A 65,054-nucleotide genomic window follows, 5' to 3' on the forward strand; every position below is an offset into this window, starting at 1 on the left:
TGACTAATCTTTCCCCATTCTTTTTTTCACTTCTTTTCAGCCTATATTAATTCTTCTTTACATTCCACAAAAAAAAATAGTTTCTGACTGAAAGATGACTAATCTTTCCACAATTTTTTTTTCACTTCTTTTCAACCTATAAACTGTACATTTTTTATGGTAACCCCCAAAAAATTCATGGAAACAGAGCCTAGATGTGAACGTAGCGAGCCACCATTTTTTGAAAAAAAATGTCAACACCAACAATACAAACATCATTCGAATAACAGTTACGAATAGCAGTAGCACAGTTAAATACTTAATTGCAAATTATATAGTAGCACGGGTAATCGACTTATATAATAATTTTCACTATAAAATCTCTTGTTACAACCCTAACCACGGAATTTTCAATCGATTTTACAGTACGCGTACGGTAGCTGTGATTAATTGGGGTTTTATTAAAAATCATAGAGCCATCAAATTAAATAGAAAAACAAAAAGTACAAACATCATTTAAATATTAGCATAGTGCGAGTTACGTTAACCATAGAAAACCGAAAAGTGACTCTATTCTTCAAAAGTACGGAACTACCGCTCACTGCTTATGGCCCTTTTCCAAGTATCTTAAAACTTCCAGTATCGGTATGCCATCTAATTGAACATTTATTTGACCCAGGATGAGCTTCTCGGCCATGTGATCGCCAAAGTGGACATTGGACTTTTGGAATACTGTGTATTCTAGTACAATGCTTTTTAAACTTCAGTTTTCTTCTAAACCAAACTTGCTCCATTCACAAGTGGGTTCTAAGAATTCGATTAATATAACTTAGTCCGTGATTGGCATCAGACTTTTGGATACGTTGCGTATAAAGGTGGAGCTCCGAGTGAAGAAAATTTCGATCGCAATGGCTACATTTATACCACCAACATTTCAAATTTTCGATTGGGCGACCATTAAAGTCCAATGTTTTAGAGCGAGGTAGACTTTCTACTTTTACACGAGCCAAGTCTTGGAGGTTACACTTCCATTGCTTGAGACAGGATTTCGGACTAAGATTGATTGTACAGAAGATATTTTATTGGATCTTTGATTAGGATGTTGATATTCAATATTGCATCTCCAACAGCCCAAAAATAAGCTCTGATGCCAGCTTACGAGGAACAGAAGGCTTTTGACTACTGTATTATAAAATAACAAAACCAATTAGTTTTTGTACCTTATGATACTAGTTGTGAAGGTCTGTGAACATGACGTGATGTTGCGTCTGTTATCTTTGTTCTTGGTTTGTTCGACAACGTATTTGGCGACAAAGACCCCCAAAGACCTTCGCATTATTCGACATAGTTCGAAAGAAACAAATAGACACAAAGTTGTAATGTAACAGAGCTGAAAAATCTTTTTTGTTACTTGTAACACTTTTTTACAAGAGCTTAATTATTAAATTAATTATTATTCTTGAATAAAATAGTTAAACTATTTTCTAGAAAAATTAATTTAAACTATATTAATATAACAATAAAATATTTCAACATACATAATAACAAAATTTATAGGCATCTTTATATATTACCAAAATTAATACATTGATTTCTTATTTCAAATTCAATCATAATTAATGAGTAAGGGTCCTTAAATATATGTTGATAGTTTAAAGACATTTCATTTGACTTTTTGTTTTTAAATTATAGAAATTTCCATTAAATACTCTGAACTATGATATATCCTTGTCTAACCTAAATATTGTTATGAATTCTAATTCAGCACCATTAAAGATGAGTCCTAAAGCTACTCTTAAAAGTAAAGAAATAGGCTTGGGAAAAAATATTGAGGATATCAAAAATCCAAAAGAATCACAACAGTTTCAAGATTTAAACGTTTTAAACAGGCAAAAAATGCAAAAAATGCAAAAATTGACTTCTACTTCAGATGCTATAAGCAAAAACAACTTATTTGACAAAATCACTACAATGAACAAAAATAAGTTTGACCTCTCTAGTGACATCAATAACCCAATAATATACACCGGCATCAATCTGATAAAAAATAACAGTGTTAAAAGCGACCGAAATCATTTAAAATGGAGCGAAATAAGAACAACAGAAGAAATCATAACATTTCAAGAACCTTCACAAGAACTATTTTCTCGTGCAATTGCAGCTTTGCTTGAGTCAAGAAAAATAAAAGTCAACAAGGATGCTTTTAACTGCATTGTTTCAATAGCTGAAGATTGTATGTATTTTTGATTTTTTTTTTTTAAAATCTGACCTTTTGATTGAATAGACTTATGCGCTTTAATGAAAGAGTTGCGAAAAGCTAGTATGATTCAGAGAAGAGTTTCACCAGGTATAAGTGATGTAATGCTTTTATTACATCTTTCAGGTTTACATTTGAGTGTTCTAGAGACAGAGGTTCAAGACGAAAAAAACAATCCTACTATTTTACCGGATGCTTGGACGGGGATAGAACTTACTATGCTTCAACACTCAGAGCGCGATTCTTCGAAGTCATTTATTGAATCTAAAAAGACCAGCATTAAAAAGCTATTACCAAGCACTTATAACAGAGGATTTCATATACCTTCTTGGATGCCACCATTTCCCCCAGAACATACTTTTCGAAATACTCCTTATCATCCAAATAGAGTATCAAACCCTAGAGTTCTTCGTGAAATGATAGTGCAAGAAGGCCAACTTGCTGAACAAGCACTAAGAAGACTTACAGGTGTAATTAAGATGAATGATAATGAGATCCTACTAGATGATCAAGACGATTATAATGTTGATCACTGGAATAATGATAATAACTCTACAGGTTTAGACAAAGTCCAAAATCTTAAACCCCAGTTAGAACCACATGAGTCCCTGCAATCTTTTCATGCTTTCAATGACTTAAAAAATAATGGAACTGATAATTTTTGTTTAAAACCAACTATATCTTTAAAATTATCACTTTCAACAAATGTTCTTCTAAAAAACGTTACGTCTCAGTCAGAAAATATTCAATCATCCGAAAATAATAGTAAAGTTAGCACTTTTGGTTTAAAAAATTCACCCTCAAATTCTTTTGACATAATAAGTTTTACTAAAGCAGAAAATAAACCGCGAGAGAAAAGGCATTTACGTGATTTAAATATCACAAAACATCAGGAAAAAAGAAGGAAAATGATACAGTGGCATAAGAGTCTATTGAAAAATAATATTAAATCGCTCTCTCAAATAGAAAGCGATAGCGAAGATTTGAATCAAACAGGAACAGGCCCATCACCTACTATTGTTGACAAAGAGTATAATACTGCACTTTTACGAATTTCACGATCAAAAGATAGTGTTGAGGGTAATTATATATCAGACATTGCTGATACTGGTATTGTAAATTGGGAAAGAAATAGGTGCAGCTAATGGTTTTAAATTGACATTTGGTTCTTATGCTGGATCTAATTTAAAGATTATTGCTGCTTATCTTTTTAGAAAGGTGGAGGGTAGGTCTTATTTATGTAGAGACTAATTACATAATTATCATCATAAAACCCTAACCTCATTGATGCAAATAAATATGGCAAACTTAAACCTAGGTTTATTTATTTAGAAGAAAATTAAGAATTATAACATACAGTAAAAAAAACAGTAAAACAAAAACTTTCTATCGTGATTGAAATCATTTTTTGGAATAATTAATACTGTTAATAAATATTAACTAATATTTAATTTGTTGATTAAATTTCATTTTTGGTTTCTCTTTTTTCGGATCGAAGTTATAACTCTTATTTTTTTGGTACTTTTTTTAAACCGGGTTTTCATGATTTTTACGTTACTATTTTATAATCCCAAGTTTGAAAAATTACCGATTTTGGCTAATAATAGGTTTTTTTAGTATCCATTTTGATTATTGGCCATAACAAGAAAAGGGTAAAACTGTTGCTTTTAAGTAAATTGACATTATAAATACTAATAGTATAGAAGAGTTTCAATACATATTAAATATTATTAATACAGCAGCAAGGGACGAAAATAAAAGGTCTTTCATAAGCAACCCAATGGAACCTGTAACATCAACTCAGGTAAAACTTCCATCAACTACTATTTTTCCTGTCGTTATAACGGCTCTGCTTAATTCTGTTGGTGATGAGGTCACAAAACATAGCCCTATTCTTAGATTTAAATATTGGAATTTTGTTGAAGAACTAAGTGACACCGATGACGGAGAGGAACCTAAACGTGTCGAAAAAGAATTTTATTCTACATTTGAGGTTCCTATAGATGGTGAACTTTCAGAATGGAATGTTACTATTGGACAGGAGATAGAAAATTCTTCGTAAGTACCTTATTTTTTTAAATTAATAAAAAACAAAACTAACTTGTGTTAGATATCCCATTGCACGGATTCGTGAACCATGTACACATTCAATACAATTCAGCGGACTTTGTGGAATTTGTGGAAAGTCGTTAGATAAAGAAAAAGATTATGCTGAGTTCAATAATGTGGATCGATCTTTTTTTAATATGTCCCATGACACCTCTGGTCTTACAGTATCGTACGATGAAGCTCAAATAATTGAAAAAAAGTCATCAAGTCAATTGATTCAGCGTAAAAAGTTAATATTAGTAGTTGATTTGGATCAAACCGTCATTCAAGCTGCAATAGATCCCAGAATTGGAATAGTGAAAAACAACCCACTAGACGCAAATTATCAACTTATAAAAGATGTTGAATCATTTGAACTTCAGGAAGAATTTACTGTCCAAGGAACTGAAAATATTCCAAGTAGGCGAAATACGACTACAGCAATGTATTATGTTAAAGTTAGGCCTGGCCTTGACCTTTTTTTACAGCATATGCATCAACTATATGAAATGCACGTCTACACAATGGCAACGAGGTCCTATGCCGTTGCTATTGCTAAAATTATAGACCCTCAAGGCATATATTTTGCTGATCGAATTTTATCCCGTGATGAAAGTGGAAGCATGTATCAGAAATCTCTCAAGCGTCTTTTCCCTGTTTCTACCGCCATGGTGGCTATTATTGATGATAGAGGTGATGTTTGGGAGTGGAGTCCAAATCTCATTAAAGTTGTTCCATATAATTTTTTTCGCACCGGTGACATAAATGCACCACTTCCAATTTCTCAACAAGGAAACTATATTCAAGATACTATTTTGGAATTGGATGAAACATTTGATTCAAGCATTTTAGTCACAGACTCAGAGAACCCTTCTGAAATCCAGATTTTAGAAAAAAACCAAATTCAGGACTTCAAATCAGAAACTGATACTTATTTGAAAAATCCTTCTCTCTCTGATAAAGTTCTTGTTGCCGAACCTTCAGAAGAAGATGGTGATCTTCTTGTAATTAAAGAGGAACCAAAATTGAACAATGATTTATTTTTAAATAAAAAAAATGATAGTGAAGGTTTGATGAATTCGGAAAACAATCCTTTCTCAAATAAAAAGGCAAATTCTTCATCAAACGGAAAAAATGCATATTCTCAGGAGGAGGTTGCGATTAAGGCCGCAAATAACTTGGATAAAGACCTAATTACGAATGGTAATATAATTAATGAAAATGGAAATGAAAATCATGATAACGACGAAAACACACCTAACAGCGACCCTACCAGCATAATAGGATACTTATTACAAGACAATGACAATGAACTTTTCAATATTGAAAATGCATTAAAGAAACTTCATTCTAGGTTTTACGAGGATTTTGATAAAATTTCGGTTAAAAAGGGAGGCTCTCAAAATATTCGAGAAGAGGATCTACCTGATGTTGGAAACATTCTTCCTAAAATGAAACAAGCTGTTTTTGATGATTGTGTGATACTTTTTTCAGGCTATATAGATCATGGCACACCATTTAATAATGCTGACATTGTTCAATGGGTTCGCAGCTTTGGAGCCATTGTTGTTGCTGAAATGATTGGTTCAGTTACACATGTTGTTTCGAAATCAAACAGAACTGCGAAAGCTCGCAAGGCTTTTAAGAATCCTAAAATTAAAGTTGTTACTATTGACTGGATTTACAAATGCATTGCATCTTGGGAACACGTTTCTGAAGATAACTATATTCTTAAACCTTCTCTTCGTGATAATATTGAAATAGAAGAAGAAAGCCCTCAAAATCTAGAAAATATAAACGATATGGAAGATGTTGATACTGAAGCTTTTGTTATATCCTTAAATTCTGGTAAGATTGATTGGGATGAAATGAATGAAGAGATAAGGGAGTTTGTTGAAACTTCTGATGAAGAGGATAATGCAGAAGATAACGACAAGGATAATACTGATACTAATCATAAAAATAAGGATTTAAGTGTATCCGGAAAAATGCCTGTTAAATCAATAGAAGATTCTTTTTCAAACCAGCCAGCCATAAAAAATGAAAAAGAAAATGAAAAAAGCAAAGTTGACGAAAAGATTAACTATAAGGGTCCAAATGAACATAATGAAGATGACGACAATAATGCTGATGATAATGATGACAGTGATGATGATAGTGATGATGACAGTGATGATGATAGTGATGATGGTAGTGATGAGGATGGTGATGAGGATGGTGATGATGAGGATGAGGATGAGGATGAGGATGAGGATGAGGATGAGGATGAGGATGAGGATGACAATGATGAAGATGAAGATGAAGATGAAAATGGAGATGACTATAACAATGACAATGACAATGACAATGCCAGTGTCAAGAATGGTAATGGCAAATACAACAATAATAATAGCGATATTTATAAAGACTATGGTGATAACTACGATCATGAAAACATACACCCTAAAAAACGTCAGAAATTGGTTGATACAGGCGAGGAAAGTGATGACTACGATGCCATTGCAGCGGAATTAGAACTTGATCTCTTATGAAATAATTTAGATTTATAATATTTGTTCCCTAAAGAAAAATTAAATTATTATATCGTTATTATAATTATTAATTATTAATAATTATTAAAGAATTTTTGAAGCAAAAATAATTGTGTTAGAAATAGTATAATAAAGAAAAATGACTAGCATTTAATTAGTATTTTTTGGATAGATACTGTAATTAAAGTATTTTCAGGATCTTTTAAGGTTGAAGGCTAGGATTTCCTGAACATAAGCTTTAGGTTTAAGATATTGAATAATTTATGTTTACCAATTGTTTGTTTGTTTGTTTTTATTCAAGGGTTATAGAATTATATAACATCAGTATCCGCGCTATCCTTCTTGTCTATACTATATATCTTTTCATTTTAATAATAAAAATTTAATTTTGGCTTCAACATTGCATCTTCAACAGCCCGAAAATAAGTCCTGGTACCAGCTTACGAGGAACAGGGGGTTAAAAATAACCAAACCTTCCCAACTTATCTCCACTTGTCTTCATCAACGCTGTAATTGTATTTCTTAATCCCTCCAAGCAGAGATAAAGCTTACAATTTCTTGTAAGCCAGTTAAACTGTTTAAGAGAGTCGACATGTCCATCTCTGGAGATATCCGTTTCAATCCTTTTCTTTCCTCTTCAAGCAAAGGACACTCAACCAAAATGTGATGAACTGTTTCCAGCTCTCCACATTTGCAGTTGTAACTATCCTTTTCAATTCCAAACTTTTTAAACCATGCGCTAAAGTTACCATTGTTTTTTTTTTTGTTAACCATAACATTATTATAATTAAACAATTTAATTATGTTTAATGTGGCCTAGAATCAAACTAAAATAATAACATAATTATATCATATGATAACAAACTTATTTATTACGTAAACTTAGACATATTTATTTCTGAAGAAATACCGTATAATATATATACCATTATAATTATAATTCAAGTAATTTCTTTACTTTGGGTGAAAGGCTTTTCACTTAAATTCTAACAATATTATTGAAGTCCTAAACTAAACTAAACTAATCTAAACTTTAGAGTAAAAATTTAGCCAAAGATAATCTTTACGACAATCCAAAAATCAATATTTTTTATTTGAACATAAAATTAAGAAATGAAAGAAAATCTTGAGAAACTTGTTACTAGTTGGATGAGCTTGGACATAGTAAGTGTTTTTATAAAAAATCTAGAATAAATACATCAACTTACCTTAAGAATGATTTAGAATAACTCAACACGCAATGAGATACAGAAATTAGTAAATGAAAACAATACCCATGAACTTGAAAAAAGACTTAAAAACAGAATACAATTTGGTACTGCGGGACTGAGAGCGCCTATGCAGGCTGGATTTAGTGGTATGAACGAAGTTACGGTTTTGCAAGCATCACAAGGACTCGCAGTGTACGTTTTAAAGTCTGTTAAGGACGCAATTTCACGCGGTGTAGTAATTGGGCATGATCATCGACACAATTCAAAAAGGTTTGCTGAAATTGCAGCGATGTGCTTTAGCCACCTAAACTTTAAAGTTTTTTTATATGATGGCCTTGTCCATACTCCTTTGGTTCCGTTTGGTGTAATTGAACTAGATGCAGCACTGGGAATAATGATTACGGCAAGCCACAACCCAGCTCAGGATAATGGATACAAAGTTTATTGGGAAAATGGTTGTCAAATTATTCCTCCCTTAGATCTTGAAATTTCTCAGGAAATCGAGAATAATTTAACTCCCTGGACATGGGATACTTCTTTAGTAACAACTGACCCCAAGATGACTGAAATAATTTTGGAGAAATATTTCAGTAAAATTAAAAGCACCCTTATAGACGAACATATATTTGAGCTTACTAAAAATGTTTCTGATTTACCAATTGTGTACACAGCAATGCATGGAGTTGGAAATGAACCATTTCAAGAAATTTCCAAGCTACTTGGCTTATCGAATAACATTATTAACACTGAAAAACAAATGTTACCTGATCCAGACTTTTCAACAGTGAAGTTTCCGAACCCAGAAGAATCAGGTGCATTAGATATTGCTAAAATAAAGGCAGATGAAACTGGAGCAAATATTATTTTGGCTAATGATCCTGATGCTGATCGATTTGCAGTAGCAGTAAAGGATAGGTTATCTGGCAGCTGGGTTCAATTAACAGGAAATCAACTTGGTGCTTTATTTGCAGATTATGAACTCAAACGATATAACTCCACCCCAGAACTTTCAATTAAGCCATTGGCTTTTTTGAACTCCACGGTATCAAGTCAATTGATTCGAACTATGGCGATTAGGGAACATTTTCATTACGAGGATACATTAACTGGATTTAAATGGATTGGAAATAGGGCTCAGGAATTAGTTAAAAGCGGATATTTTGTTCCTTTTGCTTTTGAAGAAGCAATCGGATATATGTTTGAAGTTGTTTTTGATAAGGATGGAATTTCTGCTGCTGTTGTATTTTTACAAATGGTAATTAAATGGCATTTAGAAGGCACTACTGCTTTGGAAGAACTTGAAAAAATATATCAAAAATATGGATTTTTTGCTGAATATAATTCCTATTTCATTGCAAATGATTCAAATGTCATATCCTCTGTTTTCAACAAAATAAGATATGGTAATGATAATGAGAATTGCAATTATTTTAAAGGACCTCCCAAAATGATTGGAGTGTACAAAGTTATATCGTGGAGAGATTTAACTATTGGATACGATTCTACAACTGTTGATAACAAACCAAAATTACCGGTTTCAAGCTCCTCTCAAATGATTACTGTGGAATTAGAAAGTTTAGAACAAGAAAAAATTAGATTTACTGCGAGGGGAAGTGGGACTGAGCCAAAACTTAAGGTTTATATAGAGGCTAACTCGAAAACAGGAGAACGTGCTAAAAGGCTTGCCAAAAAAGTTTGGGATCTTCTGGGTGATGAATGGTTCCATGAACTTAAATAATGATATTATTTGCCTATGTACTGTTATTTACTTGTTGGCTTAATTATAATTAATTTGAAAAAAAAAATACTTGGAAATTGCAATTTGTTTTTATTCAATGGTTATAGAATTATAACATCAGCATCTGCGCAATCCTTTTTGTTCTTACTATATATCTTTTTATTTTCACAATAGAATTGCGATTTTATGTTTATTTAAATTAATTATAGGCTAAGTTGATAGACATTTAAAAATCCAAAAGAAGCAGTGCTGTAATAAGAATATTGAATGTATTCATATTGAATGTATTCTTATTACAACATAAGCTAAGGATATCACAACCTTAAGTAAATATCCAGTTTTGTAACATAATAATAAGTATGCTAAGATATGCTATGCATTTATTTTTAAGCCTTAGGTGCGAATAATTTACACGTAAACAAGCAAGGGAATTAAGTTATTTTAAGTAAAAAAGGAGGCAAGGGCAACTTGAATTAATAATTAAATTGTTTTATAAACTTTTATTCTTCCATTATACCTTTCGATTTAATTTTTAGAAATATTCAAATATAATAAGAAAAAACAACAAGGAATGGCTTTTGAGAGATTTAAAGTGAAATCCGATCTCCCTCGTTATGAGGCTGCTTCTTATATTTCGGGCGTCAACAACGATAGTTTTAAACCCAGAAAACCTTCAAATGTCACAACTGGTAGACTTTTTGGCAAGATTTACATTCCAAAGTGGTATAAAGATATGCCTCGAAATCAGAAGCGATTAACAGAAAGATGGATGCTAATAATCTTGGGAATCTTTGCTTTGTGGAGACTTATTCTAATGAGATCTTCAGATTATGGTCAAATTGAGTATGGAAATAATTACAATTCTTACAGCCAAAACTTCAACGATATATTATCTTGGCAAAAATTGAAAAATCAAATAGCCAACTTTGATGATAACCAGGTAGGTGTTTCACAACATTATAATTTAAACAACTTTGATGGAGATAAAAATGGATGGGAGCTCAAAAACAGACTTTTATTATGTATTCCATTACGAAATGCAGCTCCTGTCATTAATATGATGATATCTCATCTTGAAAATCTCACATACCCTCACGAATTGATTGATCTTGCTTTTTTGGTCTCAGATTCTGATGATTCAACAGCTGTTGACCTTGAATTGAATTTAAGACGAAGCTCAATCTCTAGAACATATGGAAACATTGAAATTTTTTACAAAGACTTTGGACAAGCAATTGGACAAGGATTTGACGATAGACATGGTGTAGCTGTTCAGGGCATAAGAAGAAAGTTGATGGGCCGAGCACGTAATTGGTTAACTTCAGTAGCTTTGAAGCCTTATCATTCGTGGGTTTACTGGCGTGATGCCGATATTGAGACTTCACCACCAACAATTATTGAAGATTTAATGAAACATGGTAGAGATGTCATAGTGCCAAATGTATGGCGCCCTTTACCTGAATGGCTGGGGAATGAACAACCATACGATTTGAACACATGGCAAGAGAGTGAAGCCGCATTAGAACTTGCCAAAACATTGAACGAGGATGATGTTATAGTGGAAGGATATGCCGAATACCCTACCTGGCGACCTCATCTTGCCTATTTTCGTGATGTCAATGGAAATCCTGATGAAATGTATGATATGGATGGCATTGGAGGTGTTAGCATACTTGCTCGAGCAAAAGTTTTTAGAAATGGGGCAATGTTTCCGGGATTTGCTCTTTGGAACCATGCTGAAACAGAGGGTTTTGGGAAACTTTGCCGAAAAATGGGATTTTCTGTTAATGGGCTACCTCATTACACTATATGGCACCTATATGAGCCTAGCGAAGACGATTTAAAAAAAATGAAAGAAATGGAAGAGGAAAAGAAAAAACCCCCGAAAGTTGAAAAACAGACTAATAACAAAGATGAACTACTAGAAGAAAAATTCCAAGATGTTTCACGAGAAGTAGCTCAAGAAGAAGCATTGAAAGTAGCTATTGAAGAACAAGAAGAAGCCCGGCAAGAGCATGAACAAGTACTAAATAACCAACTAAAAGATGAAAAAGATGCCTCATTTTTTAGCAAAGAACGATCTCCTTAATCAAAATTATGGAATGTTTTATTTAACTTTTTTCAATACATGAATTCAATTGAAATTTGCAATAAAATCTTCTAATGTTTCAGATGTAACATTAACCAAAGATACAGTTTTAGGTAGATCACGCTTTGTTAAATCACCGATGTTACCTGGCCCAATAGACACAAATTTATCTATACCTCTTTCGTTTACGGCATATTTAATTGAATCATACCAATATACTCTATCAGTGCACGAGTGAGAAAAAGACCTAATAATTTGCTGTTTAGATTCAAAAGGCCTTTTGGTGATATTTGATATAATAGGAATTTCAGAAGGCCATCCTATTTTCCCACTTGCCTCCAGTTCTGAAACAAGAGCTTCCATATATTCTTGTGCTGGGAGCATTATGGGAGAATGGAACGGTGCTGAAACATTAAGTGGAATTGTTTTAAAGGGCCGTTTGATTCCATAATGTGTTTGAAGTTCCGAAAGTATGGTATAAATAGCGGGTTGTGGACCTGAAAAAACTACCTGAGAACTTGAATTAATGTTTCCGATATCAACATAACTAGATAATTCATTGGGATTCAATGGGCCTGTTTTGTATTTTTCATCAAAAATTTTAATAATATCTGATGATGATATTTTGTTTAGCAAGGTTACATACATTCCCAATTTTACATTGCCAAATCTTTTTGAAAACTGAGCTTTCGATGATTCCATGGCTTTCCCACGCAAATGAACAAGCTTAACAGCATCTGAAAAATCTAATATTCCAACAGCTGAAGCACTGCTAAATTCTCCAAGAGAATGGCCTAAAGCGTAAGAAAATTTAGAACTAAAAAAATCTTGTTTATTGGAGCTTTGAGATTTAAGTATCTGAATAATTGTATAGCTTGTTGTAAGAATAGCTGGTTGCGCATTAGATGTTAGGTCAATGTCTGGTAGAAAAATATCTGCATCTGAAGATTTTATAAGAAGTTTGGAAAAGTTTTGTTTAAGAGATTCATCAAGTTCTTCTAAAATAGGTTTGACTACCGAAGGAAACCTTTTAAAGTAGTTTTCAAGCATAGCCCGTTTTTGGTTTCCTTGACCGGGAAACAATATTGCCGGAAGGCGCTTAATAGACATTTGAAAAGAATCAATATGAATTTTTTTTATTTTTTTGAAAAATTTCTATTTCAAAGGCATAGCCGATTTATCAATATATCAATAGTGTAAAAATGATGATGTATGCTTTGAAAAACATAGTTATTAAGTTACAAGCAATATTTTGTTACATTCTTGTTTCAACGTTAAAAATAGAACACAATAATTATGTTGCTTAAGCACATTATTTTCTATTAAAAAACCCTCCTACTTTCTTTTATTTTCAATTTTTTTTATTTAATTTCAGCTACCTTTTCAATGACATTTGGGCAATTTGATACCATTTGTGAAAAGGCATCTTTGCCACTTTGTCCGCTCGTTGGTCCTTATGAAGAGAGTTCATATTCTATTTTACATCAAACTGGGATTACTCCAGAATGTTTCGCTCGCTCAATAGATCTCGCCAATACAATCATATTTCAAGTTGGCAATGCATTTATAAATATTGCTGCGCTTGGTGTTCTTGTTATTATTATTCTAAATATTCGCTCCAAATTTACCGCTATAGGGCGCCGCGAAATTTTAGATTTTTTTCTAATACTTTTTGTTACAGTGTTTTTGTCTCTTGTTGTTGATTCTGGTGTTGTTCCACCAGGATCAGGTGCTTACGCATGGTTTGTGGCAGTGCATGCCGGATTTTCTTCAGCCTGCTGCTGGGCTCTTATGCTGAACGGTTTACTTGGATTTCAATTTTACGAAGATGGTACACCTCGGTCGGTATGGGGTCTTCGGATCTCTAGCTTTTGTGCATTTGCACTCACATTTATAATAGCCGTTTTGACGTTTCATGGGTGGACTCCAGATACCTTATCACCAACAAAAACGACTGGTCTATTTGTGGTGCTCTATTTATTAAATGCTATTTTTGTTGCGACATATATTGTCTCTCAGCTAGCACTGACAATATTTGTGTTGCATGATCCATGGGCGCTGGGCGCTGTTGGGTTAGGAACATTCTTTTTTGCAGCAGGACAAGTGATTTTGTACGCATTTTCTTATAAAATATGCGATAATGTAAAGCACTACTTAGATGGATTGTTTTTTGCTTCACTTACCAATTTATTTGCATCTATGATGGTTTATAAGTACTGGGATATGATAACAACCGAGGATTTGGAGTTTAGCGTATCCAATAAGGAAAGTGCTTGGGAAGTCAAGGAACTTTTAGATGAAGATCGTCGTTATGATAACGGGAGTGAATATGCTGGTTCAACATATGCTCTAAATTCCCATATGTTTTAATTTAGAATGAAATGGATCAATATTTGATTTTTAGTAGTAGAAAATTATGCTCCTATAAAGGCTTCTTTATCCTTTATTTTGAATTTTTGCCTATAAACCCTTAGGATCTAGGTTGGCTTGACGCATTCTAGTGGCAACGTTTTGCAAAATTTCCTTTTGGGTTACATTGGCAACTTGTAAATGATCAGAATCCTGACAAAATGGGTAAGAGCACTAGAATATGTTAGAGTATCAAATATAGATTATTAACTAATATACAGACATTTAATACAGGACACATAAGCACAGCTGTATCCTCAGAAATTAAACACAGTTTAAGATCCGTTCTGCATTTCGGGCATTTTGAACGAGGTGAAGTCACGACGCCCATTTCAGTATTGGTGACCATAGGGTGTTAGTAATGTATCGGCACAAAAAGTGATGATGACTGATGACTGGGAGGGAAAATTTTTTAGGCTACATTTTTATATGCACTACATATTACATTAAATATTTGGTATCAACATATATAGGTTTATTATAATAATTAATAATTAGTTCAATTGGCATGGCCATTGATTTTTACAACCAAAACCAAAACCAAAATCAACATAGGTCTATGTGACAATATGGTCAACCCAGAAACATTAAAAAGATTACAGTCTCATCCTGACCTTATTAGAAATATTTGTATTCTTGCCCATGTTGACCATGGCAAGACTACTCTTTCAGATTCGCTTTTAGCGTCCAATGGAATTATATCACAAAACATGGCTGGCAAGCTCCGATACCTGGACTCACGACCTGACGAGCAAATACGAGGGATTACAATGGAGTCTAGTGCCATTTCACTTTATTTTAAAGTAGCATCACGATCGCCGCCTTTGGAAACAAACGGTCCTCAGATTAAAGAGTATCTCATCAACCTTATCGACTCACCGGGCCATATTGATTTTTCTTCAGAGGTTTCTACAGCATCGAGATTATGTGACGGTGCTTTGGTTCTTGTCGACGCCGTAGAGGGTGTTTTATCTCAAACTGTAACTGTTCTTCGACAAGCTTGGGTAGAGAAGCTTAAGCCGGTACTTGTTATTAATAAAATTGACAGACTTGTTACAGAACTACGTTTAACACCAATGGAAGCTTACATACACTTGACCAGACTTATTGAACAAGTAAATGCGGTGATGGGGTCATTTTTTGCTGTTGATAGAATGCAGGAAGATTTAAAGTGGCGTGAGCTTCAAGAACAAAAGCAGAATTCAGGTGATGATAAAAAGGACGAATTTGTTGAAAAGTCTGATGACGATTTGTACTTTAATCCTGAGCTTAATAACATAATTTTTGCGAGTGCTATTGATGGATGGGGATTCAACATTTCTCAATTTGCATCAATTTTTGAACGAAAACTTGGGATTCAGCGAGAAAAATTGGAAAAAGTATTATGGGGGAATTATTACTTTGATCCTAAGACTAAACGCGTTCTATCTGCAGGATCTTCTGCGGCAAAAACTTTGAAGAACCCTAAGCCACTTTTTGTACAACTTGTTCTTGATAATATTTGGAAGATTTATAAATCATCTGTGGTTGAGCGAGATTCCGAGCAAAGTTCTAAAATTGTTTCTGCTCTTAACTTAAAAATCTCACCAGCAATGATTAAGGCTAAGGACGGGAAACCACTTTTGACAGCTATTTTCAATCAGTGGATTCCGATTTCAGTATCTATTCTTCTCAGTGTGATAGAAAAGGTTAATCCTCCAACAATTGCCCAGCGCGAACGAATACCCCTAATTCTTGAAAGTGCACCGGGTGGCGGTGATGGGTTAAATCTTAAGGTTCGAGATGCCATGCTTTGTTGTGATCGCTTGGGACCTGTTGTTTCGTATGTATCCAAAGTGATTGCAATACCTGAGGAGGAAATTTTGCGAAAAAAGAGTGACCAAGAGGAAAAGGAGAATAATAGAACACCCATGTCAGCAATTCAAGAGCGCACCAGACGAGCACGGGAGCTTGCAGCAAATTTGCAGCAAGGCCCCTCTGACATGGTTGCTGCTGGAGGTAAAGGATATGATGATGAAGAAGATATTGATGATTTGGATGCATATTTTAATCAGCTTAGGGCGGAGTCGCCAGTTATTGTGAAAGAGAAGTTGATTGGATTTGCACGAGTGTTTAGTGGAACATTAAAAGTCGGTCAAGAGCTTTATATTTTACAACCTAAGTTTGATCCTGCCAACCCAGAAAAACACCGAGAGAAAATTGTGATTTCCGATTTATTTTTGTTAATGGGCCGCGAATTGGTTTCACTTAAGGAAGTTCCTGCAGGAAATATTGTTGGTATTGGTGGTTTGGATGGAAAAATTTTAAAGAATGGAACACTTGTTAGCCTTGAACATGGACAGGGCCCCAATTTAGCAAGCAGGAATAACATTGGGGCTCCGATTGTGCGAGTCGCTGTTGAGCCTGTTGATCCGACTAAGCTTGATCAATTGGAAAATGGGCTAAAGCTTCTAAATCTTTCTGATCCCATGGTCCAAGTCTCTGTGGCTGAAAATGGTGCGCATATCTTAATGACCGCAGGTGAACTTCACCTGGAGCGATGCTTAAAGGATTTAAAGGAGCGGTTTGCAAAGGTAGACATTCAAGCTTCTGAGCCGATTGTACCTTATCGAGAGACAATTGTGGGTCATAAAGGTGTGATTGAACAAACGATTGGAAATACTACTAATACTACTAATACTAATACTACTACTACTAATATTGATGAGGACATAAAGCAGGAGCAGGGTGTTGGAAAAATTGATTTAGGGGGAATTAGGGTTCGGTTACGTGTGGAACCTTTAGCATCTGAAATCACTAAATTTTTGACCGATAATCACGAAAAAATTGAGGCTTTAGTTAGGGAGTACTCCAAAAATGGGATTGAAGATACTTGGATTCAAAAGGCTTTTTCTGAGAGTGTCAATGAGTCAGCAAGTAGGTTGAAGAGTAAAGACAATGCAGAAAAATTGCGCAATGCGTTAAGTTTGGAGAACATTGTTGCTTTCGGGCCGAGACGGACTGGATCTAATATTCTCGTTGACCGAAGCGGGGTGATTCGGCACCGACTTTTTAAGCAGGAACATGAGTCGAAGGCCCGGTTTGCTTATGAAGAGAGCATTGTGACTGGTTTCCAGCTGGCGACGCAACATGGCCCGTTGACGGCGGAACCGATGGAGGGAGTGATGGTTGTTGTCGACAGTGTTGTTGAAGAGGACGAAGCTCAAGAAAGCAATGAAACGGAAACTAGAGAGAAGAAAGATAAGGAGGAAGCAACAGGAGGAGACAGAACATGGAACATGAATGTTTCTGGGCGTTTAATTTCTGCGACCAAGGAGAAGATTTTGACAGGGTTTTTAGACTGGTCACCTCGTTTGCTGCTTGCAATGTATGAGTGCCAGATCCAAGCACCCGGGGAAGTGTTAGGAAAGGTATATGGAGTTTTGTCGCGGCGGCGTGGAAAGGTTTTACAAGAAGAAATGCGAGAAGGCACGCCGTTTTACTTGGTGACTGCTAGTTTGCCTGTGGTTGAAGCGTTTGGGTTTTCGGATGACATTCGCAAGAAGACTTCTGGAGCAGCCAACCCGCAACTAGTTTTTTCAGGGTTTGAGATGGTTGTCGATGAAGACCCTTTTTGGGTGCCAACGACTGAAGAGGAGTTGGAAAAACTAGGAGAGACGGCTGATAGGGAAAATATAGCCAAGATGTATATGGAAAAAGTGCGTAAGCGGAAAGGTTTGTCAGTTGCAGAGAAAGTTGTTGAGAATGCAGAGAAGCAGAGAACTTTGAAGAGGTGATTTAATGAGTACTATACAATATTTATTATGTAAAAATGATGATAATAATTATAATATTAAAATTTATACAGGAGTTTCGTGGTTTGTAGGACGTGCGCGTTTGTCCAGGGCAGCGCCCCATGATTCTACGGGACCCCCCAGACGTTGCCACCAGAGGATTTTTGAAAAAGAAGATGACGACGAGAATAAGGAAGAAGAAGAAAAGTCTTGAGGTTGAGAGAACTTTGAAAAGGATGCTTGAAAAGCCGAAATCCAATAGTAGAAGAAAAATGAGATAACGAGAACCAAGATAGAGAGAGATGCGTAAGGTCTTGAAAACATAATGGAACGTATACTGTTCTTCTTGTTTGCAGCGGCTATTGCGGCAGCCAACTGCTTACGGTGGAGCAATTGTTGTTGAAGACGGTGCTTTTTTAAGGTTCGCTCATGGATGGATGCAGATAATGAGGATGCCGGAGTTGATCTTGAGCGAGGTCTTCTGTCATTTTTCAGCGAGCGCAACTCGGGTTTATGAGAAGGAGGGGTAGGAAAAATAGGGAATGAGTCATCAACATCATCGTTATTATAATTTTTTGATTCCTTAAAATCTGGGGCAACTATGTGAGAGGAAATGTTTTTATAGTCCTCCGAAGGCTTGGAGAGGGTGGTTAGGTATGCCTTTTGTTCGTCCGAGATTCGCTGGATAGTATCAAGAAATGTGTCCAGATCAATGTTCCCATTCTCATCAGTGTTTGAAGCTAAAGAGCGAGCAGATGACTCTTTAAAATTTGCAAAAATTTTATCATTTCCAAGGGTTAGTGGTTGTTGTTGAATTTGAATTTGAAGCTGAGACTTGATATCTTGAAGAGTTTCTTGTGTTTGAGTAAGGTCTGTGGAAAGGTTTGCAACAATAGCAATGAAAAGTCTGGTATGAGCAGTCATTGCACGGGATAGAAGATCTATGAGAGGTTTTTTGAGAACCAGTTTTTGGAGAAATAACGAGTACTCGGTTTGAAATGAGTCTGCCAAGACTTTTAGGTCAGAAACCAAGTCAGATGAGTTTTTGGGGACCTCCATATGAGGGAAAGTGGTCGTTAAAGATACTCGTGGGTTTGAGATATTGTTCTTATCATTATCATTATCATTGATATTGTCATTGTCATTGTTATTATCATTATCATTGATATTGATATTGTCATTGTTATTATCATTATTTACTTTTTCCTTGAGTCTTGATTCTCGTTTTACTTCAAGATAAGCTTCTGAAAGTGATGAGTATTGTTGTCGACGGTCCTGAAGCTCCTGAGCGGATGTGGCGAGATGGGACTCCATTTGTTCGAGCTGGCGGTGTTTGGTTTCCTCTGAGTCTTTGAGTATTTTATTTTCACGTTCTAGACGTGTAACTGTGACGCGGATGTCTGCAAGCAGAGAAGAGAGAGTTGAATTTTGGTCCTCGAGATAGGAAATGTGATCTTGCTGAGAGCTTATGGTTTTGATATCTTTATGGGAGCGGGTTTCTCTAAGACGACGGCTATATGGGGGGCTTTTAAAATGAGAAAGGTTTTGGATGAAAGCAGCTTGAAGGTCATCATTATCATTATCATTATCATTATCATTATCATTATCATTATCATTATCATTATCATTATCATTATCATTATCATTATCATTATCATTATCATTATCATTATCATTATCATTATCATTATCATTATCATTATCATTATCATTATCATTATCATTATCATTGTTATTATTATTATTATTATTATTATTATTATTATTATTATTATTATTATTATTATTATTATTATTATTATTATTATTATCATCCAAGTGTGAATTAAAGTCTAGGGTTGGGTTGGTATTTATAAAAGGTAACGCATTAAGAGAAACTGATCTTTTAAAATCTCTTTGGGGACTATCAATGGTATTCCAGCGAGTTTTAAAGGGACTTCTTCGTGGTTTAGTATACCCCATAGTGGGTGTTGTTGTAGTTAAGCTGGTTGAAGAAAGTCTATTGGGTAAAACAGTTTCCAAGAGGTCTAATCCACCAGAGATATGCTTATAAAGAGCAAGAAAGTCATTTTTTGAAAGGGTCCAACCTGGCTCGGTTTGGTCCAAATGGCTTGAAAGGACTCGTCTTGCATTTTTGGAAAGGATGGGCTGTTTTGGGGATTCACTTGGTGTTAGAACTTTATTTTGTGGTAGCGATGGGAGCTGAGCTTCAATAGCTGCAATGAGGTCAAAGCAAAGTCTTGCATCAATAGCATTTGGGTTTGAAGGGTTGACCACTTGCGTCCAAGCTGTGTGGAACACGGAATCTGGAGAAAAGAATGTCATGATTTGCAAATTGATTATAGGCTTTTTGCCATTACGTTTAGAAATGAAATATTTTGGGAAATCTTTAAGGGGTAAAAATGGGAAGAAATGTTTGTGTCTTTCCATTTTGCTTATTTAAAACTAAGTATATTACTTCTGGTAAAAGAAGTTATTATAAATAACTTTAATCAAGTGATTTATTTTTTATTTTTTATTTTTTATTTTTTATTTTTTAATTTTTTTTTTTCTCATCCTAAAAGTTTTTCCTCTTCTAACACCTCCATTCCAGAAAAATAAAATAAAATAAAATAAATAAATCCCTTCTGTATCAATGTCGCCGCCTTCACTATCCCCTCCATCACCGCCAATTCCGCCGCCTTCAATGATTGTATCTGATCGGTCGTTGGCCACGTCTTTTGGCGCGCTTTCAGTTTCATCTGGATTATCAATCCTTGCGCGTTCATGCAGTACCAGCAGTCGAGACACTGCAGTTTCTGCCACCGCTTCTTCTGAAACCTCCACCAAATTTACCGGAAATACTCCTACTACTGCTACTACTACTGCTGCTGCTACTACTACTACTACTACCACTACCACTACCACCACCAACACCACCATTTACAACTTACTACATAACCAATCATCAATATCTCCTAAAGAGTTTCCACCTACTTTATTTTCTCCGTCATCTCTACGCCGGCTCTCCAGCTTGTCGTCATCGTCGTCGGCCTCGTCATTGTCTACGGCTGTTGTTGTTGTTGACGGGCCCGCCCCTCTGAGGAGCCACCCAAAACATCTTAGTGGGGCCGAGCCCCACTCCAACTCGTCGGTAGCTCTGCCAGATTCCCAGCCGCTTACAACAACAAAAATAACCACCAAAGCTTTGCCAGGAATGGCCCACTTGTTTGACGAGGAGGACTTGGAAGAAGAAGATCCGCGCAATTGCTTAAACAACAATGGAAACAATGGAAACAACGGAAACAAACACCGTCTTTCAAAGGCAATGGCTATGGCAGCTGCTTATCAAGTCCAGAGATCTGCCGATTTAGACGCGACTTACGATTCAGATTCTTTTCTTTCGGACACGTCTTTGTTTCAACAACACCGGCACCAACAACAGCCCCTGAGTCCTCAGAAGCTGTTAGTACACCAGAACTCACAACAGCCCCCTGCAACTGGTCAATTCGCCAAACAAGTAACAGAAGCTACACCCCCTGAAAGTTGTTCAATAGGAGCAGCCCCTGGATCTACAACAACTAATAACACGACTTTGCGGGCCAAAAATTCTTATGCAAGTATTCGTAGTTCAAAAGCAAGATCCACTAGGAGAACTGCCCTGCCATCTGGAACCACTACTCCTACCGCTGCTGCTGCCATGAGACACCAGCCTTCAATGTTAGATTTAATCGATAACCGAAAGCTTACCACTTTCCCCCAAGTATATAACACTGTCATTGGGCTTTCGGATTCAATTGAACATGAGTCAATTCCTGTCGGACCCGGCGCACGTCTTATGAGCCTATTTACCCGTCGCGACGATGACGAAGATATTGATGGTGATGATAATAATATTAATAATGACGACACAGATATTTACCCAGATATGTTGGACATAACTACAAGCATTGTTTTTGTTGAAGATTACTTTACAAAACCTCACCCAGATTCTAACAATACTGACGATCTGGCATTGTCGTCTGCACAATCTCCTTCTTCTTCTTCTTCTTCTCCTTCTTCTTCTTCTTCTTTTCACTCTTCTAAAAAACCAGCATCCCTTTCGCCTTTCTCCACTATGCGGAAGGGCACTCTCGTCAAGACTTGTAATCATTGCTCCAAGCCTCTTTATGATCTTACAGGCTCTGACTTTTGTGAATTTGTCTGCACTGATTGCGCCGGTGTGCGCCAGAGTCAACAACTTCATTACCATACCATTTATACATCTTGTTCAGCCAAAGACCAATATGGACAACTTCACGTTAAAAAACAACGCCGACTGCTCCGCCACACAGAATCTCTCGGAGACTTAGGGGCTGCAACTATTGCTGCCACTCTCCCAGGCTCCTCTTTTGCCAATTCGAGTTCGGCATCGCTGCTTATGTCGCTGGCGGCTCGTAGCGACCGCTCTGATTGGTATACCACTATGCGCCGCAAGTTGCGCTGGCGTTGGCGTGTTTCCGGGCTTCTTCCTCAACGGTCCTAAAGTTAAATGGAACTTGTAACTTTTAGAATATACTTATACATATTTAACAATAATTCCAAAGGAGCGGCTTTCAATTTAGATGGCTAAAAACGAAAATTCCGTTCTTGTTCCTGTTCTTGTTTTTGTGTGATTTGTGATGACACCATTGCAAAAGACTTTTTTTCAGTGACTCTTAAAAATTTCCCAACTTCCCATGAAAATTTTAACAACCTTCAAATCTCCTCTTTTTTTTTTTTCTCTTCCCAACAACCAACTCATTAATACCTTACTCTACATCTAACTAAAAATGTCCCACCTTCCAACTGAACAACTAGCAGATCTTACTGTCCATTCTAACTCGGAAGCTCGTGAAGGTCTGGTTCCGCCTTCTCCAGCGCCATCGTCTCCACGCACTCGCCGCCACTATTCCATCGACACAGAATTGGTATTCACTGAAACTACCGACCAATACCGCTCTTCATCTACTCCCATCTACCAAACAGCCACCTTCAAACAGGAATCGCTCTCTAACATGGGTGAGTACGATTATACTCGCTCAGGTAATCCGACCCGTACTCACCTTGAACGCCACCTCGCCCGTATTATTGGTGGCGCCACCCGTGCTCTCACTGTCACATCCGGCATGACGGCTCTCGACGTTATTACCCGCCTGCTCAAGCCTGGAGATGAGGTCATTGCGGGCGACGACCTCTACGGCGGTACTAATCGTTTGCTCAAATATCTCTCTACCTCTGGTGGTATTGTTGCTCATCACGTTGATACTACAAATGTTGACGCCGTGCGTGCAGTTGTCAATGAAAAAACAGCAATGATTCTCCTTGAATCTCCCACAAACCCCCTCATAAAGATTGCAAATATTCCAGCCATTACCGCTCTTGTACACGAAAAAAACCCAAATGCACTTGTTGTTGCCGACAATACCATGCTTTCACCGATGCTCATGGCACCTCTTGAGCTTGGTGCTGATATTGTTTACGAGTCCGGCACAAAGTACCTCTCAGGCCACCATGACATTATGGCTGGTGTCATTGCGGTTAAAAATAACGCCATCGGTGACCGCTTGTTTTTTGTTATCAACGCTTCAGGCTGTGGCCTAGCTCCATTTGAGGCCTGGCTGCTGGAGCGCGGCATCAAGACTCTTGGAGTGCGTTTGGAGAAGCAACAACACAACGCTCAGCTTATCGCTGAGTTTCTTGAGTCAGCAGGCTTCAAGGTCAGATACCCCGGTCTCAAGTCCCATCCTCAATATGCCCTTCATTGGGCCCAGGCCTCTGGTGCCGGTGCCGTACTTTCTCTTGAGACCGGAAGTGTCCCGCTTTCGGAGCGCATCATTGAAGGAACTCATATCTGGGGCATTTCCGTATCTTTTGGCTGCGTCAATTCTCTCATTTCCATGCCCTGTAAAATGTCCCATGCTTCTATTGACGCTAAAACAAGAGCAGAGCGTGATTTCCCAGAAGACCTTATTCGTCTGTGTGTTGGTATTGAAAACCCTGATGATCTTATTGATGACCTCAAAACAGCTCTCATTAAGGCTGGTGCAGTTAAAATTAATAACGATGGGTCTCTTACACGCCTCAATCTGTAAAGAAGACTAAAAAATGGGGATTTTAACAGGCTTTTTATATATATATATAATGGAAATAATTAATTGACGATATATGTGAGATATTATTAGACAAAAACAAATCAGAGATCAGAAAAAAAAAGTTGTTTCAATTCCATCATTTTAAAAAACAATTTCTTCTTCTTCTCCATTAGCCAATCCAGCAGCTTCTTTCTTTTCCTTTTCAAGCTCCTTGACTTCGGCAATCTTGTTGGCCTCCTCAGGACTGTTTCCAGCAGCAATTGCCTCGTCCACAAGCTTCAAGAGCTCGGCCTCTTTACGAGCCTTGCGAGCAGCCTCAGCAACTTCATAATCACGCTGCTTTTTGTCTTGCACCTTCTTCAGGCGGTAAAACTCTTCTCTATCCAGTTCGTCTAGTTCAGAGTTGATGTCTATAAATAAAAATTAATAACTTTATAAACAAACCCTAAAGACCTTAAGCAAAACTTACACTTGATAGTATTTTCTGTTCGGGGGATAATAACATGCTCAATGGCATTGACTCTTCGGTTAGTCACCTTAATGACTTCGTCAAGAAGAACAAATGCAGTCTTAATTTTAAATGTTAGCATTACCCTCACAATGTTCATAAAGATACTAACCTGAAGAGAAGCTAACTCAACCAGAGTCTCGACAGCCTTTGCATAAACATGTTTAGCTTTTTGAACTTGCTGACCACCGCGTCCAAGACCTGTCATTTGAAAGTCATTAGATGTTTCGTCATAGTATGCCTCAAACTGAGGAAGGTGCACACCAGAAACGTTTTCCTGGTGGGCACGAACACGGATGCGCGCAGATTTGACCGACTCCTGCACCTGGTAGGCAATATTGTCGCCCGTGGCATACGTCACCTCGGCCAGCGAGAACGCTGCCGTTTGCATCACCCGGCCCATCTTACGCTTCGCGTCATCAATTCGTCGTGTAATATCACGGAACCGCTTTGTTAGCGCCTCCGACTTGCGCTTCAGCAAATTGTGTCCGACAGTCGCACCCTTGAGTTTGATCTTCATCGTCGTCAGTGTCATTCGCGTGGGGAAAACTGCTTCTCTATGAGATATTAGTTTCATTAATGCAAAAAAAAGGTATGATTGTGTCTATTACCCACCTGTTACCGCTCGACATTTTAAGCTAAATAATCTGAAAAACTTGGTATCAATTTTATTACTAAAGTATTGCCTTATTCAAGTGGGTTCAACTGTTCCAAGATCCTTTCTTTTTGGCTGCTCGGTTTTTTTTTTTTTTTTTTGGAGGGGGGGGGGATGTCCTTTGGTATTTATTAGAAATGGCAAACCAAAAAAGAGGGAGAGTAAGGAAAAAGCAGCCATAGCAGCAAAAAAAAAAAAAAATAAGCGGTCAAAGCAGCCACTGCCAAAAAAGAAGAAGCCACCAAATGCTGCCTGCCGGGTAACCTCACCTTATGCAGACTGACAGCACTGACCCATACCAACAGCTGCAACAACACAGCCTTACTAGGAAATTTTATTCAACGCCAACTACCACCATTGCACATCTATATCATGCTCATAGACATCACAGACTCAGACGTCCCATATGAGCTCGAGATCCTTAAATCTCCAGAAGAAATCGCTCCATGGCTTCGATACATTCAGCATTGCCGCGATCGACCTCTTGTCCATCAAGTTTCTCTCTACGAACGTGCAGTCCGTAGATTCCCGCGCTCATACAAAATCTGGAAAGACTATTTGGATCTGCGCACCAGCCATGTCGCAGGCCTCAACACCAGTGCTCATGTTCACCACTTTGCTTCAGTTAATGCATGCTTTGAGCGCGCTTTTCTTCTTCTTTCTAAAATGCCCCGTCTGTGGACAGATTATCTTGAGTTTCTAATGCTTCAAGCCGACACCTCTATAACACGTCGCGCCTTTGACCGCGCATTACAATCTCTTTCTGTATATCAGCATTACAGAATTTGGCCACTTTATCTTCAGTTTGCCACCTCTAATGCATGTGATGAAACTGCAGTTTCTGTTTTTGCCCGCTATGTATACTTTCAGCCTCGTGAAATCGAATCTTACGTTGAGCTTCTCATTGACCGTGGCTTTTACGACAAGGCTGTCGAAACACTAATTAAAATCCTTGATAACTCAGATTTTGCTTCAGTTAAGGGTAAAAGCAGATTTCAAATTTGGTCTGACCTCGCTGATACTCTCATCCACCATCCTAAAGAAACCGCGCGCTGGCCCACAAACCGCATTCTACGTAGCGGCATTGCACGATACCCCGACCAATTTGGCAAACTTTGGGTTTCCTTAGCTTCATATTATATTTACAAGGGTGACATTGAGCAAGCCCGTGATGTTTTTGAAGAAGGGATGACAACAGCGATGACAGTCCGCGATTTTTCTTTAATTTTTGACAGTTACTCTGAAATGGAAGAAATCAATCTTTCCAAACTCGTAGAAAAAGAAGATCCTACTTTTGATAGGGAAATCGACCGTCTTATGGCCGCTTTTGAACAGCTCATGACTCGCAGAACTTTTCTCGTCTCTGACGTCCTTCTTCGCCAAGACCCAAACAATGTTGTCGAATGGGAAAAACGGGTCGCCCTGTGGATGGGAAACGATGCCCAAATGGTCCATACTTATGCAGAGGCCCTCGCTACTATAAAACCTACAAAGGCAAACGGCAAGCTCTACAAACTATGGGTCTCCTACGCCCGCTTTTACGAACAACGAGATCAACCAGATTGGGCTCGCGTTATTTTCGACAAGGCAACAAAAGTTCGCTTTAAGTCTATAAACGAGCTTGTGGAGATTTACATTGAGTGGGCCGAAATGGAACTACGATTGGGCGAATTTGACCGCGCTAGTACGATTCTACAAACAGCAACAAAGGTGCCAAGCATTAACCCTTCAAAAATTGACTTTTTTAATGATGATATCCCTCCACAAGAACGACTATTTAAATCAATGAAACTCTGGTCATTCTATGTCGACCTCTTGGAATCTGCAGCCAGTGAAGACCACCACCTTATTGATACCGTCAAGAAAACTTATGATATCATTCTCCAGCTGAAAATCGGTACCCCCCTGACCATTGTCAACTATGCCAGCTTTCTCTGGGACCTCGATCGTTTTGAAGAAGCGTTCAAAATTTATGAACGCGGTGTCGAGCTTTTCTCTTACCCAATTGCATTTGAAATTTGGAACATTTATCTTCAAAAGGCCATAGAGCGCAAGCTTGGTATGGAGCGTTTACGAGATCTCTTTGAGCAAGCCCTTGACGGCTGCCCCAACAATATTGTCAAACCCATATTTGTATTATTTGGCAAGCTTGAAGAAGACCGCGGATTAGTCCGCAATGCTATGAAAATATATGACCGCGCTGCTAGAATTGTTCCAGAAAATGACAAGGCGGAAATGTTCAAGTACTACATTGCACGTACCATTGAAAACTTTGGTCTGGCTGCAACACGGCGTATTTTTGAACGTGCAATCAACTCTCTCAAAGGAGCAGAGGCTAGAGACATGTGTGTCGACTTTATTGCTGTAGAACTTAAACTTGGCGAGGTAGATCGTGCTCGAGCACTATATGCATGGGGAAGCCAGTTTAGTGATCCAAGAACTTCACCAGAATACTGGACCCAGTGGCACGAATTTGAGCTACGGTATGGTAACGAAGATACTTACAAGGAAATGCTACGCATTAAGCGGTCTGTTTCGGCAATGTTTAATACTAATATTGGCTACATTGCAGCTCAAGCTGTGGCCCTCAAAAACCAAATCGTCCAGCAACAAGAGAATGGATTCAGTGAATCAGCAACTCCTGCTGGGTTTGTGCTTAGTAAAGACTCGGAAAAGAAAAGGCAAAATCAAAAACTTAAACTTAAACAGGAACTTGAACTTGAACTTGAACCTGAACCTGAACCTGAACCTGAACCCCAAAAACCTAAAGAAGCTCTGAAAGAATCAAATCCTGATGAAATTGATATTAACATGGACGACATTTAATCTGTTATATATATTTTATGTAATATAATTTTTTTAGATTTCCCGGTGCAGTCTTTCTGTCTCAAAAATCAAAAGACGCCAAAGCTGCTTTATAAATACAATTGCATCTTCATCTAGAGCAATTTCCATTTCTTTGACAAAATTCTGAGGTTCCTTGTGCTCCTTAAGCAAAGAAACGACAAATGAAATGAGTTCGTCTTCTTGAACACCTAAGTATTCCATAATGAGCGACGTAATAAACGGCTTAAGTTTGTCTTCAATAATATCATTGGTAAGAAATTCCCAAGAAATCTTGAACTTAAAGAGATCTTCAGGAATTTTGGGAATCTCATTAACCAGTGATGTAATGCTGGGATCATTCGATGAAGAAGAAATAAAATCGTCGATATCCTTGAGAGTTTCGTAATTGACAGAAATAAGAACTTTTTTTGGCTTCTTGTCACTAACAGCTCTGCTATCTTCCTCTTTGCCCAACGCATTGGTAACCGCTTCTGAAGCTTGCGAGGTCTTTTTGGCTCCAGACAAAGAAAGCTTGAATTTACCAGCACCCGACTTCTTGGTGCTAAGCTCTGACGCAAGCGAAGACATAAAATTGTTCTTTTCTTCCATCTTTTGTCTCTCTTCTTCGGCCTCGTCCTCTGCATCTTGCTCGTCCTGTGCCTGTTCGCGGAGTCGAGCGCTCATCCGGTTCTTCACCCATGTAGCATGATTGTAGTAATACTCCATTTTATTTTTTTCGTATTCGCCGCCATCCACAAACTCTGCGTATTGCTTGAGCGCTTTGCGTCTTTCGCGCTCCAATCGCGCTTCAAAATCTTCTTCACGCTCCTTCTCACGCGCCAAGGCTGACGAACGAATCCGCTCACGACCAATCCAACGACGTTGATCTTCTTCGAAAACCCGCTCTTCTTTTTGCCTAAGTCGTGATTGTCGAATCTCCTCTAGTCGTTCGTCGGATTCAGGTATCTCATCCTCGCTATCAGACATCTCACGGAAATCTCGCTCGGTAAAAAGTTTGCCATCATCATCACTTTTCTTGTTCAAGTCACCATCAGACTTGTCTCCAAGCATCTTAGACGTCTCCTTTTCTAGATACTTGTCACGTTCTTTCTTTTCCTCAGCACTTTGATCTTGCTTGACTTTTTCAAACTTGATGGATAGTAACCGGAACTCACGAATCTCTTGAAGAATTGTCTCTTTGTCATCAATCTCCAAATCATCAAACTCGCTCTCATTGATTGTGACATCTTCTGGCTTCGTAATATTATTATCTTCAGAGCTTTCCTTCTTGTCTTCATCGTCGTCCTTGCGTTGGATTTTGATTGATAGATCATCACCAAAAGTCGCTGATGTGATTTCATACCAATTTTTAATTTTCATTTCCACAATTGAAGCAACCTCCTTAACATTTTTGCCCATAAAATATGATTCTAAACCATTTTTTTCTAATGTCCGCTGCTCTAAGTACTTTAGGGTATTCTCATCCGTTGATATACTAAATAGTGTATCAAATGTATTGTATGTGCTCTTCTTGTAATCAATGGATTCAAAAACATCTATGAAAAATTTTATAGCATCAATATTTTGAAATCTGACAAATCCATATGATAAAGGCTCGCTTCGGCCATTAAGGAGTCTGATAAAAGTTTCAAATGTAGGTATTAATTGAAAAATATTGATGATAGATGTTTCATTCATAAGCTCAGGAATTTTGCTGACAAAAACGGTTCGTAGCTGTTGCTCATTGGTCATTGGATGAAGTGTTTTCACCAGAATTAAAACATTGGTGTTATTATTGGAATTGTTGTGTAAATTTGCCGAGCCAGCTTGTTTCTGCTGTTGCTGTTGAGGTTGGTTTCGTGAGATAGATTTAAATACTGGAGGGCGGAACTGTCTAAGAGAATCGTTTATTAGTCCATTAGATAACCCTGATGAATTATTAGCGTTCTTCGCTAGAGGGTTCGGGGGAAGCTGTCCGTAAGATGGTATTTTGAAATCTTGATCTAAGTTTCGTGATATCTGATATTGCTGATTAGAATTGGAGTTTGAATACAAAGGAATTTGACCTAAACTAATGTTAAAACCAAAAAAACAAGGAAATGTTCGAATCTGATTGTACTTACTATAATTCCTTTGATGAGTTCCATAGCTTCTGTACATTTTAATTGATGCCCTGCAATTTCAGTGTTGATTTTTTTTTTCTAACCTGTATCCTTCCTTTTCTTGCAAGATTTTTTTGTTACGTTTTTTGTGACAAGACCTGAAATGTCATAAAGTTTTGAAGACAGAAACCCCTACCCTATAATCACTTTTCTTTCTTTTTAAAGAATAGACCACAAGCAGATATTAACATGAACTTCCTCTATGCACAATGTCAAAACTATTGTCACCTTTCTTTAATAAGATTTTTCAAAATTATATAAAAAATATTAAAGTAGATGCACTAGAGACATCTTGTTTTCCTCATACATTTTCTTCGAATGGGAAGTTTTGCATTCAAATTGTAAGCACTCCTATCTTGGCTGGGAGATCAGACGATGACAATTCTTCAAGCAGTATGATGTTTCTATTTCAAGCTACTGATGGCGAGAAACGATTCTATATGGCTGTAAAAAAAGAATGGCTTTTGAATCAGGCTTCCTATACTAGTTTTCAAGATTTTCGGTACAGGTTTTTTGTCGTTCGAGGTCTTAAGCTTTGGTTTGTTCCGAACCTTTTAATAAACACCGTGCCCACCAAAATTACTCTTGACCCTCTTAAAATCTCCGATATCAGACCAAGTCCATATACTATTATACTTCAGCCCCAGATTTTTTGTATTAAAACCAAATTGATGGTTTTTTGCACACCTCCCAAAGTTGAATTAACATTAATTGATGAGTCTTACACGCGTCTTATTTTAAAAAAATACTCGAAACCCAAAAAATTAAAAAGCAAAGATATTTTGAACATCATCAAGAAGCGAAAATCTTTGACTGTTGAGCATCAATCACATCATCTTCATCAGTTTCCAAATGTTAAACTTTCACATATCCCTGTTGCTAAAACTGTTCCTTGTAGGCTTCATAGTTCAATGAGTAAGCTACCGAGGAACACTTTAAAATCAAAAAAGAAGCCTGTAGTTTTACCTGTTTACTCTCTACAAAGCATTGATACCGTTAATTCGCTTAAACCTTCGAGCATTAAAGAAGTGAAAACATTTGCTCATCATATGACCCATGATATTGAAGATATGAAGGAATATACACCAAAACTTAAAGAATGGAAAGTAATGTATCCTATTAATATTAAGTTTACACCCATTCCAATTAAACCATCACCAAAAACTTCGTGAAACATGAAATTATTTGGCAAATCTATTAATTTTTCTGTGAACATATATTAGTCCTTCTATCTTACGACGCTGAAACATTCATAAAATTCTAGTGTATTATTTCATTGTTATGCTTTCAAATATAATGAGGACGCCCCATTTTTGTTTAATTTCGGTAACTATGACTTTTTCAGCTCTCCGCCTTATCTAATTATAACTTATAAGTAGATAATGGTCTTGTTACACCTAACCCTAGAGGAATTTATGAGAATGTTTATTTTGGGAGGCGAAAGGAGTATCAGCCATGCACTTTGGCTTAAATTGTCTAAGCAACGTTGAGAAGCACTACGTATGCATTTTAGACTATTATTATTTCAATTTTTGTTGAAGAAACAGCAATGTTAAAGAGGCTAATGAGATTTTCAGCGTGTGATTGATCATTTCTGTATCAATAATGAGATAAAAAAATGTTTAACTCGCTCAAAAAAAATTCTAACTATTAAACATTTAGAATTTATCTGTCAACAACCATAGTGCAGAACTGATATATTTATATTAATGAGAGTAAGCAAAAACTTAGATAATTGTAGAAAGATAATTTTGTAAATATATTTTACATTTTTAGTTAACTTTTTGCTATACTAGAATTGTCAATGTTCAAAAGTTAAATCATGATCAGTTAAAGCTAGCAATGTCTTAATTTTTAAACTCACTGTAATAAAGTCTCAATTTTCTATCATATTATGGAACTGGTAAAGTACGAAGTGAGCAATACTAGACAGGGATTTTGTGGATGACGTCAACCTTAGTGTTAGTGTCGTTTGGAAAATTTGACACCTTTAAGCATAGCTGATCAGCAATATATTAAATCATGATTTAATATATTGAATTTTATGCAATGAATTTCAATATATTCAATACTATCTTTCAGAGCCAAAATTACTACTTTACATCGAAATGTCATGAAAGCTTATCGTTATTGAAATGATAATAAACAAAAGAAAACAAATCCCAGCTCCTAACCCTAAAGGAATCTTTGAATAAGTTTGCTTTTGGATAGCAAGTAATGGTAAGTATTTAGCATAATATTCTCAGTTATGCTTTAAATTAATTTTACTTCTATTCATTTTTGAGAAGGAAGGAGTTTTTTTGACCTCTTTTTTTTAAAATACTAGACTCCCGAAGTTTGGTTCCCTTTGTAAACCTAACCCTGTTTGATACTCAAACAAAAAAATTTCCCCCAATAATACCCCAGCCCTAGTCAGGCTTCGAATGCCCTTAATTTTTTACTTCCTCTAATAATAATAAGAAGATAACTTATAATAAAGTTGATAGATTCATATAGAAAAAAATGTTGTCGGTCTTGTCTAAATCAGTGGTTTCTACCACTTCAAAATCTTTCTGGAAACCCTTACCAAGATGGACAAAAAAAAACATTATTTCAGCTCAACGCTATTCTACAAAATCCCGCTTTAAAGCAGGCCAGCCTATACCTGAGACTCACCCCCATTTGCTTCGCCCAGGTGAGATAACTCCCGGGATTAAAGCTGAGGAATACTATGCCCGCAGAGCTCGTTTGTTGGATGAAATGCCTGATAATAGCATGGCTATTATTGCAGGAAATGATACCCAGTTTGCTACTCCTAGTGTCTTTTATGAATTTAGACAAGATCCCAACTTTTTTTACCTGACAGGTTTTATGGAACCTCAATCGGCTCTTGTTTTGTATAAGAAAAAAGGAAACAGTCCTGAATCGATATTTTTTGTTCCACCAAAAGATGAATATGCTGAACTATGGGATGGTTCTCGTACTGGACCAAAAGGAGCAATTGAAATTTTTAACGCTGATAATGCTCATAGTTTTAACGATATTGAACGAGTCATGGAAAAGCTATTGAAGGACATTAGTATTGTCTATTATGATGCATTACCCCCTAAAGAATCAGGCCGCTTGCCCAACTTTTTCCGAAGTTATAACAGAGATGTTTTATCGGGATCGTTAGGAGAGTTGCTTCGTCGTTCTTCTAGAAAGGAGATCCGATCAGCTGTTCAGCTTGTCGAAAAAAGCCGATTAATAAAGAGCCCGGCCGAGATTGAAAACATGAGAATTGCCGCTGAAATATCTGCTGATGTTTACAATAGTGCTTATGGGATTCGCTTTCAGACTGAGTCCCAACTCTACTACTATTTGGATTATCAGTTCAGAATGCGTGGTTGCACTGAATCTGCTTATTTGCCTGTCGTTGCAGGCGGAAATCATGCCTTAACTATTCACTACACCAAAAATTACGATGTCCTTAAGGATGGTGATCTGGTTCTTGTTGATGCGGCTGGTAGATATGGTGGTTATTGTGCTGATATCTCCCGTACTTGGCCAGTTAATGGAAAATTCACTGCTCCTCAGAAAGATCTTTACCAAGCTGTTCTTAATGTTCAGAAAGAATGTATCAAGTACTGCTCTACTTCTTCCGGAATGACCCTGAACGATATTCATCGTCAATCTGAACAACTCTTTTATTCTGAGCTTAAAAATTGTGGTTTCGCCTCTTTATCTAGAAAGGAGTTAACTACCTTATATCCCCATTATATTGGGCATAATTTGGGGATTGATGTTCATGATATTAGTAGTCCTCCAAGATTTACACCTTTGCAACCTGGACAAATTATTACAATTGAACCTGGTGTTTATGTTCCAGATACTGAAGAATGGCCTAAGCATTTCAGAGGTATTGGAATTAGAATTGAAGATGATGTGGTTGTTCGTCAGAGCTCTTATGAAGTAATCACTTCTGATACATTAAAGGAAATTGATGATATAGAAGCTGCTGCAAACTCCTCTAAATAAACATTTGAAGTCAATATTGGCATGTATATAATTTATTTTTTTTGAATTTTTTTTTAATTCATATATCGAAAAAATACGTTTTTATCTCCAACAAGAGCGAGATCCATATTTGGTAATCTTTCTGCAATAACAGAGGTACATATTTTAATGCGTTTTCGGTTTGTTTTTAAGTAAATGAAACTCAACAAGATCACTAAAATGAGACCTGAAAACGCAATGATAATAATCATCCCGTGAGCAAAAGATTTAGATGTGTTGCTATTGATGTAAATGTATGTTGCTACTACCCCTCCAAGCTCACCTAATCCTATTTGAAGGGCTAACGCAAACAAACGTTTAGCTTGACACAATGTGTTGTTGGATAGCCATGTAACAGATGCAGGAATTGCGGTATAAACGCCTATTGAAGCCAAAAACATTCCAGAATATGCAACGGAACCCCGTGTATCATGAACTTCGGAAATCATAATAACAATAAACCCAGCAATAATCATAACAAATGACAAAACCAAAGCGGGAGATCTAGCAGCAACTTTATCGGATGCTATTGCTACCAAAATTGAGCATATCGAAGAGCTGGTGAAAACTGGAATAGAAATCAATTTTATCTTTTCTTCAGTGAAATTCATAGAGCCCAGTATTCTAGGTAACAAAATATTGATACTGTACTTTGCAACCGATATGGCAATATATATCATTGTATGAAACCATACTTGCCAATCAATTAGTGAACCTTCAAGACCGTTCCACTTGTATCGTTTAAAAAGTTGCATGATTTCGCTTTCCTCCCCTTCATACTCATCGTCTTCATTATCCTCAAACTCTTCCATATTCCATCCTTCTGCAGCCAATACTCTTTTGTTCATTATTTTTTTTTCAGAGTAAGAAAGAAGGTCGGATGTATCAGGATAGTTGCACATGATCATGTACCCAAAACCACCAACCACAACTGATAAAGAACCTTCAATAATAAACACCCATCTCCAACCCTCTAATCCACCCACACCGGTCATCATTAAAATTGTCCAGGAAAGAAGCCCACCAAATGCATTTGCTGAAACAGCAAGCCCAGTTAGTAATGCCTGCCTAAACTGAAGCTCGTTTTTCTTGTACCATATTGAAAGAACAAAACTGACACCTGGAAGCATTCCTGCTTCAAAAACGCCTAAAAAAAACCGAGACCAAAATAGTCCGGTAAAATCATGAATGATCCCCATTGTTGTCATTACCACTCCCCAACAAGATATGATAGTCGATAACCAAGATGATGGTGAAGTCTTTATTAGGCCAAGACAAGAAGGTACAGCAAATACAGCATAAGTGACAATGCAAATCATGATACAATGATTAAATTGAGATCCTTCAAGACCAATAAATGACTGCATCTTGTCAAATTCTGCCGTGAAAATATTTCCTTGGTCTAAGAGAGAAATAAATATAAACAACGCACATACTGGAATCAAATGTAGATCAATTTTCAGTAGAAGTTTTTTTTCTTGATTCCATTGTATATTATATTGGCCCATGTCTACTGGTTTGGTATCGTATTCTTCAGATTCATATATTTGTACCGCTTCCAGCATTTTTGTAGATATTAAAAATAGTGATGATCCTTAAAAAAATATATCCATGAGAAAATTCTCTACTAATGTAGTTTTTTCGAATGAGAAATTTAGGCGGAGAAAAACTTTTTAAAATTTTATCTAATCATATTTTTAAATTAAAAAGACTTTTTAGTATCAATTGAGTATAATGACCTATCATTACTTGTGAATGCATGACACTTTTTTCCTAAAACGGATATTCATTATTTTGCAAGTTTTGAATTTTAGACCAGTGCGGCTTTAAGTAATACTGTTAGAAAAGTATAGTGTCACATCTTAAAAGTGTCGATTCTGGAAGTTATAAAATTTATTTAATATAAAACCCTGTGCCTTTCTCTCCATTTCTCAATCTTCGTCATCAAAGATATCATATTTGTCACGCTTAGTTTACTTATTTTATAACCTATGAATAAAACTTTAATAAAAATGTTGTCATCTAGTGCTGTTTTCACTTTAAACCTTGGGGTAACAATGTTTGGATATGGAGCTGATGCAACTGGTTTGCATTCTCTTACAAAGTTTTCCAGTGATGCAGAAAGCCAACGAAATGCTTTTACAAATACGCCAACTGTTTTATATGTCCGAAGAGACAGAAGTGACCGTCATCGTGTTGCCAACGTTTTCGATTCCAATGGGAATAAAATTTATACATTTGAAAGACGTACAATGTTTTCACCAATATGGTCTATGTATAACGCAGATCGCCTTGAAGTTGCAACAGTTAAAGTGGGTATTATTCATCGCAGTATTGATTTTCATATGAAGCCTGAAATCAAGCATCGTGAAATGGCACTGAGTCTTGGGTACGGAGGCTTGTCCCGTATGTTTTATCTGAATGACGGAGCACCGTATGAATGGTCACGTGCATCGAAGTATCTTGAACGAATTGTGAACCCGGGAGGAGGAAGTGAAGAAATTCGTCAGCGGGTTGCATTTGTTCGGTTAATGCGTCAGTTGAAGTTTGATTTTGAGCTTCTTGTCGATGAGACAGAGATTGACTTAGAAGTGGCACTCACAACTAGTTATATTGCTATGAACACTCTTTGGGGTATTGGCGAACAAGTGGAAACAACAGGACCAACAAAAGTCTTTCCTTTTATTTCTGAGAAATTTTATGAGGACGAGGAATATATTCAGTCCCGAGAGGTTGGAATGGTGTATTCATATGACAGCCAGGATGGCGATGTTGACCCAGTTGAAATAAAGAAGTGTGGGAGCTCCACTGTTGCTGCAGAATTGGAGGTTGAGAGACTTTGCATGGATAAAGCGGCACGCACTGATGAGAGTTCCCAGTGTGAGCCTGGATCAACAGTAAATAACTAAAAGGTTGAAATAGAAACAAAAATCTAAGTTAAATTTGTATCATGATATACTGAATATTTAAGATCGTATTAAATATCAGTAACACCACAGCAGCATGAAGCTGATTTATTAATCAATCAGAAGTTTGCAAGGTCATAAGCTTTTTTTTCAACTAAAAATGAAATTTCGCCAGTGGTTTTTCTTCAGTGGGTATCCATATGTTTGTAATCTCACGTGACACAGTATAATTTGTAGCCAATCACTTTTCCAGCCGATCTCGGTGCCCGGTCGAGTGACCCTGCTGGCCGATCGAAACGAGGTGAAGAGCAAAATGACTTTGTTTTTCTGACCTTTCCATTCCTCTTTTTCGCTAACCATTACCTGTGATTGACCTCCTGCTTTGGGAATTTTCAATATTCTGGCCTCCATTTAGTTGTTTTCCTTGTCCCTCATGACTCTGGAAACCTGTATGGTCTCCCTTATTTTGTGAAAACTTCTTTCCTGATTTCTTCAATCGTCTGACATTCCAAGGAAATCCCAGTTTTCAACTGGTTATTCTCTATTTGCCCTCTCATCTATTTGTCAGAAATCTTTAATTTTAAGACATGTCGACGCTCAATAATGGGCTAATAGCCTCTGCTCGAGGTTATTCTTCGCTTTTGACCACCTGCTCTCGAAGCCAGCCTACAAGAATTCGAATTTTCAATTCCCCTGTTACCAAAACGTTGGCACGACGATTTATGTCCTCAGTTAATGGAAACAATTTTAAAGGACCTGCGAAACCCCATGTTCCTTTATTTTCTTCTAACAACACTACTAAAAAGTCGACTGGCATTTTCCGATTGTTGTCACAAAGATCGCTTTTATCAAAGCTAAACTTCAGAAGCATTCATCACTCTCCTAAGTTTGGTTTTAACTCCTCCAGTACCTCGGACAAACGCCAAAATATACTACTATCCGAAAATCAAGCGCCAACTAGTACTGGTGACGAAATCCAACGAACAATTCTCAAAAACCTAGTCAAATATTTGTGGCCCAAGTCTTCACGTTCTGCAAGAATACGCGTTGTTATTGCCTTATCGCTACTTATTTTAGCAAAAATTCTTAATGTTCAAGTTCCTTTTATCTTTAAAGGTATTATTGATGATATGAATATTGACTGGGCAACTCAGGCTGGCACTGCTGCTATAGTCATAGGTGCTGCTGTATTGGGTTATGGTTTTGCTCGTTTTGGTGCTGTCCTTTTCGGCGAACTGAGAAATGCTATCTTTGCTACTGTTGCTCAGTCTGCGATTCGTCAGGTTGCTCTTAGTACCTTCCAACACTTGTTAAAGTTGGATCTTGGCTTTCATCTTTCCAGGCAAACCGGTGGTGTCACTCGAGCAATCGACCGAGGTACTAAAGGTATTTCCTATGTTCTGACATCTATGGTATTCCATATCATTCCTATCTCTCTTGAGATTAGTTTGGTTTGTGGCATTCTTTCCTATAACTATGGTGTTAACTTTGCTTTGGTAACCCTTCTTACTATGCTTACTTACTCCATATTTACAATTCAAACAACAACTTGGAGAGCCCGCTTTAGAAGACGTGCCAATGCAGCTGATAATAAGGCTGCTACTGTGGCCCTTGACTCTTTGATTAACTTTGAGTCGGTCAAGTACTTTAATAACGAAGGATACCAAGCCCAGAAATATGATTCTGCATTGTCCCAATATGAAAAGTCATCAATACAGGTTCAACAGTCTCTTGCATTCCTAAACTCTGGCCAAAATTTTATTTTCTCATCAGCCCTTACTGCTATGATGTACATGGCTTGTTCTGGTGTTGCTGATGGATCGCTTACTGTTGGTGATTTAGTTTTGGTGAATCAATTAGTTTTTCAGCTTTCAGTTCCATTGAACTTTCTTGGATCTGTATACAGAGATTTAAAGCAAGCTCTTCTTGATATGGAAACACTGTTTAAGCTTCAAGATGTTAACGTCACTATTCAAGATAAGCCCGATGCCAAGCCTTTAGATTTTAAGGGTGGTGAAATCCGCTTTGAAAATGTCTCTTTTGGCTATCATCCAAACCGAATGATTCTTAAAAATGCTACATTTACTATTCCTGCTGGTCAAAAGGTTGCTGTGGTTGGTCCTAGTGGTTCAGGAAAATCCACCATTCTTAGACTCTTGTTTAGATTTTACGATGTTGATCAGGGTCGAATCTTGGTCGATGGTCAAGACATTAGAGACGTTACTCTTGACTCTCTGAGAAAGGCTATTGGCGTTGTTCCCCAAGACACTCCTCTGTTTAACGATACTATCAGAAACAATATTAGATACGGTCGTCTGGATGCTAATGATCAAGAGGTTGAAGAGGTTACTAATAGAGTACACCTTCGCCGCCTGATTGATCAACTTCCTGAAGGCTACGAAACTAAGGTTGGTGAAAGAGGTCTGATGATTTCTGGGGGTGAAAAGCAGCGCCTTGCTATTTCTCGTGTTCTTCTTAAGAACCCACCTATCATCTTCTTTGACGAAGCAACTTCTGCATTAGATACCGAAACAGAAAAGCTTTTATTGCAAAATATAAATTCTATCACAAAAGACAAGAAGCTTACATCTGTTTTCATTGCGCACCGTCTTAGAACTGTCGCTGATACAGATAAGATTATTGTTCTTAAGGATGGTAGTGTTTTGGAAGAAGGTTCTCATACCCAACTTCTTGCAGATAAGTCTTCTTTCTATCACAACCTTTGGGAGTCTCAGGAAAATCTTTCTTTGGCAATTGAAGAAGACGAGGCAGTTGAGGGGCCTACTACTGAAAAGACAAATTTGTGATTAAACGTTAATAATATACTTATTTATTTTCTTTCTACTTAATTCTGGTATTCATTGTGAAATCTATTTACATTCAGGTTATTATATACATTTACAAATTTTATTCCTCAGGGTCTTCAAGACCAATAATTTCCTCAAATAACTCAGCACAAGGAACATGTGCCTGAAGCTTAGCGCATAGCAAAAAAGCACCAGAAAGTTTGCGGTGGAGACCATAAGTTTCTTCTGGAGGGGGTGTAAGTCTCTCTTTAAGCATAATGCCAATGTTGGCCCTAACACGATCTGTGATAGTTTGATGAGAAAAGTCAAACTTAGAGTCGGCTGTGTTAAGATCTTTGCTAAAAGCCTCACCTAAAACAAGAATAGAGTCAATATGAGCATCAAGCATTGACTTGGATTCGAGTCCAGTGAGGTAGCCAAGTTTAAGAGAGTAAATTCTACAGGCTTCACGATCGCGTCGGACAGCAGCACGTAATACACCAAGATAGTTCTTAATAAACTCATCACCATAACCTCTAGCAGCACCAAAGTCCAATAATTCAAGTTTCTTGGTATCAGGGTTGTAAAGAAAGTTAGCCCAATTTGGGTCGGTTTGCATGTACTTGAACTTTCCAATCTCAAGAAGACAAAGTCTCATGATTTTGGTGGCAATCCAGTTCTTTGTATCTTGATCCCAATCACCCTTGGTGATTTGAGTACCAAACATGCGCTCCATTGTAAGGACGCGTTGAGTGGAAGCGTGATGAATAACCTTGGGGATGGCATAACCAGGTTCATCTTTCAAAAGAACGGCAAATCGTTCCATAGCCTGAGCTTCACGCAAATAATCGCATTCCCATTTAAGCTCGGTCCGGGCGTTGGCAATAGTTTTGTCAAGAAACAAGCCTTCAGGAAGCCATCTCGAAGCGGTAAGGAGAAGAGAGATATTATTCAAATCAGAATCAATACTCTCGGCAACACCAGGGTATTGAACTTTAACAGCAACAGAAGAATGGTCTTGAAGGAGAACAGCACCGTGAACTTGACCAATTGAAGCAGCGGCAATAGGATAATCTTCAAAAGAAGAGAAAAGGTCTGTTCGCCAATTTTTGGAAAAGTTTTTAGTCATAACACGCTCTAGCTGACCACGAGGCATGTAGTTGGCACTGTTTTGAACGCGAGTTAAAACCTCTTGGATCTCTGGTGGAAGAACTTTAGAGTCTTGGAAAGAAAGTAACTGGCCAACCTTTAAAACAGCACCTCTCATTTGAGAAAACTTCTTGACCATACGCTCCAAATTTGCGGGTGACAAAACCACAGAAGAAATAGTGGTGTCTTGTTGAGATCCAATACGTCTGATGCCTTCTGTAATAGCACCAAAGCCAAGCCCAGTAGCAAGAGATCCATAATGGAAAAGACGCTCTAATCTAGAGGCAGGAACTGGAGAACTCTCCATGACAAACTAGAATGAATCAATAAATAGCTCAAATAGAATAAACCCTGATACACTTACATTCTTTTTTTCAGCTTCTCCAATTACTGACCGTGGTTTTTTCGCTGAGTCTGTGCTATATTCACGCTTATTCGAGAGATCAATGTTCTTGGGAGAAATGTTGGGTCTCCTATCAAACTCCAAAGGAGAAGCAACATTGTTTATTAAAGGGTTTGTTGAAACTGGTCTCTGAGCTGTATAAGCAGAAGAAGGCGTTGAAATATTGACGTTAAATTTCTGTGTGATGGGGTTGGCTAATGAAATAAGAGTTCGCTGAGAGTTAAGAAAATATGAAGCTCCAGCTTTCTGAAGCCCCAAATTTTTCAGTGCAACAGCCTTGGCTGCCGAGGCTACACTTATTATGTCATATAATCTGCTGCCAGTCATTTTACAAAATATTAGAACTGATGATAATAAAATTGGTATGGAGGTTGTGAGTAAAAGAACTAAGTAAAAGGTCGGAGAGTGAAAGAAAGGTCGGTAAAAATACGCAATCTGGTTGGGGAGCTCATATTAACACGTGACTTTTTATTAATGTAACTACTTTGGCTTTATGCAACTTAAACAAACTTAACCATTCCAATTGATCAATTAGAATGGTTGAGATCATGATCTGAATAAACTCTTGAAACCCTTTAGGTGTTTTTATTTTTTTAAATTTTAAATTTTAAATTTTCGAATTTTTTGAATTTTTTGAATTTTTTGAATTTTTTGAATTTTTTGAATTTTTGAGTCTTTGAATTTTTTATTTTTTTATTCAATATGTCATCAGTTTTACATGTTTTTATGGGAAAGTTTTGAAAGAAAAACAAACGTTTATCTGAAAAACTTAAAAGATTTATGTGGTAGCTTAGGTAAGTAATTACATTATTTCAGCCTTACTATCAATTTTTTTTATATCAAGAGAAAAATTTCCTGAAAATAATTTTTTTTTCTCCCTTCCAACCTTACTTCAAAAGATACAGATTCTCAAAAATGAGCGAAGAACGCGCAACTAAGAAGGTGAAGACTTCGAAATTTGCTGAAAGCTCTGAAGATATTGAAACTCCCATTTTTGTTTCCGCAGATATTGAAGATCATGTGATTACAACGCTTTCCAAAGAGCTTGAAGGTTTTGTAAAACACAAAACTACGGCTGCTCAAGCTCAAAAAGTGGAAAGTGGAAAGATTAACCCATTCACCAGCAATGAATTTTCTCAAAAATACTTTGATATTCTGAAAGTTCGCCAAGATTTGCCAGTACATGCTCAACGCCAGGAATTTCTTGATATCTATCATTCAACTCAAATCATGGTCTTCGTCGGTGAAACCGGTTCTGGTAAGACCACGCAAATTCCTCAATTTGTAGTCTATGATGACCTTCCGCAGGTTGATGGGAAAATGATTGCCTGTACCCAGCCTCGAAGAGTTGCTGCTATGTCTGTTGCTCAGCGTGTTGCTGATGAAATGGATGTTAAGTTGGGCCAAGAGGTTGGTTATCAAATCCGTTTTGAAGATTGTACTTCCTCCAATACAATTCTTAAATATATGACTGATGGTATGCTGTTAAGAGAGGCTATGACTGATCCAGAACTTTCGCGTTATAGTTGTGTCATTCTCGATGAAGCCCACGAGCGTACCCTTGCGACCGATATTTTGATGGGTTTAATCAAGACTATTGCTGATAAACGACCAGACTTAAAAATTATTGTCATGTCTGCTACTTTGGATGCCGAAAAATTTCAAACATACTTTAATGATGCGCCGCTGTTGGCTGTTCCTGGTAGAACTTTCCCAGTTGAAATTTACTACACTCCTGAGTTTCAGCGTGATTATCTGGAATCCTCTATTCGCACCGTTTTACAAATTCATGCAACAGAAGGCGAGGGTGACATTCTTCTGTTTTTAACAGGTGAAGAAGAAATTGAAGATGCATGCAGAAAGATATCGTTAGAGGCTGATGAGCTAATACGTGAAGCTAGCTGTGGCCCTTTAGATGTTTATCCACTTTACGGAAGTTTACCTCCATCACAACAACAAAAAATCTTTAATCCTGCACCACCTCCATTTAAGCCTGGTGGTGCTCCTGGCAGAAAGGTCGTCATTTCTACAAACATTGCTGAAACATCTCTTACTATTGACGGTATTGTGTATGTTGTTGATCCTGGTTTTTCCAAACAAAAGGTTTACAATCCTAGAATTCGTGTGGAGTCCCTTTTGGTGTCTCCTATTTCCCGTGCCTCTGCTCAACAGCGTGCCGGTCGTGCTGGTCGTACTCGTCCAGGTAAATGTTTTAGACTTTACACTGAGGAATCCTATAAGAAGGAACTCAACGAGCAGAGTTACCCCGAAATCTTACGCAGTAATCTTGCCAGTACAGTGCTTGAGCTTAAAAAGCTTGGTATTGATGACCTGGTCCATTTTGACTTTATGGATCCTCCTGCCCCAGAAACAATGATGCGTGCTCTTGAAGAGCTCAATTATTTGGGCTGTTTAGACGATGAAGGCCAACTTACTCCTTTGGGTCGTACTTGTTCAGAGTTTCCTGTTGATCCCATGCTTGCAGTTATGTGCATCCGGTCACCAGAGTTTTGTTGCTCTAATGAAATCCTTTCGCTTGCTGCTATGCTTTCGGTTCCTAATGTTTTTGTTAGACCTAACAATGCTCGTCAACAGGCAGATGAAATGAAAGAGCTGTTTGCTCATGAATCCGGTGATCATTTGACTATGCTGAACGTTTACATGGCGTACAGTTCAGAAGAAGCCCAATACAACCCTTCACAATGGTGCTTTGAGCATTATTTATCTCAGAGATCCTTGAAAAGCGCAGACAATGTTCGTCAGCAGCTCAAGAGAATTATGGAGCGCAATGGAATTGAGTTGGTTAGTATCCCTTCAGATGATCCTGAGTTTTACACCAATATTCAAAAGGCCATAACTGCTGGTTATTTTATGCAGGTTGCCAGCAAACCTAATGGGAACTCACGAACTTACACCACCATAAAAGATAACCAAGAAGTTGGATTACATCCAAGCTCAACGCTAACTGCAGATAACCGCTGGGTGGTTTATAATGAATTTGTATTGACCACCAAAAACTACATTCGAACTGTTACCGCAATCAAGCCGACATGGTTATTGGAGCTTGCACCCAAATACTATGATTTGAGTACATTCAAAGACTGCGACGCAAAAATGTCACTGGAGCGTGCAAAGCAAAGTATGCAAAAGAATGAAAAGTTCAAAACCTATAAAGGAAGAAAAAATTAGAACAGGAATTAGGGATAGAAATATAAAATAAAATAAAATAAAATAAAATAAAATAAAATAAAATAAAATAAAATAAAATAAAATAAAATAAAATAAAATAAAATAAAATAAAATAAAATAAAATAAAATAAAATAAAATAAAATAAAATAAAATAAAATAAAATAAAATAAAATAAAATAAAATAATATTAAGGTGACAATTATCTAAGTTTAATATTATTACTTTGTAAGTGCCAACATTATGGATTTTATCAAATATTGAATTTGACAAAAATTGTCGTCAGAAACATCTCTAAGAAAATATTTTTTAGAACTTCATGTCATATGATGTATGATATCATAAGTCTGTCAACATTCAAGTAACTGAGAGGGGGCGATAGTCAAAAGACACTTGCCAAGGGTCAGTGACATTTCTTTCTTTTGACTCCCTGGAGACGATAGGCGTTCCGGAAATGTGGGGGAAGCCGCATGTGCTGGTATTTTGGTTCTAATTTTATTATGATTAGCTATTGCGCCATGTTTTTTATTAGAATAAGTATATAATTAGACTATGAGAATCATAATAAATACTTCCAAAAAAGTCTTTTTTAGGACTGTTCTATCAAATTACTTGTTTTTCACATACCTTGATATATATTTTCCATGAATTTTTTAAAATACTCTTAAAATTTCAAGGAATATGTCTATAACAAGCTCTTCAGAAACCGAGGATCACGCTAACTCTGTGACTTCTGAAGCTGATGAGCAGTCTAATACAGTTGAAAAAAAAACTAAAGTGGGGGATAGATTTACACCTTCTCAAATTTCCAGAAGGAGTGATGATAGCTTTACACATTCAAAAGAATATGGTTTAACTCCTGAAAGCGACTCGAAACACACTAGGTGTCATTTTTTTGAACCCCCTTTAAAAGATAAAGACCGATCAGCTTTCCATCTAACACTTGAACTTGCAAAAAAACCGATTGATAACACTGCTGACAGGATTGGATCTAGTGCCAGTGATAGTGTAACTCCTATTAGTCTAAACAAATCATTTTCAGGAAAACGCATTCACTCAAAAAGTTTTGGAAATAACACCAGTAACTACAGTAATAGCATTGGTCTTGTCAGAGCTTGTAGCAGTTCAGAGATCCGAAAATTTCAGGCACATTTAGATCAGTCACTTCCAACAGAAATAAAAGCAAATCAAAGTCTACGTCCTCCTCATGGTCGTCGCTCATTGTCCTCATCTGCATCATATACACGACAGCAGCAACAGCAACAGGTATCCAGACCACATCAGCAAACTCTTGCGTCAATCAGATCATATTTAAATTTTGCGAAAAATGTCACAAAGGACTTTTTGTCACCTAATGATTTAGAAATCCCTGGTCATGTTCCCAACCTTAGGTCCCCTCGGTTTTCCGTCGCTAAGTCACAAGGGGCCCCCTTTGATTTTTTTGATGATTTAGAATCGATAAAGTCGATATATTTAAATAATGATTTTCCGGTATCCAGTCATTCAAGTAAAGTTCATAGCAGAGCTGAATCTACTCATAATATTTCCCGGCCTTCTATGCATTATCAAATATCAGACATTTTTTCAGCTGATATAAATGATAGAAGTTCTTTAAACGTCCAGCACCGTTCGTCATCTTTCATTGGATCGGATTTTCGTTCATCATTTTCTTCTGCTTCTAATACAAAAACACCTTTTAACGCTGCATTTATGGCTACTTGTTCTAGGGCTTCAAACATGCCTTCAAATCCTTCACATACTTATTTAGTTCATCGCAGCCATCATGAACCAGAAGCTTGTGATCAGATTTCAGGGTATGGGTCGATCATTTATGAAAATATAACTGAAGAAGGGGCTGGTGTTAGCAGTAGTGAAGAAATTGATGATGATGTTGAAAACTTCACTCCTGAGTTAGAGAAAGACTTAGATGAACGTCGATTCTATGATGATTTCACAACCATTGACTGGGTAAGAGATGTTATCAATATTTCTGCGAGACATAGATATATCGAAACACTTCCAGGGCTGCGTGGACGCATGGTACGTATTGCAGACTCCTGTCAAGGCTGGATTTTAACTATTATTGTCGCTTTTTGCTTTGCAACTATTGCCTATTTAGTCAATAAGTCGGAGGAATTTGTCTTTGGTCTAAAATTTGGGGTTTGCACAACTAACATTTTCCTCACGAGAAAGAACTGTTGCTTAGGAATTAAAACAAACATAATGGAAATAGAAGATGTTTGCAGTTCTTTTCGCTCTTGGGAATCTCTTATGTTAGATGAAAGCAACTGGGCCGGGTATGTTTTAACAAGAACCTTTAGTTCAGTTAATAGGCAGTTGATTGGTTTTGTGATTTACACTCTTTTTTCAATAGTATTTGCATTGATTGCAGGTGAATTAACACTTCGCTCGAAATTATCAACGCTTGTTTCTTCAAAAATCAACTTTGAAGATGAAAAATACGTCCCATTTAATGCTTTTAAAAAGGACAATACACAATCAAGTTCGGCTGGGTATACATCAATACCTATATTAAATGAGGAAAATACTGTTGAAAGAAGAGAAACAATATCGAAAAATTCAAGTGATAATACTGAATTTTCTAAACTTTTGCCCCAAAATTCTAGAAATTTTTCTAAAAAAACATCTGCAACACACTCCAGAACAATATATGCTTGCAGCGGTTCCGGGGTTCCTGAAGTAAAAACCATTCTTTCAGGATTTGTTATTAGAGGATTTCTTGGCACAAAAACCATTATTTTAAAATCTATTGGTCTTGTATTTTCTATTGCTTCTGGACTTGCAGTTGGTAAAGAAGGGCCCTTTGTACATCTTGCCACTTGTGTAGGAAATGTATCTTGTCGATTGTTTAAAAAATATGCAGAAAACGATTTAAAAAGAAGACAGATTCTTTCGGCTGCTTCTTCGGCTGGGGTAGGTTTAGCATTTGGTTCACCAATTGGGGGTGTTCTCTTTGCATTGGAAGAAGTCAGTTATTACTTCTTACCACACCAACTTTTTCGAATCTTTTTCTGTGCCCTCATGTCAGCATTGTTTTTAGTGTTTTACAATCCTTATGGTCGAGGAAATATTGTTTTATTTGAGGTTAGCTATAGTTCTAACTGGATGATGTGGGTAAGTGTGATTTAAGATTTTTTATTTAATTTTTTTTTTTTTTTTCATTTCTAATGTTTGTAAGGAACTGGTGTGTTTCATACTTCTTGGAGTTTGTGGTGGGGTTTATGGTGGTGTTTTTTGCAAATTCGCAGGTATTTGGTGGCCAAAATTCTTTAGGTCTATTAAAATCATTAAAAATCACCCCTTATTCGAAGTTGTAATTCTTGCATTAGTAACTTCTTGTTTGGGTTATTTCAACAAATATACTAGATCAGCAGTGGCTGAGGTTTTGTTGTTATTGGCAAGACCATGCCCTAATCAACTTTTTACTGATTTATCAGCTAATATCACTACAGTAAATTATTCAACTTCACATTTTATAACATCGTTATTGAGTCACCCTAATGACTCAAATTTAGATACATCATATTTGGAATCAACAAAAGCCTTGTGTCCAGAGGACCCAGCCCGCATTCTAGACATTTTAAAACCTCTCTGCTATGCACTTTTTGTTAAAATTTTATTGACAGCAATTACGTTTGGAGCAAAAATACCAGCAGGTATATATGTTCCATCCATGGTTGTTGGTGCCTTATTTGGTCGGATATTTGGTCTTGTTTTACAATATCTGGGGCATTTGTGGATAATGAAGGTTAAAGAAATTGAAGATGGCACCCCGTCCAAAGTTGGGTTTATATACCTTTTATTGTTTGTGAAGGATGTGAGCTATCCAGTGAGCAGGATTGTCCCAGGCGTTTATGCAATGGCTGGAGCAGGGGCATTTATGGCTGGTGTTACACGAATGAATCTGACGCTTGCCGTAATTTTGTTCGAATTAACGGGATCACTTCACTATGTGATGCCTTTTAGTATATCTGTTTTAGTTTCTAACTGGGCTGCGGCTTTGATCGAAGAAAGATCGCTTTATGAGATTCTAATTGAAAAGAATGAATTTCCTTATATGGACAATCGAGTGTCGTTATCTTTTGATTCAAAGCTGGCAGATGTGGTTCCAACGTTAAAACGGGGGGGAATTGTTATTGACATTGGTGCTGGCCATTATGTTTCGACCAAACAATTGGTTACTGTCCTATCTCAACTTCATTCTCGAGGTGAGTTTGATGCTTGCGTTGCAATTGTGCGCGGCCCAACACTTTTTGGAATGATATCTGCTCCTGAGCTTGAGTTTGCATTGGATAGGATTTGCGAGCAATGTCTTATTGTTGTTGGGAGTAACAGTGGTCAATTTCAAGGTCGGTCGTCAGAATCCATTGTACTTCCTCTTTCACTTCAAACAGAAGCAATGCTGAAGTTTGAGTCTGTAATGTGTAGACTCTCGTCACAAGACGACTCGACTGAAGATGAACTATATAAATATCGCAACTGTTACTATGACAGTAGTTTTGGATTACCTTTTGGATCTATGGATAAACAAAATACAGAAGAAGCTTTTGAGCATGTGCATTATAACCTCGGAGCTCAGAGAGGCATGACACAAGATGCATCTGCAAACCGGCAAGATTTTTCGACTTTAAACTCTAGTAATGCAAACTCAACTGGGTTGCATGAGCACTCACGCCAGCAGCATTCCTCATTCACCTCACTTTACAAAACCGTACACAAAAGCCCAGCTATTAATTCAAATGCATTTTTTGATTCAGTAACTTCTGGTTTGACCATAGAAAATACTCAGGACTCAAATAATCCTTCCTCTATCATCCGTGGAGTGTCATTGTCTATGCATGCGTCTAGAACTGCTGCGCAAAAGCCTTTGGATTTTGAGTTCCGTAGACCAGGAAGTGGAATTTTGTCAGCACTTCCACAAGAAATTATATTAAATCAGCAAAATGCTCTTGCTAACGACCATATTGATAATGAGGAAGAGGTTTTACCTTTGGATGAGTCGTCTGAACATGTGGATAGTAAAGTTGAAGTGCTTGTTAGCGACTTGACATCATATATTAATCGTGCTCCAATAGTTTTGGATGTACAATCTCCTTTAGCACTTGTGCAAATGTTTTTTGTCAAGCTTGGAGTACGTGCAATTGGAGTTTTGGAAGATGGACAATTTGTTGGAGTTTTACACAAGAAGAGGTTTAAAGAGTATTGCCAACACATTTCAGCTTGATATTATTTTTTTAAAAAAAAACACACACCAATATATATTATCCATTATTATAATTATAAATACAAATAGATTATTACATTTTATTATCAATTTGATTTTGTCTATTGTTGTCTAGAAATTCTGCAAGACCAGCCGGCAGAAGATTGGTCAAGAAGAGGGAGGGATGCACCGAGACACCAGCCCAGCTCATTGCCCTTAACCTTCTTTGCAATCTTGACCTCACGGTGAGCAGGGATATCGTAACCGTGATGAAGGACGGCAAGCATATATGCGAGGTCACCGCACCACTGCGGGTTTTCTTTGAGTTGGGAAACAGCTTCAGGAATGGCCTCAAAGCTGTCGTAAGACTCCTTACCGCGGCAGACCTTTTGAGCAAGATCCTTGAGGTCATCAATGTTGAAAGCTGAAGGCATACCGAGAGGGAAAGTGCGGTCGTAAAAGTAGGAGATGACATAAAGGTCACCTTCACGCATAAAGTTGGATACGAGAGAAGGTTGATATATACCGTTGAAAGAGCAGGGTTCGACGGGGCATTCCGCTTCCTTTTTAAGCAGAACCTCAGCGATTTTTTGGCACTGAAGCATGGAAGGTTCCTTGGGACCGACCATGTTAGGAACCACATAAGACTCGGAGTCAACCTTGACCTTGACATCCTTGAGCTGAGCTCCAGGGGGGAGACAAGGGTTTACAATGGGAGTGGTATTAATATCAACACCAGAATTGAGGTAAGACGAAACAACAGCAGCATACATGGAGTCACGAGCAACATTGAGGCCATAACCAAGGTGGGAGTGTTGGTAAAGAGAGTAATGGTTAGCACCAAACTTGATGTCGTAGCGGTGGTCACCCTTGGGGAGATTCTGGCCCGAGACTTTGAAGTGGGGCTCGAAAACAATTTGAGTAGAGCCGCCACCGAGATCAAAAACAGCAGCAGTGGGGGGTCTTTCAGAGATGGGAATTTTGTTTTTGGGATCAGAAACAATGTTTCCGAGAAGGTAATTGACGGTGACCCAAGCGTAAACACCTTCATCGGCACCGGGCATGATGGCGATGCCCTGGTTTTCATCCGAAACAACAGCAAAGGGATAGTTATTTTCTAGGTGAGCACGTACAGCAGCAAGAGTTTTGTTGGCAGCTTCTTCACCAATAAGACGAAGACCGGCAGTGGCTTTGACTGCGATAGGGGAGCAACCGTAAGACTCCTTAGGAATAGTATTAAGGGCAACCTCGAGAAGAGGATCAAGCGACTTTGCAGCAGCCTCGGGGTCATCTTTAAAAGAGGAAAGACCTGGTTCAAGCATCTTGAACTCTTCAGAGACAAGTCTAGGAGTGGCGAGACAGTTGTTAAACTTGTAGACGTGGACACGGGAGCCGGAGGAGCCAGCGTCAATCATAATAACGTATTGGTTGACGGGTTTAGTACCGTCATAGGACTTTGTACATTCAAAAGAGTCAGAGGACTCTTCAGTTGATTCCGAGATGGAATTAGAGGTAGAGCTTTGTTTTCCGTTGATAGAGTCAATGATGGATGAGGAGGAGGAGGATGAGGAGAAGATGAAGAAGATTATTGAAAAGAAGATGCAAGAGACGACTATAAGTCGGATCACTCTAGGAGAAACGGCCATTTTGATAGTGGGTGGAGTACAGTTGCGGCTGGATTTAGGAGATTTTTTAAATCCCAGATCGAAATAGTCTGGTTGATATTTGTTGTACTTTTGAGAGTTGTAAAACTTTGAAGGGACAAAAGAAGATGATTGTGATGACTGGGGAGGTTTAGGTCTAAGAGTGTATGAAGAAAAAGAAGAAGAAGAAGAAGACAAAGAAGATGCTGATCCTATATGCTGCTGACTATTTGATGAATCTGAGAGCGGAAGATCAGAGTCTTGAAGCTTTTTGTCTGAGGGGGGAGGAGGATTGAAGGAGGTAGAAGAAGAAGAAGAGGAGGACATAATGATATTTAGTGCGACTGTTTGTTAAGGGGGTTGGTGGTAGTGGAAGGGCTTTTTTTTTTTTTTTTTTTTTTTTATGGCCGGCTACAAAATCTTTTGCAAAATGAATTTCAAATTCTAAAATAAAAAAAATAAAGGATAGATTAAAATTGAATGAAGCTGCTGTTTAGAATCATATGAACAGATAAATCTTCAAGTTGCGACTGGATCCTTTTTTTTTTATTTGAATCGACAAAGCTCTTGAAATATTTCACGTCAAGAGTATTTTCAAAAATCAATTTTTTGCTGGTTGTGTGTCGAGGCATTGAATCACAATGACACGTGTATTAAGAAAGCTAATTATGCACACTTAGTCAATGATTATATAACCATGGTGTATTTAATATGTTTTGTTTTATCCTGGAAAGTATAACAATCTTTATGACGGTAAGCTGTGTCTGTGATCTTGATCACTAAATCATTATTTGACTCTCATAAAGTTTCTATCAATTGAATATAATTATTTTGATCAGCCGCATATAGAAGGTTACATTATCTAAAAGTTCATTTTTTCTTTTTTATGTGCACAAGCTTGGTTACCAGATATGGAAACCAAGAAAAAATAAAGTTTCCTGTAATAAGATAAAATCAATAAGAAAGAATAATCAAAAGTTGAAATCTTTTGATCTTATGCTAAAAAAAAAAATTAAAAAAGGAAAGTGAATATACTATTAATAGGTTCCCGAGCTGGGGTTTCGAGTAATATATATAATCTAAGAGTAATGAGACTCTTTTTAAAAGTTGAGGGAAACTAGGTCACAAAAAACAACAGCATGATAAGAGAACATATCGATTAGATATATATAGAGAAATCAGTACTTTGATATTATAATAATAGTTATAACAATTAAAAAAATATTCTATTGATAGTTAAAAAAAAAATAAGCAGCTTTTTAAGATGTTGAGGCTAAGCTGAGGCTGAACTAAAAAGGGCTCGTTTAAACTAGATCAAGGCGTTAAAAGTGAGAAGTTTATCAAGAAGAAAAATGATAGAAAATTTTATTGAAGAAAATATTCTATAATATTAAGCATAGGTATGGTGTTATTTCATGACATCATTTTTATAATCATGTGGGTTTGCGCAGGACTGGGCTTGGTTATCTGGGCCTCGACATTTGATCCGTTTAGTCTGGCTTAGTTTTACGCCTCTTATCATTGGGGAAAAGTGTATAAGAATAAAAAGAAAATGGCAAGTGTGGAAAAGAGGCTGGGCTTTGATATTGTGTGTGTGCTTTTTCTGGCTGCATTTGACTTTATAAAGCGTTATCGTGAAACGCAAAATTGCTTTTTCCTATGATCGGAGAAAATGGTCCTTTAAGAGCTTCAACAATCTTTTTTTTTTTTTTTTAATTGTTGCTCTTTGGCTTTTTGTTCTTTTTTTTTTTTTTATTTTTTTATTTTTTTATTTTTTTATTTTTTTATTTTGTTATTTTTTTATTCCTTCTTTCTCTTGATAATAATTATTATGATTATAATTATAATCAAAAGAACAAAAAAAAAAGCCTTTTCTACTTCTTTGATAGTTATGATTATAATCATATCTACATATATGTAATTACTTAAAATGAATATCAAAGAGCCGTTTCAACTCGGTGTCAGTAGTCATTTTCATTTCCTTAAATCGGTTCTGCCCAGAAAAAAAACATAAAAAAACATAAAAAAAACAAAAAAGGCGCTTTTTTTTTTGTTCTTCCTCAAAGATAAGAAATCCCTGAGGATTTATTATGAAAAATCCGTCTATTACCGAGCAGCAGAAGAATAGCCCCAGTAATGTCACAAAAGTATCCTACTAGCAACCGCGCGGCTTTTTTTTTAATCAAGAAACATTTGTATTAATCAAGCTTTTATACATCTTGATCACCAAGAAATTCAACATTATCAAATTTTTAAAAAAAATTAATTTAAAATCTAAAAACACATATAAAAACAAATAAAAGGGGGTCATTAAAAAAGTGCCAATCGCACTGTAGGTCATCTCAGGAGTTGGTTTGGAGGGGGTTCATAAAAAATGCATAAGATAAGGAAGCGCGGGGAGAGGAAAAAAAAATCTGATTTATCCTCAACCCTTTAGTAACCGCTACTGCTCGAGTAAGAAGAGACAGTCGAGATACTACTACTGCTGGAGCCACGTCTGTAAGAAGGTCTATCAGTATCCTCAGAGTCAACAGACTTCTTCTTGTCCCACCAGGCATTCTCAGTGATGCAGGCACCGCCGCAGCAGCCGCACTTGAGGTGGTGAGTAGTGTCAGTCTGATTGTCCAACATAATAAGAGAAGGGTGGTGAGCAGGAACAGCGTCTGACTTCTTGTTGTTTCCAGAGGGAATGTAAGTGTTTTCGATGATAGCGTTTAATCTAGCAGAGTCCATTTTGATTGTGTATTTGTATTTGTTTGGTTTTGAGTTTTTGAGTTTTTGAGTTACTTAAAAAGTAGAGTAGAAGTAATAGTCTTTAAAGATTTAAGAGATTATTGATATTGAAGTTGTTTTTGATTTTAATGATGATATAGAGAAGAATAACAAAAGAAAAAAAAAACTTTAAAGACCCGGAAGATCGAGTGCTTTTATAGTTGTGGAGAGAGTAAGAGAAAGTAAGAGAGATAGTATTTTTAGATTTTTAAAGATAATAATAATGAAATCAAGGATAGAAATTTATAATTGGGATTTATGAAGTGTATACATTTCATACATATGGGGTGTGTGTAAAAATAAAAATAAAAATAAAAGTGCCGCAGCCCACCTCCCAACACAGAAGATTCTCCTTCCCAACAGCAAAAAAAAAAAAAAAAAAAAAAAAAAAATACACAAAAATGAATGAATGAATATGTATTATATAAGCAATAAGCAATAAGCAATAAGCAATAGACACATTTTCTTGTTGCGGCTGGGAGAACGTTAGTACGTGCATAGATACATTTTACACTGTGGCTACAAAAAACAACGAAACTCAAGTTCCGCCCAGCCCAGCCCAACCCAATCTAGTTCAGTTTTAACAAAATAAAAAAACAAACAAACAAACTAACAAACAAAAATAAAAGAAAATGACACAAGGTTTGTCAATAATTTGACAATCAAAAGAATACATTTATGTATCAATATATATTCTAATATTCTAATTATTGCCACAAAAAAAAAAACAAATAACATAAATAAAAATAGATTGCCTATGATTTTTTCTTATCTCACTTGACCAGGGCTCCAGACTACTTTAGACCTTTGGGCTATCTTTGAGGCAGTGAAGTTATTGAAAAGAGGCTCAGAATGAACCAACCCCTAAAAAATCAGATTCGTTAATCATTTACACCTCTTAAATATCTTCTGATTTGGTTTGGAACATAAGAAAAGCCTACAAAGCCCACAGAAGCCTGCAGAGCCTGTTTACAAGTGCTTGTTTCTACCATGGCACGGGTGTATCTACTATTCTGGATCTGTAATGTTGTCAAACAAAAGCATAGTGGCAAAGATAAGCGCTACTAGCGCCCTCGAACAACAACAACAACAACAAGAACCTGAGTATGCCGCCCATGTTACACTGTTTAGCCCTGTTATTTAAATTTCTTGTTTTCTTGTTTTTTTTTTTTTTTTTTTCTTTTCGAAAAGGCTTAAAACCGTTGGTTCATAAATAGGCGCACCAGGAACACAGTTTTTTTTATTAGAATCTGCCTTAATTTTGTATGACGTCTTGTAGATGAAATGACTTTTACTCTTGACATAGATTAACAGCATTGACTAAAAAACTGACAAAGGCTAGTACAATATATTTGGAAGCTTTAAATGATGTGCGCAACCATCATTTAGCTATTGAAATCTTTTATTGGAAGAAGAAAGAAGTTACATCCAATTTCAAATGAAAACAAAAGAAGAAGAATCAAATCAAATCAAAACCAATTAATAAAAAAAAATCACCAAAAATTCCTAATCTCTTAAAATTTCTTATAATTTCTTGTAATTTCTTGTAATTTCTTGTAATTTCTCACAATTTCTTTAAGGGTTTCTACCGCGTTTTTCCATCCATCCAGTAAATCATTAATTAGTCTAAACTTGCCCGGAAAAACTTGTGACTTCGGATAATCTCTTAATGGAATACGTCTCAACAGAAGCACATACTAATTTTGTTTGTCAGTCTATCCGATATCGAAATCATCTAATTATATATATATATATATATATATAATTATATGTCATATAAAAAATCTATTTTAAAAATAAATGATGCAAATTTTACATTTTCGTTTCAAACAAAAAAGCCTTTTGTTTTTCTTTTTCTGCTCACACCAAAATAAAATGAGACCGTTGTTTGTTTGGTTTTTGGGAACTGCTTTAATAAAGCTGGTCCAAATTTGCTCGTTGATTCAGCCTTTTCATATGTTAAACATGTAAAAAAATGTATTACCTAATTGCTGACTTTTATTGTTTAAACTAGTCTTTTCCATATGTACATAATTTCTACCAATCATGTGCTTTTCCCTGAAGTAACTTTTAAATTTTCCATCATCTCACATGTAAAAATAAAATTTTTTCAAATTGCTAGTGAAATTTTTTTTTTTTTTTCATTGAACTTTTTTTTTTATTTTTTTATTTTATTTTTTATTACATTTTTTTATTTTTTTATTTTTTTACCGATAACACATCGATAGCAACTTGATAACTTGATAAATTAATTAATATAATGATATCCAACAATCTGTGACCCATCAGAATCATCATCCAGTGATATTCTCAATGTCTTTTGTATCGATATCGATATCGATATCGAGATTCTCCGGACGTTAGAATAAGTTGTGCTTGTTTTATTTTTCAGTGTTGAAGAAATACACCATTATTACGATTAAATACTGAAAGCAAAAAAAAAAAAATAAAAAAAAAATATGCTTTTATTTCTATTTACTTTTCTCCTTCTAAATTTTGTTGGTGCAACTTTAATCGAGCTTTCCTTTAACATAATTTTCTTGAAATTGCTAGAATCTAATTCCCTCAATTGTAGCCTCCCCTTTTCTCCCCTTAACAATGACACCATTCATATAATGCAAATTCCTCCATATTCTGTACCTTAGGTATAAGTATTAAATACTTTTGTGCTTGTAAAAGCTATTCATAGCCAACTATTTTACCCTGGATACGCTTGGTAACAAAATGCAGGTATACTTTCTATTCTTGAATCTATTCTAAAAAATATATACAAATAGAACTGAGCACAAACACTAGTCCTAATACTTATAAGTAATGTAACTATATTACTTTTTCAAAAACTTATATAACCTGTGTTAAAATATATCACGAGAGAAATAGAATAACAAAAGATTCAATTAAGCCTGATTTTCACTAGCAATCTCCAGTCACGCACTAGTTTTCCCTATTTAGTTTTCATAGAGAAAAACCAATATTTTAAAACAATAAACACAATAAATAAAATAATAATAAATTATTACTAGACACACAGGGTTTTCTTACCAAAGTTGCTTAATGATGAGCAATGGAATAATTTGAGGGCTGTCGTTACCGGTAAAACGTTTAAACATTTTCAACAACTTGTTTTCAATTCTTTAAAAAAAAATATCTATCCACATTTTTATGATGGATATGTATGTACATGTCAAAACGGTCTTATGACAAGTCAAGTATCAAGTAATCGTTACGTGGGGTTGGTCACCCGATATATTGGTGTCATTCTTAATATCAATTTACATAAAAACACACACACATACACACACACACACAGACATGTGTTTCTTCATAAATATCTAAAAATAAGAATATTCTTTTTTTTGCAAGCACAAAAAAAGGTAGACGTTCATTTGTTACACAAAGCAGTCAAAAAGATGGGCTGCCAAGTACACACATTTCTTAGTAGTTCTTTGAGATTTTCGAATCTCTGGTTGATGGTGGGGAGCAAAACTTTTCGCGGGGTTGGCCACCAACGGTCATTTGCCCTGTTGTCATTTTCTTCCATTTCTCCTAATATAAAAAAAAAAAAAAAAAAACAATTCTGTATAAAACTTACCCCAGATTTCTTGCTCCCACATTTTAACATTGAAGATAATTATTTTTTGTGGTTGGCTGCAAAATTTCCGCACCTAAGGAAAACTTTTCACTCGTATTCATGTGACTTCTCTCACCCCACTAATATAAAAAATGCCCTTGCTATGCAATATGTTACACTGGCCAAATGCCATTACATTTATATAAATGTAAACATAATTATTCTTATTGATGATAATCGGTACTACTAATTAGTACTTACTACTTATATAAATAATTAATACCGTTATTACCGCGGGATGTAGAAATTCAATTTTTATTCTTTTCTAGAAAAAAAAATTTCATTGCTTTAAAATTATAAACAATATACAAATACATTGTATTCCAACTTAACATAAATGTATCGTAAACTACTTTTAAATAAAGCACAACGTTTTCATCATCTAAGCAATTGTACCTGTGCTTGAGCTCATAAGCCTTATATACATTTCCTGAAGCTATGTATTCAAATGTTAGTCTAGTCCCATCTAATTTTTCTCTGGAAAATATCAACTTAAACTTACCTGGCGCTCAAATCGTTCATTCACATATCGTGCAAAAAATAAGGCTCTTTCACACCATTCCAAGGCCTTTTCATCGCGTCTAAGCCTAATTCATACTCGGTTAATTTCTTTCTTGTTTTGCATAATGGTTGTCTTCCTTATTGTCTCGCACTAATGACTCATTCAACTCAAAAGTCTCCTTTGTACAATGCAAATGAGTCAAGGAAAAAAAAACTATCCACTTACTGTTTATGATACACACCATGATTCCAACATGACGTTGCTTAATACATTTGTTAATATCCGTTAATGTCTCATCCCAATTTTTGCTTCATTTCATTGATGAATGAAATGACATCATCAATAATAAGAAATTTTTTTTTTCTTACCTATCCATTGAATATCTTGACCAGGAATCCCAAACTGATTAACAAAATTGGTTAGTATCCAGGTTTCAAAAAAGAAACAGTTAATTACCGCCAGTTTTTCATAATTACCTTTCCTTGCCCCCGCAGAAATTCTCTAAAGTGTGTTAAAACATCGACACATGTATCTTCTCTCCCTGGGAGTGTCAAACCAACCAATATTCGAGTCCACTTTGTCGCTGTTTCTATTTCATTGTTTTTTTCCCCTTGTGATAATTCTACCATTGTTTCATTTGAAATAACTCCAAAATTTTCTGTCACGATCAATCGTAAACATTCAACCAAATTATCTAATGGAAGCTCGCCGCAATTTAAAAGCAAATCAACAACACATTGCAAAAAGAAAGCCTCATGTTTTGTGATATCATTTTTCTTTTCGTCAACCTTATTCTCAGAAGACTTTTGAGAAATAAAAGTGTTACTGTATAATGCTGTCATCTTTTGGATAATTTGTTTTATTTGAGCCCACTCCTGCAAATGAAGACAACTATCTAATTCGTAAATGATCAGTTTTTGGACATAGTTTTTTAAGTGCTTCTGGTCCGACGATGAAAAAGATTTCCATATTTTTTGCCCTTTTTGTGTCAAATCATTAATCTTTTTCCACAATATTGTTCCAGATTCATTTAAAGATGGTTCTTCCTAATGTTCCAAATTAGTCACATTTATAAAAATTTCATTAAGATTAAGCGCTGTTCATACCTCTGTTTTCTTGTTATTAATTTGCACCGCAGTTTTTCTTAAAGCAGTGATCAAAAGAACAGTACATATACCAATTAATCGTTGTTTTTCCTCGATTCCATCATATTCCTCACTTCCATCTCTTATTTCGACATTTAACAACTAAAATAACATATTAGAAACACCAACAGTTTGTGTCAGAATAAACTTACGTCCAAAGCAAAATTGATTAACGATGTGGATATTTCATACTTTGCAAACTTCATTGCTTGAACCGCACTGAAATATGCTTTACTAACAATCCACAAAATGTCGTTTTGCGTAAATTGAAACTTATTACCTAAATTATTATTGCACCTTGCATTATTTTCAATTGAAATCATAGAGCAAAAATGTGCTGACTGAGATATAACAGAACTTATCAGTAATAACGTGTCTGAGATATTTTTATAAATACCATCCAAGGGGTTTTCATTTTCTCGATTATTGCTAGAATACTCTTTAGTAAATTGACTAAGCGATTTTAACTGGAGCTGAATCGTTGACCTGATCAAAGCTGGAAGATTTATTGACTCTTTATCGATTGGTTTTTCTTGTGCAATTACATCAATCATTTTCTTCATGGCATACATTGTGATAGTGTGTTTATTTAGATCACGCGCTCTTGATATAGAAAGAGCAAGAACCGTTGCCATCTGCTCGTCATCTGATTCACAAAGCTGGTCAATACTATGTTTTGCTAAAAATAAATTTAGTTAAAGTCTATTGAATCAACTAATCTTTTAGCTTACCATTTTCTAAATCATCAGCTTGAAGATAATAACTGACTTTATGTAATATCGTTTTGACATCGTTTCTATCAGCATCGCGCATTTTCTGTTCTTTTTCAGGAATCCGATTCCAATTTCCAGATTTGTCATACAAAAACATTAAACGTCTTTCAATTTTCGCAACATTAGGATCACTAATTTTTTCGTTGAAAAAAGGATGATTAAGTAGCTCAAGGCATAGAGCTGCTTTATTGTAGTCTTCATTTTCCATGGAACGAGATTTTTTCCAAACCATCTATAACAATTTAGCAAATAATCATTCATAAAATTAATTTAAACTTACCACCATGATAGTTTCAATGAAAGCTTTAGGTGGATCATATTCAAATTTTCTCTCAAGTACTGGCTAAAAGTTAATTTTTAAGACAACTCAACAATTAATAAAACGTACAACTGAAATATTCGACTAAATCCATGCATTCGAATTTGGGACTCTCAATGGTAAGCCGAATTCTTGCCACTAGAATTTTCAGCAAGAGCTTATTTTCTTCTTCAAATTTAAGCTTGTTAGCAATGATGAAATCAAATGATATAAAAACATTGCATTTAGAATTTAGATGCTGAAATAAAAACATGACGCTGTTTTTTTTTTTTTTTTTTTTTTTTTTTTTTTGAGTTAATAATTATCAAAACCTAATAATAGTTGACCATACTTTTCAATATTTGTTGAAACATCAGCTGATAAGGCAAATTCCATCAAAGCTTAAAAAGTTAGAACGCATTTAATAAGAATAATACAGAAGACTTACCATTTTCATATTGCTCTGAAACTGCTTGCAAAGCATCAAGAACTTCAAACTTGGATAGAAAGGTCTCAGTTGAATCAGGGAATTTCTACATCGATTGTTAGTTAAGTATCTATACTGATTAAAAAAAACTTGCAATTTCCATGTCTTTAACAATTGATGCCGCTATAGAAGGATCATAGGTGCATAGTGCACGAACTAGTAATATGTTAGATTTAGATCCAATAGCCCAGTGATATTAATAATCCAAAGGAATACTTAGTAATCGATTAGCGTTTCGAAGTAAAATATTCAAAAGTTCAGTTTCTTTTGCAGAATTCGCTGTCGTTAATGTTGACATATCTAAAATTATCGTGATCCAATCAACCACTTCTTTGTATTTGGATTGAGACATTAAGTCAACTGAGCAATTAAAAAGTTGAATAAGATAATCCAAATACTTTAGGTACTTGAACCCATTTGCATAAGATTTGATATTAGAAAACCTGAATATGGATTTAGCGACTTCGAAATTCCCGGATTTTAAATTCTAATGCAACAAAAACGTTAGTTAAGGTTTTGAATGATGAAAGAATAACATACCATAATAATTCGAACAATAAAACTCTCAGCTTTAAGAACATTAAGCATTCCTTGTTCATTCGACGAGATCTTAGGCTGAAATGGTTCAATTCGTTTTAGGCACTTTTTTTTCTGGGTTAATTGATTTTTTTTTATAAATATTTTACAAAGATCAATCATACCGTATCATTCAATTCAAAAAGAGATTCTGTATCATTATAATTTTGACATTCAATACAAATATTTTCCGTTTTAATCAAGCATTTTAAAGTACGCAAAATGTCTAAAAATTTTAGTAAATTAATTGAACAGAAATTTTTCATAAAAAAAAAGTTATTATCTTACTAGAAGTAGATGGAAATAAAGATTGTTGAATCATAAGCAGAAGCGAAGCAAAATGCTTCACTTGATAGAGTGCTAAAGAAGACATTGGTAAAGGAGATAGCTTTGAGACTGTTACAGATAAGTTCCAAAGAGTGGTTACTAGTAATAATGTTAAAGTTAGAAGTCGTGATATATATATATATATACATATATTTAAAATATCATACTTTTGAGATCAAAGTTTTTTGTAAGTTCATGAGATATGTTTACGGAATCAATTTGGGCATATCTAATTTTCTTTTCGAATGACTGTACTAATGGAAGAGCCGTTTTACAATGAACAAGTAAATCTAAATCAAGATTTTTATTTGTGGTAGTGATATTTGCTAGATCTTGTAGAATTGATAAGATAGATGTTGCAGTCTCTAAAAACAGTAAATGGTTAAAGCTCATAGTTTTAACGTCAAAAACAAAGACAAAAGCACTATACCTATCACATTTTTCAGTGTAGATTCTACAAATCCAGAAGTCTGTTTTTGAAGAGACATTTTAATTTTTTTGGAGAAAAATAAACGATGGTTAGAGAAAAAAAAGAAAAAAAAAACAAGCAAGCACATTGTAGAATTAGAAATTTAACAATCACTATCTTGAACCCCTCCCTCCCCATAAAAACCATGAACGGCTGAATGAAAAATTAACATATTACATAATGATTATATATTTTAAAATCCCAATTAAGCTTTATTTGTATTACAATAAGGAGAAATCTTTTGTAACATAACACTACCACCAAGGGGTTTTTTTCTCAGGGTAATCGCCACGACGAGGGCTAAGCTTATTCGTGTTACAGGAAATATATGCACAAATTTTTTATGAGTTGTCATCCAACTCCGTTTCTGTAATAGAATAGAACCACCACTTTTCTCTTTCATTAATCTCTCCACCAAATATCCATCTTTTCCAACGCCCTCTTTACCAACATCGCAAGCTTATAATTACTCTCAGAGATTCTTCTCATATCTAAAGAAGAAATCAAGGTAAGGTATTTATCAGGCTCTATGTTATTATTTCTCTTACTCACACTTTATCTCTTTTATTTTTGATTTTTCTTTCAAGATATAAAGTAATTGAAGGCGTATTTATCTATTACCTCGACCAGTTATTTTTGCAACCCAAAACTACACCAAACAACAACAATATCAAACAACCCTATTTTCTTTCGTCACAACAGACGCAGCATCGTTCATTTGCAATACATCTTTCTTCAACCATTGTTGTCAATTTTTTTTGAACAATAAAAATAGTCTCGATTGATCACACTATAACTTTAGTTGCTCTATCTAAATTCCCCACAGCCACCCTTGTTACGTACCTAAATTCATCATGGATCCTCACCAGCCAACCCCAGAAGAAATCTATCCTCTGGCTCTTCTCATTGATGAGCTTAAGGTTAGTATTAAATGATCGATTGATTTTAAAATACCTAATGGCATTGATAACTAATTGAATTGTTTATTAAAAAAAATTTTTTTCTTTACTATATATAGCACGATGATGTCACTCTGCGACTCAATGCTATGCACCGACTTTCGACAATTGCCTTAGCTTTGGGTGAAGAACGAACTCGTTTAGAACTTATTCCATTTTTAGAAGAAGTCACACAGGAAGACGAAGATGAAGTTTTGACTGTTCTCGCGGAGGAATTAGGCAACTTCATTCCTTATATTGGTGGTCCCGAATATGCTTACAAGTTAATTTCAACTCTCGAGTCTCTCAGCGCAATGGAAGAACCATTGGTCCGAGACAAGGCCGTGGAGTCCTTAAATAAGATCATTGAAACTCAAACCCCAGAACAAATCAAGGAACATTTCATTCCTCTTATCAAGCGTCTTTCTATAACGGAGTGGTTTTCCAGTCGTGTTTCCGCCACCGGCCTTTATGCGTCTGTTGTTAAGAAGCTTTCTGCATCCTCCGCCGCACAAGAAGAACTTTTAGTCATGTACAAGACTCTCTGTCTTGACGAAGCCCCAATGGTCCGTCGTGCGGCTGCCACCAATCTTCCTGGTGTTATTGCTGTTTTGCAAGATGCCAAGTTTGAAGGCAGCATATATTCTATGTTCCAGTCTCAAGTTAATGACGACCAAGATTCAGTTCGACTTCTCTCCACCAATGTTCTTATTTCCATTGCCGAGGCTCTTAAAAAGCAAAACATTACCAAGTACAATGTGGAGCTGGTCAACCTGGCTAACTCTCTTTTCACAGATAAGAGCTGGCGTGTGCGTTACATGGCTTCTTCTCGGTTTGAGGACTTGGCTGTTGCTCTGGATTCACCTCTTGCTCGCGAAAAGTTTATTCCTGCTTTTGTTGGCCTTATGAAGGATTCCGAGGCGGAAGTCCGTACAGCTATTTCCAAACAGATTCCCGGGTTTTGCAAACTTATTCCTCGTGAGAGCATTCTTTCTGAAATAATTCCTTCTGTTGAAGGTCTTTCACAAGATTCGTCACAACATGTTCGCTCGGCATTGGCATCTGAGATTAGTCGCCTTGCACCTCTTTTAGGCAAGGAGATGACAATTGAGCATCTTCTTCCTACTTTCCTTTTGATGCTTAAGGATGAATTCCCGGATGTTCGACTTAACATTATTTCTAAGCTTCAGGTGGTCAATGAGGTGATTGGTGTTGATCTTCTGTCTAAATCTCTTTTACCTGCTATCAGCGATCTTGCTAAGGACAAGCAATGGCGTGTTAGACTTGCCATCATTCAGTATATTCCTCTTCTTGCCGAACAACTTGGCGTTTCATTTTTTGACAGAGAGTTAGGTCCATTGTGCATGACATGGTTGTGGGATAATGTTTATTCTATTCGTGAGGCTGCTACAATCAATTTAAGAAAACTTGCTGAAGTTTTTGGTTTGGAATGGGCCAAGAAGGAAATCATTCCTCATATCATTGTTGTGGGAAATTCCACCAACT

At 36.3% G+C, this 65,054-nt stretch overlaps 23 protein-coding genes across 23 annotated transcripts in view; 14 read left to right on the forward strand and 9 right to left on the reverse strand.

Moving 5' to 3' along the window:
• Window positions 1–4,016: 4,016 nt before the first annotated feature.
• On the forward strand, window positions 4,017–6,855 carry SAPINGB_P003336 (uncharacterized protein; the record flags this gene model as incomplete). The annotated part of the gene is made up of 2 exons (XM_031998054.1): window positions 4,017–4,294; window positions 4,347–6,855. 2 exons carry the CDS (start codon window positions 4,017–4,019, stop codon window positions 6,853–6,855), a joined length of 2,787 nt encoding a protein of 928 aa, XP_031853945.1.
• Window positions 6,856–7,968: 1,113 nt separating this feature from the next.
• SAPINGB_P003337 (uncharacterized protein) lies at window positions 7,969–9,804 on the forward strand (the record flags this gene model as incomplete). Its single annotated transcript, XM_031998055.1, has 2 exons — window positions 7,969–8,019; window positions 8,107–9,804. 2 exons carry the CDS (start codon window positions 7,969–7,971, stop codon window positions 9,802–9,804), a joined length of 1,749 nt encoding a protein of 582 aa, XP_031853946.1.
• Window positions 9,805–10,375: 571 nt separating this feature from the next.
• Window positions 10,376–11,893, forward strand: SAPINGB_P003338 (uncharacterized protein; the record flags this gene model as incomplete). The annotated part of the gene is made up of 1 exon (XM_031998056.1): window positions 10,376–11,893. The coding sequence occupies one exon, from the start codon at window positions 10,376–10,378 to the stop codon at window positions 11,891–11,893; it is 1,518 nt and encodes a 505-aa protein (XP_031853947.1).
• Window positions 11,894–11,938: 45 nt separating this feature from the next.
• SAPINGB_P003339 (uncharacterized protein) lies at window positions 11,939–13,003 on the reverse strand (the record flags this gene model as incomplete). Its single annotated transcript, XM_031998057.1, has 1 exon — window positions 11,939–13,003. The coding sequence occupies one exon, from the start codon at window positions 13,001–13,003 to the stop codon at window positions 11,939–11,941; it is 1,065 nt and encodes a 354-aa protein (XP_031853948.1).
• A 276-nt stretch (window positions 13,004–13,279) lies between these two features.
• SAPINGB_P003340 (uncharacterized protein) lies at window positions 13,280–14,263 on the forward strand (the record flags this gene model as incomplete). The annotated part of the gene is made up of 1 exon (XM_031998058.1): window positions 13,280–14,263. The coding sequence occupies one exon, from the start codon at window positions 13,280–13,282 to the stop codon at window positions 14,261–14,263; it is 984 nt and encodes a 327-aa protein (XP_031853949.1).
• A 180-nt stretch (window positions 14,264–14,443) lies between these two features.
• Window positions 14,444–18,078, forward strand: SAPINGB_P003341 (uncharacterized protein; the record flags this gene model as incomplete). The annotated part of the gene is made up of 3 exons (XM_031998059.1): window positions 14,444–14,467; window positions 14,524–14,656; window positions 14,858–18,078. The coding sequence occupies 3 exons, from the start codon at window positions 14,444–14,446 to the stop codon at window positions 18,076–18,078; spliced, it is 3,378 nt and encodes a 1,125-aa protein (XP_031853950.1).
• Window positions 18,079–18,141: 63 nt separating this feature from the next.
• Window positions 18,142–20,505, reverse strand: SAPINGB_P003342 (uncharacterized protein; the record flags this gene model as incomplete). The annotated part of the gene is made up of 1 exon (XM_031998060.1): window positions 18,142–20,505. One exon carries the CDS (start codon window positions 20,503–20,505, stop codon window positions 18,142–18,144), a length of 2,364 nt encoding a protein of 787 aa, XP_031853951.1.
• Window positions 20,506–20,761: 256 nt separating this feature from the next.
• SAPINGB_P003343 (uncharacterized protein) lies at window positions 20,762–22,579 on the forward strand (the record flags this gene model as incomplete). The annotated part of the gene is made up of 1 exon (XM_031998061.1): window positions 20,762–22,579. One exon carries the CDS (start codon window positions 20,762–20,764, stop codon window positions 22,577–22,579), a length of 1,818 nt encoding a protein of 605 aa, XP_031853952.1.
• Window positions 22,580–22,865: 286 nt separating this feature from the next.
• SAPINGB_P003344 (uncharacterized protein) lies at window positions 22,866–24,167 on the forward strand (the record flags this gene model as incomplete). The annotated part of the gene is made up of 1 exon (XM_031998062.1): window positions 22,866–24,167. The coding sequence occupies one exon, from the start codon at window positions 22,866–22,868 to the stop codon at window positions 24,165–24,167; it is 1,302 nt and encodes a 433-aa protein (XP_031853953.1).
• A 141-nt stretch (window positions 24,168–24,308) lies between these two features.
• Window positions 24,309–25,252, reverse strand: SAPINGB_P003345 (uncharacterized protein; the record flags this gene model as incomplete). Its single annotated transcript, XM_031998063.1, has 3 exons — window positions 24,309–24,577; window positions 24,637–24,736; window positions 24,788–25,252. The coding sequence occupies 3 exons, from the start codon at window positions 25,250–25,252 to the stop codon at window positions 24,309–24,311; spliced, it is 834 nt and encodes a 277-aa protein (XP_031853954.1).
• A 450-nt stretch (window positions 25,253–25,702) lies between these two features.
• SAPINGB_P003346 (uncharacterized protein) lies at window positions 25,703–28,156 on the forward strand (the record flags this gene model as incomplete). The annotated part of the gene is made up of 1 exon (XM_031998064.1): window positions 25,703–28,156. One exon carries the CDS (start codon window positions 25,703–25,705, stop codon window positions 28,154–28,156), a length of 2,454 nt encoding a protein of 817 aa, XP_031853955.1.
• A 33-nt stretch (window positions 28,157–28,189) lies between these two features.
• Window positions 28,190–30,316, reverse strand: SAPINGB_P003347 (uncharacterized protein; the record flags this gene model as incomplete). The annotated part of the gene is made up of 2 exons (XM_031998065.1): window positions 28,190–30,222; window positions 30,280–30,316. The coding sequence occupies 2 exons, from the start codon at window positions 30,314–30,316 to the stop codon at window positions 28,190–28,192; spliced, it is 2,070 nt and encodes a 689-aa protein (XP_031853956.1).
• A 2,504-nt stretch (window positions 30,317–32,820) lies between these two features.
• Window positions 32,821–34,314, forward strand: SAPINGB_P003348 (uncharacterized protein; the record flags this gene model as incomplete). Its single annotated transcript, XM_031998066.1, has 1 exon — window positions 32,821–34,314. The coding sequence occupies one exon, from the start codon at window positions 32,821–32,823 to the stop codon at window positions 34,312–34,314; it is 1,494 nt and encodes a 497-aa protein (XP_031853957.1).
• A 53-nt stretch (window positions 34,315–34,367) lies between these two features.
• SAPINGB_P003349 (uncharacterized protein) lies at window positions 34,368–35,897 on the reverse strand (the record flags this gene model as incomplete). The annotated part of the gene is made up of 1 exon (XM_031998067.1): window positions 34,368–35,897. One exon carries the CDS (start codon window positions 35,895–35,897, stop codon window positions 34,368–34,370), a length of 1,530 nt encoding a protein of 509 aa, XP_031853958.1.
• Window positions 35,898–36,344: 447 nt separating this feature from the next.
• SAPINGB_P003350 (uncharacterized protein) lies at window positions 36,345–37,241 on the forward strand (the record flags this gene model as incomplete). The annotated part of the gene is made up of 1 exon (XM_031998068.1): window positions 36,345–37,241. One exon carries the CDS (start codon window positions 36,345–36,347, stop codon window positions 37,239–37,241), a length of 897 nt encoding a protein of 298 aa, XP_031853959.1.
• A 584-nt stretch (window positions 37,242–37,825) lies between these two features.
• On the forward strand, window positions 37,826–40,045 carry SAPINGB_P003351 (uncharacterized protein; the record flags this gene model as incomplete). The annotated part of the gene is made up of 1 exon (XM_031998069.1): window positions 37,826–40,045. The coding sequence occupies one exon, from the start codon at window positions 37,826–37,828 to the stop codon at window positions 40,043–40,045; it is 2,220 nt and encodes a 739-aa protein (XP_031853960.1).
• Window positions 40,046–40,145: 100 nt separating this feature from the next.
• SAPINGB_P003352 (uncharacterized protein) lies at window positions 40,146–41,903 on the reverse strand (the record flags this gene model as incomplete). Its single annotated transcript, XM_031998070.1, has 2 exons — window positions 40,146–41,486; window positions 41,538–41,903. The coding sequence occupies 2 exons, from the start codon at window positions 41,901–41,903 to the stop codon at window positions 40,146–40,148; spliced, it is 1,707 nt and encodes a 568-aa protein (XP_031853961.1).
• Window positions 41,904–42,491: 588 nt separating this feature from the next.
• SAPINGB_P003353 (uncharacterized protein) lies at window positions 42,492–44,765 on the forward strand (the record flags this gene model as incomplete). Its single annotated transcript, XM_031998071.1, has 1 exon — window positions 42,492–44,765. The coding sequence occupies one exon, from the start codon at window positions 42,492–42,494 to the stop codon at window positions 44,763–44,765; it is 2,274 nt and encodes a 757-aa protein (XP_031853962.1).
• Window positions 44,766–45,444: 679 nt separating this feature from the next.
• SAPINGB_P003354 (uncharacterized protein) lies at window positions 45,445–50,008 on the forward strand (the record flags this gene model as incomplete). The annotated part of the gene is made up of 3 exons (XM_031998072.1): window positions 45,445–47,898; window positions 47,963–48,032; window positions 48,222–50,008. 3 exons carry the CDS (start codon window positions 45,445–45,447, stop codon window positions 50,006–50,008), a joined length of 4,311 nt encoding a protein of 1,436 aa, XP_031853963.1.
• A 101-nt stretch (window positions 50,009–50,109) lies between these two features.
• SAPINGB_P003355 (uncharacterized protein) lies at window positions 50,110–51,957 on the reverse strand (the record flags this gene model as incomplete). The annotated part of the gene is made up of 1 exon (XM_031998073.1): window positions 50,110–51,957. One exon carries the CDS (start codon window positions 51,955–51,957, stop codon window positions 50,110–50,112), a length of 1,848 nt encoding a protein of 615 aa, XP_031853964.1.
• Window positions 51,958–54,063: 2,106 nt separating this feature from the next.
• Window positions 54,064–54,363, reverse strand: SAPINGB_P003356 (uncharacterized protein; the record flags this gene model as incomplete). Its single annotated transcript, XM_031998074.1, has 1 exon — window positions 54,064–54,363. One exon carries the CDS (start codon window positions 54,361–54,363, stop codon window positions 54,064–54,066), a length of 300 nt encoding a protein of 99 aa, XP_031853965.1.
• A 4,052-nt stretch (window positions 54,364–58,415) lies between these two features.
• SAPINGB_P003357 (uncharacterized protein) lies at window positions 58,416–62,629 on the reverse strand (the record flags this gene model as incomplete). Its single annotated transcript, XM_031998075.1, has 19 exons — window positions 58,416–58,469; window positions 58,536–58,620; window positions 58,761–58,797; window positions 58,904–58,937; window positions 59,012–59,581; window positions 59,642–59,782; window positions 59,833–60,359; window positions 60,412–60,685; window positions 60,734–60,792; window positions 60,842–60,903; window positions 61,104–61,152; window positions 61,200–61,284; window positions 61,351–61,394; window positions 61,455–61,725; window positions 61,779–61,880; window positions 61,940–62,040; window positions 62,103–62,240; window positions 62,309–62,506; window positions 62,572–62,629. The coding sequence occupies 19 exons, from the start codon at window positions 62,627–62,629 to the stop codon at window positions 58,416–58,418; spliced, it is 2,889 nt and encodes a 962-aa protein (XP_031853966.1).
• An 835-nt stretch (window positions 62,630–63,464) lies between these two features.
• The window catches only part of SAPINGB_P003358 (uncharacterized protein), a gene marked incomplete at both ends in the record, with an annotated part of 2,108 nt that continues 518 nt past the window's right edge, over window positions 63,465–65,054 (forward strand). The window contains 2 exons of the mRNA XM_031998076.1: window positions 63,465–63,530; window positions 63,629–65,054. The exon at window positions 63,629–65,054 is cut by the window's right edge and continues 518 nt beyond it. Coding sequence (XP_031853967.1) covers window positions 63,465–63,530; window positions 63,629–65,054 — 1,492 coding nt within the window. The remainder of the gene's footprint in view (window positions 63,531–63,628) is intronic.

This window comes from Magnusiomyces paraingens (assembly GCF_902498895.1).
Source record: "Magnusiomyces paraingens strain CBS 517.90 genome assembly, contig: contig3, whole genome shotgun sequence".
NCBI classification, from domain to species: domain Eukaryota; kingdom Fungi; phylum Ascomycota; class Dipodascomycetes; order Dipodascales; family Dipodascaceae; genus Magnusiomyces; species Magnusiomyces paraingens.